Below are 72,089 nucleotides of genomic sequence, written 5' to 3' on the forward strand. Positions count from 1 at the left end.
AATCCTTCCAGCTGCTCACATTTTTTTGACAGCTTCCTCAAATACCTGAGGCTTTCCTATCAAACTTAACAGTAAAACTGTTAACACCCAACTATCTGCAGAGGTGTTCTTTTTTTCTTGCTGTCATTTTAATCTCAAACTAGGAGCAAATGTACAACTCATGCAGTACAGTTTATTCCTGAGGAACAAACATGTGATTTAAGCCTATCTGAATGTACAAAAACCTAGTTTCCATCATAATTATAATCAATATTATTGTTGTTGTTTTTCAATAAAACTGAATTTTCTGGCAATTATTGCATGGTTCAGGCTTTAAAAGTTCAAGAGTTGGTCCTCAGATAGAGAGTAAAACATATACTGAGGCTCCAGTCAGCTCTGCTTTGGCCAATTTGTATTCACTGAATGCTGTGGAGGTTGGCAGGTAGCTCACCGTTAGTATCAACATTTACAGTGATTAAAGGGTGTAATTTCTCATTAGTGTTACATAAGTGACAGACAGCCTAATTGGCAGTCTCTCTTAAAACAGGACTCTGTAAACGGCTGCTCGTATCAATTACATACGAGTGGACACGACTTCAAAGAGCTGCCAAGTGAGCAAGAAAAGCTCAAAGTGTGCATTTTTTCAGGCCAGAACTGTGGTGCAATAGAGCATCTGAGACTGATGCTGAAGAAATGTAATGGTGATTTACATCTTTGCATCATAAATTTGTGCTGAGTACAGGCTGGATACAGCTTATCCTTGACGTGTTAACAGCTGTCATTTTTAAACTCCATATAGGCCATACCCACATGAGATAAGGTTAGTAATCCTACTTTGTGAGGCAGGCCCTGGGTCTATACGGTACATAGAAAAAGCAATTCATTGGATTAATTATTTATCCTTAATTATATTTTAAAATATCTGATATGACAGAAGCTTTAATGGAAATCTGCTCCAATATTTCAATTTGATGAGAATCTGCTTACTAAATGGTTTGAACTTACAACTGAACCATCGTCTGAGGATAATCAGTGGCTTCTCTGTGAACACGTTTGGCATCTCCTTCTGATAATTTTTTGTATGTAATACAAAATTAAAGGGTAAAGTTGAGGATATTCTGACAATTTCTGATTATCAACAAGTCGCATGAATATCCTGTGGTGTCCAAACTTAATATTTAAATTTCTTTATGCGGTTATATAAAAAAAAGTATTAATAGGTGGGTTAACATATTACTGAGTTTGGTCTTCTTTATTGGATTTGTTAAAAATAACAATAAGATATTAGCTTGTATTTTAAAAAACGTAAACCCCAGCTAATACAAACAGATATACTGACTGATGTTAGGTATTTTCACATGTATCATATTAGCATTGACAGTAAAACAAGGTTATAGCTGAACTCTATTGTTATATTATTTTAGTAAGGACTCAAATAACTACACATAACAAATGTCAAAATCTGTTTCTGCTTCATGTGTCTGGGGAAAAAATACCAGCTAATATATTTTAGATTTTTTTAAATTCGTAGCGTTATCAGTATTGATTTTAAAATTCCTAAAGAAGTCAGAACGGAGGCCGACAACTAGGAGACACACTAAATTTGTCTTTTCATTGTATGGTTTAGCAGCCTCAAGGAACAGAGACAGAAAACAAGTTCATATGACACATCACACTGTACGTAAGACAACACAGAAACAGCCGAGGGAGTCTCTGTCTTCCAAATTTTCATTCCTTCCTCACTCAGTATTGTCTGAAACTCCCAGGGAAATTACTGCTGACTTCCTCTGTGTGTGTAAGTGCTTATTATGTTTGTCTAACTACTTAATCCACTGTAGTGCATAGTACTTATTTCTTGACAATTCATTCTCCCACAGACTGTTGGCATATGGATGGCAAGTGATATTCCCAGATCCCAAACACCTGCGGGCTGTTGCACCAGCTATGCATACATAAGTTTAATGTGTTTATTTTAGATATTACTTTACATGTGTCACGTTCAGCCCAGCTCTTTACATATTTCAGTCTGCGCATCACTTTAGGTAGATAACACATCTGCAGACTGAACAGGTAAGCGCACAGCAAGTTCAGCTTCAAGTTAACACACTAAAAGTGCACTTAAAAGGAAAGTTCATGCTCAGATACTTGCTAATGGTGAAGGGAGACTGAGCAGTCCTTTACTGAGTACAGGGACAGGCCCATGTATTTATTTGCTGCAAGGCCATCTCTATTTACAGTCATGGCCGTTCTGCATTTGTTGGTTTGGTTACACACCTTTGTTTCTAGTTTCCTGTGTCCTCCTGCCATCAGTGTCCCCCTGTTTAAGTTTTGATGTTTTTCAATGTTAGTTATTTGTCTTTTGGTTCCCTCTGTTTTTGTCATGGTGTAAGGATTTTTTCTCCTTCTTCTCTCTTTCCTCTGCTCTCAGGTGGAGTTCGGGCCAGCTCTACTTTGGGCTCCACCTGGTGGTGAAATCCACTCTTCAGTTGACACACCTGTTCTGTATTTAAGGACCAGCTCGGGCTTACACTCCATGCCAGGTTGGAGTCATATTGGTTTGTGGTAATAAGGTTCTCTGGTGCTTGTTTGAATACCTAAAAAAAACCCTCTTTGCCTCTCAGTAATTCTCTCAGTTGGCTGAAGCACCAGAATAAAAACACACCTGTAATCTTGAGGTGGGCTGTCCCTGCAGAAAGAAGAACGGTGTTTTTCCTTACCTGAAATTCACCTGCCTGCGTGTCTTCCACTACTTCCTTTGCTTGCTGGAAAAACACCTGTTCTGGAAAAAAAACTCAAAATCTGAACTCACATCAAAATCACAGCAACATATCCGTCAGTACAGCTCTGGCCAAACTCTTCCTCTTTCCTTGGTAGCAGATTATTCCTGTTCAGTGAACACACACTCACGTGATGTTCTTGCTGCTCCAGATTGAACTGACTACCTGTGAAAGAAACTTTTCAAAAGCGGAGCACTGCGGTCTGGGTCCTGCTTCAGGTTTATTTTTTTAAAGTTTCCATTATTGGTTTACAGTTTTACTTTTTGTTTTTTTACTTCCAGCTTTTACTCCCTTCCTACTTCCATTGTCTGCCCCACTCTAACTGTTTCTACCTAGGCCTTGTTTCCAAATCTTCCCCTCTGTCTTTATGGGTCGGTCTATTCAGTCATGGCCATTGGTTATGTTCATGTTCCTTTGCTTTTGCCCTCCTGTCCAGTTCCAAGTCTGTTCTTGTTAAAATGTATTTTCTTGTAGACTTTCTTTGGGATTTCCTACAACCAGCCTGCAGTACTTTTACTTTTTTATTTTTATGTCTATTTTTTATTTCTCTATAGTTTTACTCCTTGACTTTCTGTCTGTAGTGTGGTCTACATTTTGGTCTGCTTAAGAAATTTTCCAAAATAAATTCAATAAATAAATTAGTTCATGACCAACTATTTAGGCTTTTGGCTAAATGTCTCACACAACTATTGAGATTTCATGTTCTGCGCCGTAACACTTACATAATTATATGCAAGAGCAAAATTAAGGATTCATTAGTTTGCTTTGACAACAGCATGTTTGCTGATGGCTATCAGATAAATGTATCTTTGGGTACTCAATTATTTCCTCAGGCGTTACCACAGGAGATAGATCCACACAGTTTGATCTGGCAAAGGGTTTACGCTGGGTGGTTGTATCGATTAGTATCTGTGAATGTTGTTTATTTGTTTTTGTTTTTTAAAACAACACTAGTCAGTAATATTTTGATTTTTTGCCACAATCTTGATTTGAATTTTGCCTGACAGTATTACTCAAAGCTTTCTAGAAAGAAACAGTCACAGGGATAGCATTTGTGTCACATATAAAACCTTTTCAAACTCATGGTCACCACTAGTGCTCACTAAGAGCTTTTTTAAAGCAGTAAGAATTTGATCAGCATGAAGGAAGGAGAAACTCGAGTACTGTTCACCACACTGCCACCACTCAAGGCTTCCCAGCTCTATTTGTGGTCCTTCTAAGCATTCAGTCAGTTTGAGACTTATATGTTGTAATAGTAAAAAAAAAAAGTAATGTCAACAAGGTAGTTCTGACTTGTACTTTGCAAGACATATATAGTAACAACAACTAATTACTTTTTTTAAAATAAAGAACAGGCTCAACCAGTATACACAACAAGCAAAGTATATATTGCAGGTCTATAGAGAACTCAAACATGATAAATAAATATCACGATTGTGTTATGTAAAGCCAGATAATGGGATGAGTATGTTCTGAGAATGATGCAGTCAAAGCTACAACATAGTCTACTACTAGCAAAGCTACTAAGGCAGAGTAGCTCATTGGACCAACCAGGTGGAGCAGCTGTTCCCTACAATAGAGCCACATTACTGCTGAAGTTTAGGAGTCACTACAGAAACCTGATTATTTACAGATATAGAGGGGACTGTTAGACATAACATGTTCATAGTCTGGTCTCATAGTCCTAGTCTCACGGTAGCTTTACCATTCCTAGTTTCCTGTGCTGCTGTTACACATTTACCTTGAACTTTGTTGGGTTTAGTTTTCCTTGCAAAGTGGATTGTGTCAGCTGATTTATCCTTTTAGTCAGAGTTTGTGACATGCTGAAACAAGACATGCTAAGGTGGCCCAATAGTAAGTTGTGCAGTGATAACTTCCTAGAAATGGGGACATTTAGAAATAAAATGCACCTTTTCAATCATTGAGCAATATCTGTATAGATGATAAAAAGCAATAAAATTGTGACATCTGTCATGTAATAGTGTACAATTGAAATAACTTACTTTAAATCATTTGTTGGGAAAATGTAAGATAATCTTGCCTAAACAAGGTCTTGTTAAGGTTTCCAGGGCAATTTAGAAAAGAGTCTCTTGCTAGAATGTAATAATTCCCTGTCTGCAGGAGTCTGAGATTCTCTCCTCTAATTTTAGGAGACTGAAGATAAAAGGAGATGGATCAGACTTTTTTGGATTGATGGGTAGATGTGGATCTCTCTAAGAAATCATGCTATGAGTGCCAACACCTAATCTCCTAAATGTTTTTTGTAACAACACCTAATTCTCCTGAGTGCCCTTCCTGGGTAAATAAAGCTGTTCTGACAAGATTCCCACAGAAAAAGTTAATCAATTAATATTTGCAGGATTGTCACTTCTGATACTTTCAAACAGCAGAGAAAACTTCATATCAAGTAAAAGAAAGCCTCAGATGCTGCCTTTATTAGAAAATAGTCTTTCTCTACACAAATCACATTTTTTGACATTTTAGGAACAATTTTTAGATTTTTTCATGGATTTTTCAAGCCATGAAATGTTGCTTAATTTGGTCCATCCATTCTCTTCCACTTATCCTTATCAGGATTGTGGGCCATCTGGAGCCTATCGTAGCTAGCACTGTTGTCTCACAACATGAAGGTCCTGAGTTTGATTCCACCACCTGGTTGGGGTCTTTCTGTGTGGCGCATCCATGTTCTCCCTGTGTCTAAATCGAATGCGAATGCTTGTCTGTCTCTCTGTTGTCAGATTCTTGGCTAGTCAAGTCTCACCTGTTTCCATGCATTCTTTACAGTGTTGACCTCTTATGGCCATACTAGGCTATTGTCACTGGAAACTCTGCTTGTCTTGGTTCTCATTGGAAACTGTAGCATGTCTCTATTTCATGTGTGTATTTCTCTTCCATTATCTGTTAGCAATGGATGGAGCTTGTCAAGTTCAGAAGTAAGCAGCTTTTTTCTGGTTGTTTGTGCATGTGAATTGTGGATAAACCTCCAGTCTTTGACAGGAGACTGATGGGAGACCGGCGTGTGAGGCAAGCTGCTGCTGGCTCTGCTTTCACTGCTCTGACATCAGTTACGAGCAGCATTTTGTGAGGAAATAATAAGAGGTTCATGGTGGTTTATGCTGTGCGCACTAGGGAAAGTTCTAACAAAAGTGTTGTAAATAAGTGCCTAAAATACCTTTGTAAGCAGTTCATACCATTTTTCCTTTTCCTCTGTAGCTTGATCACACTGGGTGGAAAACGTATGTGAACTTCAGGTCACTCCACATCCTTTGGGGGCTTGGCCTTTGGGTGAGCCACTCAGGAACAGTTAGCACGGTCTTAAAGCAGCTTCAGCATTGTCTTGGCGGTTTGCTTCAGGTAATTGAGGTGCTGAAAGGTGAACTGTCACTCAGTCTCAAGTTGCTGCACTCTGAAACAAGTTATTTTTTTCAAGGACCTTTCTGCATTTTGCTCCATTCATCCTTGTGACCACTTCCCGCTCCCTGCCACTCAGAGCACACCCACAACATCATGTTGGCACCTTAATGTTTCACAGTAGAGATGGCATTAGCAGGCGATGAGCAGTGCCTGGTGTTCAACAAAGGGCTTAAAGTTTTCCTCAAAGATTTCACTTTTTCTTTCGTTAGATCAGAGAATATTTTCTGCCACATGGTCTTTGAGTTTTTACATTTGGCAAACTCCACACGGGCTGCCAAAAAAAGGCAGATTGATGCTGAGACAGCCATCTAGGAGACTCTTCCATCTCTGCTTCCTCTGTTTTATGCAAACAGATAAGTAAAAAAGAAAAGCATGTTACTGTCTCTGCTGATGCTTTGAACACTTTTGTAAATAACTGATATTAGTTTGTGATTTTTAATACATTTGCAAGCACATATTTAAAATGTGTCACTGTTGTAGAAAACTTTGTACTGGCACACTAGTCAAACACATGAGAATCAAGATGGACATGTCTTCACTAGTTAACCGACTTAAATGATTATTAATAGGTTTCCACTTAGGTATAGCTGAGTGTTTCAGATATTTTGCGCATCAAAATAATGCTCCACCGAAAAACAAAACAACATTGCTCTTCTCAGCTTTCCAGCAATTGTTGAGTTCATTGAGTGTAGATAGCTGGGCAAAAATGGGAGTCAAAATAGTGTCTATGAGAGCTGAATATTTTGTGAAACCACAGTTAGTGTTTGTCGTAAGCAGACAGGAATTTTCCAGCTTTTGCAGACGATCTTTTGCAGCTGCCACACTGTGTGCGCTGTCATCTGCCTGTCATCCTTGAGGGAGCCAGTGGCTGGCACCTCCACCAGTGGGGGCATGATGGGTTACAGTTGCTTTGACACCGAGAAAATATCTGTGTGTGCGCATTTGCAAATGTGTGAGTGCTACTGCATGTGAATATCCTCCTTCACACCGCCTTTGGCAAGTTTCTTTGTAGCTTCAAACATTCAAATCAACTATGTTAATTCTGAATTTCAGCCAAATTGAAATGAATATTAACATCTTACATGCGCACATACAGCACAGCTATAATATATGACAGGACAGAATGCTGCATTAAATCTATTATTTCAGAACCTGTCTCCTGCATGTACACGCTGTCATTTCAAATCTATGACAGGCAGAAATGTAGCACCTGCATGTGACATTTCTGAAGTATATTTCCAGGAGAGTAGGTGTTGGATGCCAGCGGCACTTCTCTCCAATGACATCCTTCCTACTACAAAATCCTAAACCTTCTGGCCACATTTCTATGCAGAGCAGCTGATTGGCAGCAAGCTGAGGCATTTCGAAAATGTGTTAGTCTTAGCAAATTGCCTGGAGTGAGGCTACGTGGCAGTAACTGTTTAATCAAGACCTCTCTTTCCCTCACCATCCCCTCAGCACCATCTCTAATTCCTGTCTGTCCCTGCTCTCTTACAGCAAACCTGTGATTGGCGTGTGGGTGTTTTGGTTTCAGCAAGCTTTGGGTGTGAATTGTAATGGGTAATACTGTGCAATGAAGCTAAAATGAACCTTGTCATGTGTTTGTTGGCCTGAACTATGCCCAGTAAATTATTTTAGTTACTTAGTTTCATATTTACTGTGTGCATGAAGCCATCTCACATTCAGTTTGATAGAAGATAATCCACATATTCCCACCTGTGTCACATTTGTTGCAATAGGCAACGAGTGTCGTATCACTTCAGTTTGCTCTCTACTGGGAACTTTGGGTTGTCATTCATCTGAATCGTCTAGGTTGGTTTTTTTTCTGTATCTACAGTGCTAATGCCCGTTTTTGCATAATTGTCACAATTAAATGTTTCAGATCATCAAACAAATTTTAAGTAATCATGAGTTAACTGTGATCAACCACAGTTCAGTTTCACTAGCCACACCCAGGCCAGAATCAAGAAATCCTTTGAAGAGAGCATGTCTGACAAAGTTAAGTGAGCTAGAAAAGCAACACATCAGGCCACAATCTAGAAAAAGTCCTAACCTACATATAATGAAATAAAAGTGCAAAATAAAACCAAAGTTCTTGTTTTTTAAAAGTCATTAAATTTGTATGCTGCACAGTCCTTCCACCCTGGAAATAGAGTGTCCATCAAGGGAATTATTAAAAGCCACAAATTACCATGACATTCATGTCCATGATGAGTGTATGACTGTTAATATGTGTAAATTGGAGCCAGCCGGGTGCTACAGTGAAGATGCAAGTGAAGGTGAACGAGTTTAAATACCTTGGGTCAAGAGAGGGTAGTCAGGGTGGACGAGGTGGAGGCAAGTGTCCAGGGTGATTTGAGACAGAAGGAGAACACAAACATGTTTTTCTGGACGCTTGCAGATTTGCATAGAAGACATAAACTTCTCTGCACACACTCTACGACTGCTAGCTGAGTGCTAGTAAAATTCAAAAAAGTGTGACGCAAACTGGAAGTGGTTTACCATCAAAGTAAAAACTGTGCCTCAGCCATGCAACCATACTTTTTGAAGTTTTGCTACCACTTGCAGAGTGTTTGCAGACAAATCGGCATGCCACATGCAAACTGTGGAAAACCATGGCAATTTTATAATAATCACACTGCAGTTTTCAGCAATTTATTGTAGGATTGTGGATGTTGCTGGGGAAGAATAGAAATTCTTCCAGTAAAAGGCTTTTGTGACTGGGACTTTGCTTTCACATTGACTGCATCAACTTCTGGGCAACCGTGTACAGGTTGGGGAAAACACACTCTCACTCATGACTGGTGGTTGCTAAGTTATTACAGACCGGTCTCTAGGCTTTTGTGAATGGCATCTTATTATCTCGACCCTGCACTGTCACATGTCTGAAATCGTGGACATTATTTACTGCCAAACATAATTTACTGCAGAAAGGAGGCTCCAGGTTTATATCACCCAGTCAGCCTTTCTGTGAGTGAGCTTGTATGTTCACTTTTGTATTGCATATGCAGGTTCCCTCTGACTCCCACACAGGTTAAATGGTGATTCTGAATTAGCCATGAAAGTCCGGTGTGTAGAGGAAAGAGCTGTATGAAGGGTAAATGCATGGATTTTAAATGTGCCCTCTGATGTAAAGTACTTTGATGGGTTAATAAATGCCTGTCAAATAAAATGGTAAACCGAATATCTCCATCATGCCAAACTTACTTACTGTATTTTTTTCATTTTGGTATTATTGCTAGCGTCTAGATTAATATATGTAAGCTGTTAAATATCTATTATAATATCTAAGGCATACAGGGTTTTTTTTCCTGTCAAACAATTTGATTGGAATAAATTGGAATAATTATAAATCTATTATCATTAAATCATACCAATTAATGCATATTGTTTGCTAATGCCTTGATGTGTAAGCTGGTGTGTAAGGAAAACTGATGTACCACACTGAGTAGTTACATTGTGTCATTACCGAGCAGATAAAAATATGAATCAAAATCATATTCTCAATTTATTGAAATACTTTTCAGTAGCTTATCAAAGAAGATTAAAAAAGGCCATGCTAATTATAGTAGCGTGGTCATATGCTGAGGCCGACTGTGACAAATTTTATTCTCATTCGCTTCTTCTTTCACTCCAGATGATAATTGGTTTAAGCTGCTCCTCTTTATCTGTAATATTTCGCCATTTAAAAAAATGCCAAAACATCAAAACAGGCAGAGAAGGCTTATATTTTTATTTGACCCATTTGGACAAATTTTTTTCAAGCTTTGAACTGCCTCGAGGTGGAGATAGGTGCTTTAAGCCTTCATAATGAGAGCCAGGAGGGCTCTGTGCAGCTTCTGTGAGTCGCTTGAAATGTGGTTTTTAGTCAGACTCGACCAGGTGTTACTACCAACTGTCATGGATTAAACACTGTAAAACATGTGTGTCATGCTGGCTTTAATACACAAGGTGACGCATTGAGCAACAGGGTTTTTTTTTTTCTTAATTTGCATGTTATTTATTTTTTATGAACGATCCAAAAATATACTGTTCTTTAAATTATCCAAAATAGAATCACAAATAGAATCTACAGCATTTCAATTGCACTTCTTTGATTTTAATGTCTCTCTACTGAATGTATTTCTAGGGTTCCCCAGTTTAAATTTTAATTTAACAAGCATTAAAGTGACAATAAATGACAATATATGATTTTTAAACACACTATATGTCATGGTCCTGGGTCGTTGACCCAGCGTTTTGTTTTGTGATTGTTTCCCTCTGTCTAGTTATTCTGTGTCCTCCCCCCTTGTGTCCGGTTCGGGTTCTAGATTTCCTGTTTTGTTCTGAAAGTCTGTGTCTGTTGTCATTGTGTTCAGCTTGTGTCCTCCAGTCATCATGTGTATTCAGATCAGCTGTTCTTCCCTCCTGTGTGCGATTACCTGATTACCTTGTGTGTGTATATTTAGTGGGTGTCGGTCTGTGTTTGTTGTCGGCTCGTCTGCGTTCATCCATGTATCACTGCGTTAATCTACATTCATCTGCGTTCTATGGTGTTCCTGTCTCTGCGTCTCTCTGCCCCGCACCCCTTTGTATGGTCCCAGGTTTGTCACTTAGTTTCTCCCAGTTTAGGTTTCCGTTTGTAATTACTCGTGCTTCATTGCCTGTTTTTGCCACTACCACCCTGTAAATAAAACGTCACTCGTATCATCAGTTTGCTGCATTTTGGGTCCTCCTTTTCCTCCACACCACACGGCTCCCTCCGCCAGCCGTGACACTATAACTGATATCTGTGAATGTGTGTGTGTGAATGGGTGAATGACTGAATGTAGTGTGAAGCGCTTTGGGGTCCTTAGGGACTAGAAAAGCGCTATACAAATGCAGGCCATTTACCATTTATTTACCATATCTTTATTATATAGTGTGATTTAGCATTGAAAGCAAATACAAATAAAAATACTTACACTGAAAAAGTTTTAAAAGTTTTAAAAAGCTTTGTTCTCACCTTTGTATTGCAAACTCGTCACTTCTTGTCTCATTATTCAGTTTAGTGAGTGGCATTTATTTCACTTCTTCTGCATGCTTGTTGTTTGTGCTGTACAAAATAGTACCAAGACCCTCAAGGGTTGGTTAGCTAATGAACTTTTCCAACTTTTGCTTTAATGATAGGTGTTATAAATATGTATGAAGTGTTACTTCACATTCCTAATGTGTTTGCAGCATTACAAAGGGTGGTGCATAATCTGTTTGTGTGGATGTATAAATGGGGTGATATTCAAAACTCAAAGGATAAAACTTATATTCTTTTAATTTGTTACATTTATGTGTGATTTTTCATTCAATCAACGGTGAAGGAGCTTCATTTCAATTCTTTTCAAACAAATCTCTACTGCATAAAAAGGTGACACACAACAGTGAACAGTGAATAGAGAGACTGATGATTATACGAGGTTTTTACAAACTGGATTTACGAGACTAATTGTCTATGTAACAAGTTTTGTTAATAACATAACAAAAGAAATCAAAAAGCTAAAAATAATCAGGTGTTTATAAAGACATACATCACCTCCACAGGGGTATCTACCTAAATAGTCATTGCACACGTGCTATGGTATATGCATAGACACACACACACACAGACTTCACACTCTTCCACCTATCTGTTACCCTCAGATTTTGGCAGGAACGTCTGCGCCTCATGAGACATTAGCTTGTGATGCAACTGATACAGAATTACTCGCTACATTTGCTGGGAAGCGGCAGGTGTTGTTGTCCTCTCAGTAAGCAGATGATGTTTGATCGGTCTTAGTTAATGTTGTGTCAACATTTTCTGCAAAGGTCATATCCCTCTTTGAAAATATAATGTAAAGTTGAAACCATTTATGCTTGGAATACGGGGAAGAAAAGTTTCTTTATTTATTTATGTGAAAGAAAATGCACAATGCATCTGTTTCCAAAACTTCTGTCATATATACCTTACAGCTATGTTAGCATACAAAATTAAACATATTTAAATACTTAACATAAAATGATGTCATCACTGGCATTACTATTCATATTGTTTAGATTTTAAATTTCAGGTGGATTCAAACCCAGGACCTTCTTGCTATGGAACAATAGTGCTAATGGCCACAACACTATGCTGCTTGTATTGATGTTGTTGGTTTTAAAAACTGATAGAGTGGAGTTGTAAACATGATGGAAATGTGTTCCTGGCTTTAAATTCAAATGAATAAAATACAGTAGTAGTAAAATAATGCACTGTGTATTATTTTAATAGAGTTTAAATAAATTAATTGAAATTTAATCTAAAAAAAACATTTAAGAAAATTTTTAAATTATTCCTAAAAATTGGGTTTTATAAAAATTCTTTATGACATTTTTTAGTTTTTCTTATAAACGGCATTGATATCCATCTATATTTGTATTGTTTGTTTTGTTTGTTAACACATTAACACAATACAATGTGAAAGGCATAAACTGAAAACAAACAATAAACGTCATAACTATATGCATCTGAATCAGACATGCAGACTACTCCAACTGACTCCAATGCTGCGGTTTGAGCTCCTTCAGTCTCCAAATGCTGTTTTACTGACTGCACCAAGCTCCACCAATCCATAAAACTAGGTGTCTCCACTCTGTCACCACAGCAGGTGATAGCTGCTTCACATAGCTGTACTCTGCTGTGTGCTTCTGAGTTTTAATTGTCAATTTTTGTTATATGTACAAGACAGAGAACAGGGAGCATAGCCAGTCTCATATTGTTAAACTACATGACTTATTTACCTTTGTGAGCAAGTAAAATAAATTATTTGTGTTCTGTTTTCCAAACCGGAACACAGATCGTTTTTAAATTAATCTTATATAAAGTTCATTTTTTCCTCATTTTTGATGATAAAATCTTTCAAAGTGGTTTTTACTGTATAATGTGACTAATTTATGAGTTAATAATAATGACAGCTTGTCCTGTCCTGTCTCCCTCCCTTTACCACAGTCACAGCAGATAGCTGCCTTTTCCTGTGCCCGGTTCTGCGGGAGGTTTCTTCCTGTTAAAAAGGAGTTTTTCCTTCCCATTGTTGCCAAATAGAGGGTCCAGTCAAATCAAGTCAGCTTTATTTGTAGAGCACATTTAAAACAGTACAAGTGTCTGACAAAGTGCTCAGCAGAAGGATCGTGTAGTTAAAAAAAGAAACACACACACACAGACCCATAGCCAGTTTCAAAGTGACTCAACAGCCTGTGAAAATAGGTAGGTCTTCAAATTTGATTTCCAAAGAGGAGGAAGATTAATAAATCTGATTGTTGGGGCTCCTCTGTTTTCACTCTATTATTGCAGGTTCTTTGCCCTATGATGTGAAGTGCCTTGAGGCAACTGTTGTTTTATTTGTCTCTATTTAAATAACACTGAACTGAATTGAATTGATATTAGGCTGCCAGAGTGCTAAAAGTCGTGATACTCACTTTTTAAATTTATAAATTTTTTTGCCACTTTACCCATGAATCAAGTTAACAAGAAAATGAGATTAAAAAATTAAAAAAAAAAAATTATTGTCATGCCTGTAGCTGCAGAATGTACATGAGTTTATTTAACAGCCTTTCTGAAGGTAACTGGTCACACCTAATTGGCAATGGGTGTTTCATAATTTGTCAACCATTAGGACAGTTTTTAATGTTTATGTAAGTATGCCAACTGTTAATAAGATTCTAACTTAAAACTCATTTATAAGTTGTATATTTTAATACAACAAAAGAGGATCTTGTCTGATCGAGGTTTACGGTGATGTGGATTACTTGATGTTTCTGTGTTGCAGTTTTCTTCCTTACTCGTCTTGCACCACTGTTAACACACTGAAGAGAAAAAAAAAAACTTGCCAGTGCCAGTCACTGTAGACTCAACAGTTTTGCAACATGCCAACAAGTCTCTCTTATCAGCAGACTGACACAAGCAAAGCCCTGGGTAGTTGGGTTTCTGCCAAACATGCAACATGAGTGTCATTTTTACAATGTGGTTTGACATCACAGTCCCACCGCACCACTGCAATTTGTGTGATAAAGGCAGCCCATGCAGCTTTGAAAGGGAAAAGGGCACACGAACAATAAAGACCCCGCACTGCTTGTTCGTCTCAGCTTGAAAGTTTGTTAAATTTAGTTTAAACACCCTGGGAAGGTGGCAGGTTGCTTTCAATCCCCTGTAATGAAGTGGATGAACGATTTCAGCCAAAATGGAGTACAATTTTGGTCTGGCTCAAGTCTCCCCGCAGGTTTTTGAAGGATGCATTTTTCTGTCCGCTTCCTGCTGAGTCTCAGGAACAAAGTTTTCTGGGTATGAGGCGGTTTATAAAACTTCAGCTCTTAACGGGTGCACAGAGACAGGAAATGGTAGGGGAGGGAATGATCTAAAAGAGACAAAGTATAGGAATTTTGCTAGAAGATGTCAGGAGAGGGAAGTGGATGTTATTTGATTTTTTTTAAGCTGAATTCTTCGACTAGAGTAACAATTCAGCCAAGACAGGACAAAAACATCAACACGGGAAGTTGCTAAAACATCCCCAATATCAGCAATATCCACCAACAAAATTAGAAATAAGAGATGGTTTAAAAATCAATCAAATTAAATTTGGTGACTTCTTCACATGATACTTACCAACACAACAGCCATGACTTCTGATCTGCTGATTTTTATTTCTGAGCAGTTTACTTTTGGGTCCAATATGTATTGATTTGTGTTCACAAAATAACTATTTTATACATCTAAGACACGGCAAAATCCACATATACAGACTGGAGGAGCTGCAATTGGCGGAACAAATCATTTTGTGGCTCAGACCAGAGACCCAAGTAAATATCCAAAATGTAACAGGTTATGGCCAACTTATTATTTTGAAATACATTATTAATTATCTTCCAAAATGACATGGTAGGGATAGGATATTAAATATATGTATATTATGGTTTTAAATAAATGTTTGCTACTTCTATGTTTCCTTGGTTGCCATATTCACATATCCCTCCTTTGTCTGGAGAAAACACATACTGCAGACATTAAATATGCTCCCTATTGAAATATAATACTTTCAAAGCTGTGCTTACTGTCACAAGAAAATGTTTGTGCCCATGAACATGGACAAAACGATTGCTGTTTTCTGAATGTTTTATCTTTCCTGATGAGGCTGAGCTGGTAAAGGAATATTTTCTGTAATCTAAGATCAAAAGTGCATGTACAGTAGGTGCTGGAGTGAAGAGGGCTGACAATAGAGCGAGAGGAACCTCAATTAGCAACCAAGACACAGTAATCCCTGACCTTCAAAAATAATAAGCATAAGCTTTATAGCCTATTTTGTTTGACCATACTGGGTCTAATAATACCAAGGCCGTCTGTGTTGAAGTACCAGGCTTTCAAGAGCAGTCACAGAACTGTGGCGTGGTTACAAGCCTTTGATGAAAACATCAAAGGAGTTGTTAAGGTCCAAGAAGGTGTTTTATTGTTCAGAATGACAGTCAAATAATAAACCTGGCTACAGTTAGGGGACAGTTGTTATTTTAAGACGTGTCATTTTGATCTGTCCCTTGACTTTTGCTTTCCATCTTGCAACTTAGAGGACTTCCTGAACTGGCAATGAATTTTGCCACTGGGCATAATTTGTGAGCATCCAATATAGATGTTGTTTTAAGGTATTGGGCTGGAATGTTAGACAGATCTGCATATGAAAGCAAATCTCTGTGCCTCTCTCAGTGTAGACAGTTTAATGCAGGGCAACAGATAAGGATAACTTATTCTATCTACATCCTTTTTATATAAAACATATGTGGAGAGTGGAGCAAAGAATGGACCTTTAAAAAAAAAACTGCAATTCCTAGCATTATATACTGGTGTGCCTTCAAGTCTATTGATCCTAGTGCTTATAGTCTTTTTGGAAGACAGAGTTCAGATCAATTTTAATGATGACTGAGATTGGGTCAGACACCACTGGTCGTAAAAGTACTGATTCACAACACACGAGTGAGACACAATAGTACATCACATTCTGTTTTTAACTACTGCTTTACAACTTAAGTCTCCCAGGAACAGAGACGAGCACTGAGGGAATGTTTTCACATCATCTCAGGGCCACTTTCAGCCTCCTATATTGGGTTGGCTTGTAAAAATAACAGATGTGCAAACTGAGCAATTGTTGTAGCCAAAGTCCAGAGGTTATGAATAGAGAGCTGTTGTCATGGTTCTCTAAGATACTGGACACATGGAAAGATTTACGTGTTTTCGGAATACATTACTCTGATTGAGTAACGTAACGGAATACGTTACAAAATACACTTTGGGGCATGTATTCTGTAATCTGAAGTGGAATACATTTTAAAAGTAACCTTCCCAACACTGCTAAAAGATCACAACGTTTAATTAGACAAGATACATGTTTTCGGAGCAGTAGGAAAACCTGTGTCCAAACTACAACCTTCAGAGTTAAAAATAAAACAAACTCTACAATGGCTCAGTCGCACTAGAATAAAACATAAAATAAAGCAAATTGGCAACCAATTACAAGTAGTTGTAAGGGGCAAACTGGTTGCTCAGAGGCTGAACATATAAAACCCTCAGCCTTTGCAGACTAGTTTCAATTGAAGAACAAATGCACAAGTGACCTGGTGGGATGCAACGTGTCCAAACAATCCAAACAATCAACATCCGATCTGACTTGGACCCTCAGACAGATTGGCAAAGGTTTGCGAATAGTTCCCATCTAATTTAGAAATGCTGATAGATTGCAATGCCAACTACTGCCAACAACTCAACTTATCAGGTTGCTAACTGGTTGTTTTCTGCTTATATTCCTACATAAAAGCAAGGTTGACGAGCGCCCATTCTGCAGCGATATCACTATCCACCAATTATATCACTATTTATGGAGGAAGTTGTAGCTGGTTTTACAATTTCTGTGTATGTAGATGTAACAGATTTGCAACAGATGGAAACAGGTTTTCACCAATTTATCAGTTAACCCGTTAAGACCTACCATAGAACCAAGAGCTTATCTTTATATTTTCACATGCTGTAGTGCCATTTTTGGGAGTATTTCAAGTTGCAATACATCAGTACAACCATTAAATCCTAAATTTTAATTATATGTATGCCTTAAGACCATAGTAACTACATAAATTGCAAAAGAAAAGTGCCATAAACTACAAAAAAATGAAAATCATTGTTGTTGTTTTTTACACATATTTCTAGTTAGAGAAATTTCAAAATGCAAAAAAGTTGCACAAAATAGTTTTCAACCAGAGGAAATATATTTATTAATTCCAACGTAGGAAGTGCTATGAACAGCTGATCAGATCAGCAAAGCCTGTTTCTGGAATATTATGTTTTTGTTGCTGCAAATACTTTTTACGCTATTTTTGCAAAGCCATATGTGGAAGAAAACCGTGACCTAGGACAAGCTGAATGCATAAGATGCAAGTACAATTCCTCCGGTTTCATTTGCAAAAACATATGCAAAAAATATTATTGCGCTAGCTTATGTGGTTGCAATTCTACTGGGCTTTAAAAATAGTTACGCAAAACAGAGCGTGCCCAATCCGACCGGCTATAAAGGGCTAATCACCATATTGCCAATTTGACTCAACTCAATCAGAAAGTGTGTCATTTCCATTGACTAAAGCAGCCACTGCAATGTCACTGATTGCTTAGAGAAGACACGTTTTGAAGCGTTGGTGTTTTAAAACCAGAAGTCACACGCAAGAAACAGAAGAATGAGATGGTAACTTGTGGCTTGCATATTAGGCTCATCCTAAAGCAATCAGCAAAATGTGGAAGCTTGAAAGTGGTAGTCCACAAATCAAGGGACTATGGTGCAGTGGCCACCTTTTATTTACAGTCTATGAAAGCTACTGACAGCCAGGATCATGGCTTTTGTACAATAATTACAAAAGTAAGTCTACAGCTAAAAAAGATACTGTTGTATTAAAAGTAACCTTCATCTCAAATTGTCACCTGTAGTCAATGGCCAAGAATGCTGTGCATCACCACAACTTCAGAACACATAAGGAGCTACTGTTTTACACTGTATCTTGTTGTTAGTATTCTATGTGCGTGGTGTCTGTTGCCTCTCCTGTCAATATGGGGTGTGGGTAACATGCCTGGCTCAAATCCAAGTCTCTATAGCAGCAAAGCTGGCAGAGAAGTATTGACTCTCTATAATTTACATCATGGAGTTTTGTGCGAACCATGATTGCATGCTAAACATCAATAAATAAATAAAGATGTCAGTAAACAATATGTGGGCAGCCAAAATGACAGCACAGACGTGGCGGATCGCCTGTGCGGCTGAAGCACATGCCTGCAAAATGATGCAGACTGTCAGAGAATTCATCTGACCTGATATAATTTTTATTAGATGCATTTTGTGTACTTGGGGAAAAAAAGATGAAAGTCATTTTCCTTGTTTTCTGGGAGCTTTGCAGACATGCTGTCTCATCTCCTGTGGCAAAAACAACAGATCGCATCTGATGGCAGCGGTGTAATTGGAATAAGTGGATTGTACTTGCAGAAGAGGACTTGATTGGCATACTAGGGATTCCAATGTGACAAGCTCTCCAGCACATACTGCCTCTTTCCATTTATAGAGTGGCCTCCCTGTCACTTAAATTTGCCATATGTGGCAGTGTGCATGGTTATAGTTTTAAATATTGCTCAATTTAAAAAGACAGAGCTAGTGCAGTCCTATATATTCCAACTAGTGTTACTTAAAGTGAGAGCAACAGTTGTTCTACTTTAAGCATAGTAACAGTTCCCATTTCCCTTTTATTGTTTGTTGTCATCACACCTCCTGTGTTGTGATGACAGTTTAGTTTTAGCCATCTGGGACCACGGTTTGCAGGCATCTGCAAAAAAACAGTAAAATATTTTTTTATTGCAGGGAGAAAATATACTATTTACAGTATGTACAATAAATATTGTTTATCATGCTAACATACACATTGTAACAAATACTGTATAGCATGTAGCTTCATCTATCCACTTCATTTGCCATCATAGCCTACCAACATTTGCTTATTAGCACTAAAGCTGAGCCGAGGTTGTTGGGGAAGTCATTACTTCTGCAGGAATTTGGCTATAAAACAAAACTTTGGTCTGACAGCAGAAAAGTTGCTGTACTTCAGCCTTTGAGGAACACAGATGTCTTTGAAAGTGAGTCAAATCATTTTATCTCTCTGATAAAAGAAAAAAAAAGTCAGAAGATTCACAAATGATTCAGTTTAATGAATCATTTGTGATTCATTAAAATGAATCCCCCCACCAACACCCGAAACACACACACTCTTGTGTGTAATGCAGACACGGAAACTGCTAAGATCCTGCTTTCATTTAAAAACAAGTAGGTACACTGATACCACTTTCCCACTCCATTCATAGTCGGATGCAGCTGAACGACATGACTGAGCTCAGATGAGATTTCCCTGAGCAAAAACAGTTCTCAGCTAGTGAAGTGTGACATGAGGAGTTCATTCTCTAACCTCTCAGGTCTTTCCCTCCAGCATCAAAATCACACAGTTGCAGCTTTTGGATTTTTCATAAAGGACACTGCCATTGTGACTCTTCTATCTTCGACCCATTTGGTGTGTTCATGAGTTATTTACTAACAGTGTCAACCCCTTTGAAGCTTACTCTCCCCGGGCTTGCACACCCAGAAAACTTTGTGCACACCTCCCTTATTATTACAGTTATGAAAATAGAATATGCATTTCTTTATTTTTAATTAAAGTCATTTATTTGCATCAGATAGTTTTGAAATTAAACTGAAATTAAAACGAGAACAGAACACATTAAATTTCACAGCTACTACAGTATTTACTGTAAGTTTCAGAATTTCAGAGCATTACAATCTGATCCTGTCAATAAATGAGCAAACCCGTGCTCATGCAATTTTATAGCAATTTTACACTTCAGAAATTCTGCCTCAATTATAGGTGCTTACAACCACTTTTTGCTCAATCTATACCTAGACTCTTTATCCATTCATGAAAGCACTACAAGTTCACAAAACCGCACCAAATAAAAGGCATGAAAAACACAATACTTATCCATTGTAATTGTATTTCAGGGCAACAAAAACGCACAGTAGTCGTGGCTGAACCATCTTTCACCATTCTTGTTAAAGTGCACGAGAAACATAAGAACAACACATGAAAGATTACCACTCCTATTTATCTAGGGAGAGGCTTGTGCTTATATAGCATGTTACAGCCTAGAAGATGCATTAATGTCTGTGCATTTCAATATCTGTCACATTTAGCGTTTATCACTGCTTTGATATAAAGCAAACAACGAATCACTAAATGCATGTGTTTTAAACAATAACAAAGACTACACATAATCTATGGGAGGAGCCATTAAACTAATATATGGTGGAATTTCATTCAACAAAACTGTAACACAAACTTCTTCAAGTTTCCACACAGCAAGCCAAAAGGCACCAAGACCACAAAATTCATGAAAAAAAGTCCAGCTCTTTGTGGAATTTGAGGTGAATCCTAGCAAAAAGCGATGGGCTACAGCTGCCTATAACACCCGTCCACTAACAGAAAGGGTAAATCATTTTATATAAATATAAATTATCAAGTGATATTTGCTTAAGGTCAAAACTGTTTCTTCTTCCAGGTTTTAAAAATTATAACCTATTGGGATTGATCCATTTTGACCCCACAAGTGACCCAAAAATGACTCTAATCAGTGTTTCATTACAGTACACCTCAAGTAGCTTCTCTTTATTCACCCTGTTGAATTCAGAAATGAATTTCAAAATCCTTAAGATTAGGCCCTTGGAGGGCACATATGCTATATTATGCCCATAGAGTTTCTAAAAGTAGAATGGGACGCAGAGCCTTCGCCTATCAGTTCCCTCTCCTGTGGAAGCAGCTCCCAGTTTGGCTTCAGGAGACGTGCATCCTCTCAATTTTTAAGATTAGGCTTCGAACGTTGCTTTTTGATAAAGCTTACAGTTAGTGCTGGATCGGGTGATGCTGAGTCATCTTTTAATTATGCTGCAATGGGCTCAGACTGCTGGTGCACTTCTCCATTTACCGCTCTTGTTTTGCTGCACATCATTAACTTTTGTCTCATCTCGTGCAGTCTGTCCTGTTTCTTTGGTCTTGCTGTGCTCCTTTTTCTCTTCTCATTCACCTCACACCCCAGATTTCAGTTCTTTATCTTCATTAAATGTCAGTTTATTGCTCACTACAGAGATTTATCACAGTGTGAAAAGAGCAGACAAAATTCTGCTGAAGTCTCAAATTGGCTGAACTTCGAGGATGCACTGGCAAGAAAACAAGATCTGTTAATTTTCTCCCCAGTTCTTAAAATGGAGTTGTGCAAGCAAAGACACATTAGACCCAGCCAGTATGTTTACATAGGTTTCAATTTTATCAGGTCTATTTAGTAAGGTGACTATCTACTGTATATATTTTAGTTTGGCCAAGATAATGCACTGTGGGATTTGCCAAGACATTAAAAAACAAGCTTGGTGATAAGAGCAGTTCTCTGCATCACTGTAGCAGTTTCACCTCAGACATTCCTGCTTTAACGTACTGTAGATACTGAGATATCCTTCTGTGCGTAATTTATCTCGCCTCTTTAATCACTGCCTGTTTATAATTTTGCATTTAATGATAACAGGGAGCAAAGAAATTTGGGTAGCGTTAAGGATCAAGTATCATTGCTCTGTATAGTTACCAAGTGTAAACACCCACTGTTCGGTGGATTGACACTCCTCATGCAGCCCTAACAGTGTACATTTATTCAAAGCTCTGTCAGGGTTCCCACTGGCATCCTTAGAGTGTCACTGTCTCTTTGCATCAAGCTCAAAGGGGACTGGAGGCACCCAGGAAAATGCAGCCGAATGTTTATGTCAGTGCCTAAAAGTAATCCATGCAGCTTAGTTGGCTTGCTAGCTGCCTTACTGCATTAGAAATCCTGCAGACCGCATTATTTATCAACATGAATCCGTCAGTGATGTAATCTGACCCATTCCTAACCGAATTTTCATTATGTCATTGTTTGTTTTTATAATTGTCCATTCTAAGTATTTAATCCTCTCACAAAGATTGATTGTGTCAGCTCGTGTATTTAATATTGGTAAACAGCAGCTTCATCTTTAGTTTGACTTTATTTCGTGAGATCCCAGGATTGAGTCAAAAGCAGCCTCAGTATGTTTGAAGCATTAATAAACACTGATCTTCATTACTGGAGCAGATGAAAGATATGAAGTTATTAACACCGAATAATTAATTAACAGGTCCTGCAATGGAAAAGCTGTTGTAATCCTTAATATTTAAAGATTGGCAAAGTTTGTTCATCTCAGGCTTGCAGTTGGGTTGTAAGTTTACTATCCAGTGAAAATAGAGATAATGTGGAAGGAGTGATAATGCATCTACAGTCACTTTAAAATGTATATAGATATATTCAGATTTTGGCCTCCTCTTCTTCACAGCATTGTTTCTAATCATTGAGGTGTACTCGCACTTATTTATGTACCAAAGGTCTCACCACAGCATTTCAATCAGGCAGAGGTCTAGATTTAGACTAGGCACTGCCAAAAACTTGACTCTTTTCTTTTAAAGCCATTCTGTTGAAGATTTTCTGCTGTGCTTGGAATCAAGTTTCCTTCTTTCCAAAGCTTTAACTGCTTTACATCTGACTCTAGAATACTTTGGTACGCAGCTTATGGTCAACCGACTGACCGCACGGTGTCCAGGTCCTGTGGGAGCAAGCCAAAGGTGGCACTGTGCATCACGGCCATACATCTCCATTTTGGTCCTGTGCGTCCGAAGGACATTGTAGAAATGTTGAGGTTTATTCAACTTTGCAAACCTACACTGTGCTGCTATGTTCTTGTTAAAGATGTGAGACTCCCTCCATACTTGTTCCTTGTTTGGTACTGTCATGAACTTTAACATTAAACATGCTAACTGATTTCTATAGAGTCTCAGATGTATTCTCAGATTGTTTTTTGATTTTTTGCAGTTTCTCTGAGCAGTGCACGGCTGAGTCACCCACTGCTGGGAAGATTGTGGCATGGTGTTAATATACAAACATACTTGAATACTTTTAAACAACAGATTTCTAATGCTCATTTAAGTCCCCTGATTAGTAGCACCTGACTGCTAATTGCCCTCTTGATCCTGTAACGATGTACTTAGTTTTTCAAAACCTTGTCACATGACTCTATCTGGCTACTAAGAGATTGAACAAATGCCAATGAGGATTATAGATTGTTTGCATTAACATGGATACTTGCAATGTGGCATGAATGGGATCAAAAAACTGCTGGAAATGATGCCACAGTTCCCCGTGATATCGCTGCCGCAGCTCTTAGTTTACTTCAAACTGATTCACATTAAATCACAGCCAATCATTTTGGAAAGTATGCTCTGTTTACAATTGTGTATGCTTATCAAAGCATTGCATTATTTATTTGATAATCAAATTTATTTAGTGACAGTTATCAGACTATTGTTGCATGATAACGCAGTCAGCAATATAGTAGAATTCAGTCATGTATAATATTATAATATGTCTAACAAATAATTTATGCAGACAGATGTTCACTTTAATGATTACACACTGTAACTCAAACAAGCTTCGAGAGTCTGCTAATAGAGTTTCACATTGTTGCAGAAATTAACAGAAACCAATTACATATAATTAATGGATAAGGTACCAAATGTTTTTATTTATTTATTATTCATTTTACTGTATAACATTTTGAAAATGCAGCGTTAACAACAATAAATATGTTTGGGTTATTAAATGATTAATGCACTTGCATTTTTGGCTGCATCTCCTGTTATATACAGATACTGGGTATTGCACGGTCAACATTTCTGCTGCTTAACAGCCACTTTGGAACGGTTGGAATTTGCTTATCTTGTGTGTCAGCAAGTAATAAGGAAATGACAACAACTTGAGATTTTTAAGCTTTTAAAAACAGAAGCAAAACAATTCTGAGCTGGAAAGAATTTCTGACAGTGCTGCTAGAAATGTGGACGCTGCCATTAGTGATATCTACCATTATACTAATGATGCCCATATCTGCTCCCAGTACTGAGTGCTCCTTCAGCCTTTTTGAAAGGAACAATGACTGACAAAAGATTGAGTGGACTTGCAATGAACTTTGATCATGATATTGAAATTGATTTTGAGGGTAAGTTTGACAACGGAGAGATGTAGAATAAAATGCAAGTTGGCAGTAATTAGCTCCCCACCCTTCTGGCTTTTATTGTAACGGTCCGATTTTGCAGTGCTGGTAATGCAGACTTTTAACTTCAGTTCATGAATATGCTAGTGTTGCAAAAGCAGAAACATGCATACCTCAAGATAAATCCAAAGCTGCCAGAACTGATTTCTGTACTCACTTGCAGGTAGGACTGCCATCCAAAGCATTACATTCGGGTGTTTGCAGAGCAATGTTAGCAATATCTATAACAGAATATTATCCCTTTAGGTTCTTCCTCCTTTATTAGTTTACCACATAATACCTTGCCTTTATTGCATTGTGACAGGCAGATAAAGGTCAACTCTTGGCCGTAAAACCAAAACAATCACCAAAAATGAAAATAAATCTAAAAAGCTACCACTCTGTATGTTCCAGATTGCATTTGCTAGTCTCCTTTTTAATGCATTTAAATGAACTCTTGTTTTTGTTTCACATTACAAGCACATCTCTGACACTGACACTTGGAGAAAAATTAAAAAAAATGCCTCTCTTTCGCCGCTTGACTCGATTCTGGAAGGATTTTACACAATTGTTCATTCAGAACATGAGTCTATTCTGTCTTCCCAGGGGTATCATGAACCCTCACAGCCAATTTAAAAGAGGCACTTCTGCTGCATGAACCGTTGGCAAAAGGTCCACGCTAATTTAAGCTCTGAGTGAGCAAATGCTGATGACACACTGTATTTATTCCAAAACTCTCTGGCCTATTGGCCTCAGCATCAGTATGCAAATGAAGGGTGGAGGATTGTGGATGTTGACTGGGTGCCCGGTAAACATTTAAATTACAGAAGAATGAAGACATAATCAGACCTAAATTACGATGGTGCTGGTATGCAGGGCTGGGGTGGAAATTGCAACAGCAATTCACAAAACAGTCACACATACGCATTCTTTGTGAGCCACAAAATCAATATGTTCTCTGCTGCCCACTCACATTGTCTTGAATTCACAATAAGGGCAGCTTCAACACTGACAAAGTAAGGTAATTAAGTGTTTTCCTCAGCAGCTGATTTTGTACAGATTTCCACTGTGACAGGGAGTAGGAAACAAGTTGAACCAGGCTGACATCTTGCACTCGAAGCATATTTGGATTTCAGTATTGGATTTAGAAGAGGGGATAGGTTAATTGGTTAATCCAAATTGCCCATAGGTGTGAATGAGAGTGCGAATGGTTGTCTGTCTGTGTGTTGGCCCTGTGACAGACTGGCGACCTGTCCAGGGTGTACCCCGCCTCTCACCCTATGACAGCTGGGATAGGCTCCAGCGCCCCCCGCGACCCTGAAAAGGATAAGCGGACGCGAATGGATGGATGGATGGATGCAGGGGCGATTCTAGGATCAGAGCTTTGGGGATGCTGAGCACCCAGAGAGCTACCCAGCCAGCCAAGATACACTTTACTCGTCACAATGAGACTTCTTCCCTGTCTCTTTCGGTCCCTGCATCCTCCCTGTCCTCATCGTCTGTTGTCTTCGTCTCCTTTATCAGTCATCATAATTTTACCATCTCTGTGCAAGTCTGCAAATTTCTTTATTAAGTCATAAGATTCTTAAATTCATCAAGTCTCTCTGTGCCTGGGTCCTCGTCACAAAACATGACATGACTGTTTTGTACATTTTAACAATTTAATCCCACATTTGTGAAAGAAAAACACTTTTTTGAAAAGTCTGTAACCAAACCATCAAATCTGATAAAGGTTATTTAAATGCTGCAAAAGAAGAATGGATTGGAATTTTAAAAAAAATACATCTCCTAACCTTAATTACTGGGGGAGAATAATAAATGATGCTCATAGTGAGTAAAAAGTAAACTGAGTGCATTTTTTGGACAGAGATTCACTTTTAATGTGTATGTATAATATAATACAGATACATACAAAACACTCCCAAAACAGAATAAATTATTACAAATAAATTATTACAAAATATTAAAAAAAGAATATAAAAATGGAGGCAACTTTGCCTGTGGTAGAATGTATACAATGCATGAAAAACTCTTTACTGCAGATACTAATTTTGTGTTGTAAGATTTATGAGTTTCAAGCTTTCATAGTGGTCCTTGGGAGAGTTTGACATTTTTATCAGGTGGTGCACACTGTAACAAGTTTGAGAAACACTCATAAGTGTATGTGTGGTTTTGGAAAACATTTAAAGCTGCAGTACACAATCTTTGAAACAAGCTAGCTTAAAACATTTTTAGAATATAAACAGAGCACTCTGCTTCTCTTTACAGCTCCTCACTCCACCAGGGCTGTTTGGCAGTTTCTCATAGTGTGCAAATGTGATGTACGTACTGTGGCAGTTTTACTACAGAGCAGGACGGATTGTAGGGTAGCAAACATCGTCGGAAAACATGTTTTCAACACAGCAGGTTACCTGGGTGTAATGTTTTTCAGCTAAAAAGAAACATGGTCTGACTCCTACCTAACTATATAAAGAGTAACTGAAGGTTAAATGCAGCCAACATGTCCTGTTTTAAGCCAGGCACTAACAACTCCGCTCTGCTGCATCTCAGCCACCATCGCTCTGGCAGAAAGGGTGCTAGAGCCAGAGTAGGGGAAAGGCAAGCAGGAACAAACCATTTTGGGAGAGGGGGGGGGGGTATCGATACTTTTGTTGTTAAAATGTTACGTCTCAACCAAGTTCTGTATGCTTTTTATATTTTTAGTAGTGTGTCACACAAACAGCAAATATTGTCAAAAAAAAGTAAGAAATCTTTGGGGGTGCTTTGTTTCATTTTGGGGCACCCCCAAAAATGGGCTAAAATCACCCCTGGATGGATGGATGGATGGATGGATTTAAAAGAGAGAATCCTGACCTGGAAATATGCTACCCTTTATTTCCTTTCCCTCTGTGACTCTCATCCTTGGTATTATATCTGGACAGAGAGAAAAAACATTTAATCTGAGAAAGTTTGCATAACTAACATGAATATTGAACCATGAGCATAGAGCTACATCAACATGGCCCCTAGTAACAGCTTGTAGCTACAAATATGGTATGGGCAACAGGTCCTCAATACAATCCTGGGGCTGAATTAACTCAAATCAGTTCAGGGCAACCACATTATACAATGAGACTTTCTCAGAGCAGGTTTTCTGATTTTAACATTGACCTCTGGGACCTTACACAGGGTACAGGCGTCTCTGTTGGTAACAGCTAAGTTACATAGTGAGAAAACAACATTTATTAATCACATTTGATGAAAGATTAAATAAAGAGTAAATTATCATGACTTAAATTAACATTTTTCACCAGCAGCAGACAACTACAGTATGAGTGCCATTCATGTAAAATAAATAGCTGTCATTCACAGAACAGTGAGAACCACACTTTCCTTCTCTAAGCCACTTTACTAAGCTTCCTGACATTCTGTGTTATTGTGACAAATGGCACCCATTTTGGAGTTAAGGAAGCTTATACAAAGGACGGTAAGTATTTTCACATACTTGGACATCCAAACCTGTCACATACTGTGTCTCAGTTACAAGAAAAAATAAGCTCTGACTTAAAATTTCAAGCTCTTTAAGAAGAAAACAGTAATGCCATGTCTCAGAGGCCTCACTGAGGCTGAAATCAGTTATTTCACTCTTTGTTCCAAAGGTGCTGGAAATATTTCCACACCCCGGACCTGGAGCTTGCAGTGATTTGGCTTTTACTTCACAGAAATTTCAATCCAAGCTGTGGTCAGCTAAGGTCACCCCAAGATGATAAATATCTTGGGGGCTGGTCCCCATAAGTCCTCAGGTGTTTCAACTGTAATAATATTTTTTTTTTTTAATGTAGGTTTCTGGTTACAGTAAAGCTCGGATCTCAGTTAGTTCCAAGGCTTCAGACAGCTCGAAATGCTCTGGCAGAAAGTACCAATAGTAGGAATATTTCCCTGCAACAGTGGATACTCCTAACCCACAGAGGCCCCACCCACTTTCACTTGGTAAAGGGCAGCCAATCAAAAAAAAAGCATGCTTAAAGGGAGATGACCTTAAATGTTTGATTCAGACAGGAGAGTGAACTGGAGAGTATAAGATCATTTTTGTGCATTTTGTTTTTTTTTTTTGTTTTTTTTTAACTGTGATGTATGCAAAGCAACTCTCTGGAGTCCTTGACTACAAATATGGAGCTGAGAATTTGTATAACAAGTCCCAGTTCAGATTAGGATAAGGCTTAGGTAACTATGTTATAAAAGTAAGTCATTGTAATGTCTGCTGAAGTGATGGAAACCTTTAGGTACATGTGTGAATGCTGCACACGTATATACTGTCCCCTGGCTGCAAGCTGAGGAGCCACATGATTTCAAATGTAGTTGAAACATGATGCAAAATTACTACTAGATTATATGAGTGCTTGTAGATTAAGTAGTGAAACTGTGAGGTGGATGGTAATGGACAAGCAGTGTGCTTCGTGGATCAGGTGGACTGCAATCCTGCTGCAACAAATGCAAGGAGTGACAGAGGAGAGGTCAGCACATAGCAGCTGAAACAACAAATGACTTGACAATTATTGATAACTATGTGAAATAGAAAGAAAGTGTTTTTAATGAAATTTGGTGATTCTGTGTTTATTTTATTTCATTTTTATGATGTCATCACTGAACTTAAAGATACAGTTTTTAATTTTTTTTAGATTATTTAATAGTAAAACGGATATTGTGATCATAAATATACACAGATTAATGTACAATTATGTTTTCCAACAAACTGATGAATTTTCATTAACTCATAATTCATCTCTTCAAAACAGATAGGAGAAGGTATGTGATTTGTAGATGCTGCCCAGTACCCCTACCATATTTGAATATAGTGACCAGGAAGGACGTCTTCCTCCTGACTAACCGTGTATTAAGTATGTGGCTAGAGACCGCTTACTCATGAAGAAGAGAACTCATGTCATGCAGGGACATTTAAATTCATGCCTGCATCTTCAGACTCAAGCTATGAAGCATCATACCTACATTTTATCATCAAAGAAAGGATCCCCTTCACTAAAGAAACGAAAAGAGAAAGGAAAGAGACGACGTAACAAAGTTACATCTTCTTCAAAAACAGTTACACTAACTCCAGCTAACAGCGACTAACTTAGGCTAACTTAGGCCCGAGTTTCACTGTCATCGGTCAGAAGTGAACTTCTTTGACTCACTGACTCGTATCAAACTCATTTCAGAAAGTTTTACAGCTTCTTCTAGAGTCAATAAAGGTTGTCGCTTCTCATCTGACATTGAAAGCTGAGGTAAACTTGATCACAATCCAGTCCATACAGCAGAAATATCCTTGCCAGCCATGCTCACCGCAGGGCACAGTCTAAGTTTAATGTTGGATTACTGAAACATGTTTGTCCACCAGTGGCCACTGTTACTAGGATTATATACTTGAACTTCAAGGAGATATTGAGTTGGAAAGACCTCCTCAGATCCCAGCTTTCAGTTGCAAAACGTCCACTCTTTGAAGCGTTTGCATCACAATCAAATCTATAGTACACTCCCTGGTTCATGTGAACGGCACGAGGCTGTCAGCCAGAATACTGCAGTCCATGTCCTGAGTGGAAGATTTATGTGTGTGTAGTTTGCTTTGCTTTGCTTTCACTCCCAGCCTTGTTAACTTTGGGGACCAATATTTAAGGAAAAGTAGTAATGGTTTGGATTTAAATATACTTTGTTTTATGTTAATCCTCCTTTAAAAATTACACTAAATGGTTCCCAGTCCATAGAGAGAATTTTTTCATATGTCAGTAATATTCTCTTCTAGTCCCTTTATCACATTTTTGTAACTTTACACAGTAGAGTCTACACACTGCACAACGCATAATTAGTCTACACAAAGGTCATTGGCGCATATGAATATGAAGATTCCTGCACTGATATGCCTATTAACTGCCAGTATCTGGAGAAATTAAGTGTTTCTGGTAAGTTACGAAGAGCCTGAGGTGTGAGTCGTCTGTCATTCAGTGGATGAATCCAAATAGAACTAATGGTTATGACACTGAGCGCTTCTGTCCAGACATTGTGTCCAGCCAAGCACTTAATCAGAAAAGTTTCCGAGCCTCCAAAGGTGAAAGAAAGCCAAGTAAAGCAGAGGATTATTGCAATGAGTTGTTACATAAGAAAGTTTGCAAACAATCATCTCACTGCGTGGTGTCAAATACAAGCAGTCATTACTGCCGAAACATTCACCGCCGCACTCGAGCCTCTCTCAGGTCTGTCAAACTCAATCTCGTGTAGCTAAATCAGGCTATACGGGCTCATCCATTCATTCAAAATCAGGTCATCAACCACCCACGATGAGTCCCTCTCTGTCTGTCTTTTTTTTTTTTGTCTCGCGTCTCCCCGTTGTGACAAGACTGTGGACAGGTGGGTGTGCAGGTGTGTCCATTGATCCACAATGACAGGTGGCCTCTGAGCCTGTTGCCTGGAGACAGTGTCTTGGCAGGCTTGACAGGGAGGGCCAGCTGCACCTCAGGCAGACAAGGGACAGGCCAGACCCGGTGCCCAGGTGGCGTGACTGAGGAGAGGTCGGCGATTGCAATGTATCGTGAAATTATTTCTTAACAAGAAAAGGATTCCTGCAGCGCTTCGCATTTATCATGTGTGCATTTATTTGTCAGCAGGCACACAACAGACATTGAGCCAACGGACAAGATTTTTTGCAAGGAGAAAGGACAGACAGCGGGCTGATGCAGGATTTCAGTGGAAAAAGGTACTCAGTGAGGCTAAAAACAGCCCTTCAGAGAGCCTGGAATATCTCTGTCCTAATCCACATCCTCAACAGGAATGTAAAACAATAAAGGACCATTTAAATAAGTCTAATTTATGCCACATTTCCATGCACTTTTTGTTTTATATTGCTTTTCTCATTTTTGCCTCGGTACAGATGATTTGACATTGTAATAATGTATTTCCAGCTCGGCTCTTATTAATTCTATTACCATTCCCTCAGAATTAAACCATATCATGCAGGGAGACAGCCATTGTAGAGAGAAACAGAAGCTCCAGTGGACTATGATGCAAACACAGTTTGAACCTCCACAATATTCTACAATAGCATTCACTGATTTGGACTGGAGTGAAATTTAGTTTTTTAATGAATCTTTCATTTTTATCTTTCATGAATCACATCCCAAAGTCTTCACAGAAGATCCTGGTTTGATGGATCAGTGAGTTGATGTCTCGCTCACCCCTGGCGTACAGCTCGTCATCCATGTACAGGAAGTAGCTGATGTTCACTCCACTCCTGAATCTATAACTACATCCTTTCTTTGCAACGAAATGGCTTAAGGGGTTGCAGCCTGTGTAGCAAAGCAGCAGGTACAGTACATTACGTTGCTATACTCTACTGATGCTTCTCACCTTCTATGTTCACCCTACTTTTATCCTCCAGACTGTGCCCAACAATGCCATCATTGCCCACTGGTGCTGAAAGCAAAATCCTGCAAAAAAAACAAACATGTCAGTGACATGTTTTTAAATTATTTTTTTTTATTATTATAGTTTTTGCCCACATTAGGAAGCATCTGCCTGCAATTTCTCTGTGCCTCTGTTTTGTATTATCTGTGCCTACGTTTTTGCACTCTAGCTTTTAATACATGCATTGCACCCAATGGGCAAGTGTCAATTAAAATAATCATGAACAAAATAAATAAATAAACATTGTTTTGATCTATCCGTTTTCTAAGCCTTGTGTAAAAAAAAAATTAAAACACAATTGTTCCCAAAAGGCAGGCACATCTACACAGCAGGAAAGTGCCTGGTCTGCCAGATGGTTACCTTCCACAGTTCCACAAATCAGTAGCTTCTCTACTGTTGATCAGTAGAAGCCAGTAAGCAGATGATGAGGAAGGTGAGCGTGTTTTAACTTCCTCAGGAAGTAAAGGCTTTTGTTTTCCCTTCCCCACCTGATCAGAGATGTATGTGGTCCAGATGAGGTCAGCTGAGATGTGAGTACCAAGTAACCCTAACAGCCCTCTATCCTCTCTACCTCCTGTCCATGTACACAAAAGTCAGAGTGGTCACACTGACCACTATAAATTTCTTGGTTTCTGTAGAGTTCAAGTCCAGGTTGTTGTGATAACCCCAGTCTGTGAGATGCCTGACCTCATCTCTGTGGGCTGTTTCATCATTGTCTTATATCACTCCTACTACTGTGGTACAGCCAGCAAATTTGACAGTGTTGTTGGTAGTGTGAATGAAGGAGCAGACATTGAGGGAAAGTGGGAAGTAGAGGAAGGGGCTGCAAACACACCCCAGTGGTATGCCAGAGTTTAGGTTTAGAGTGGATGACTTTCATCCTGACATCCTGTGGTCCAACTGTATAAAAAGCTGAGCTGAAATCCACAAAGAGTATGGGAGGGGGGGGGGGGGGGGGGGGGTTCTGGTCCAGGTGAGTAAGAGATGTGTGGAGAACTGTGTCTTCTGTTGATCCGTTTCTTTGAAACAAACTGTTGCAGGTCAAGGTCAGCAGTGATGACAGTGTTAGTGGAGAGAGAGGATGAGTCTTTTAAAGCAGTGGTGATGATTGGAGCTTGAAGCCAGTGTATCAAGGCATTTTACTGTACTTTTCTTCAGCCATTAAGACGGCAAAGAAATAAACAGCTGCAGAGATACTACAGAGCAGTCAACTTAAGTGTAGTGATTAAGATGGTATATGATTTGAATGTGTCGCTGTAAGTGTGCTCGTCCATCATAGTGTTTATGTATCTGTTTTACACTTTAAATATGTGATAAGTCTTATTGTTCTAAGAGGACTCTCTGTGTTTTGATCATTAAATGCTAATACAGGGAATCAGCAGATGTTTTTGTGTTTGTAATGTATCTGTGTAGAGGATGGTGGTTTATGTTTCTGACACCAGGACAGTTTAATCTGCTGTGAAGGCTAAAAGTGAAGACAGATGCTTCTTTGATCTCATTCTGTCCTTCTATATTATTTGATATGATATGAACTCTAAATGAACTACATGTGCAGCATTGTTTACTTTGTTGTGTATCTAAGATGCCACTAGTGTGTAGTAGTGGTCCTCTGGTGCTAACATAGTATATTAGAGTTTGCTGATATTACTTCTTTCTAAAAATCTAGTTACATTTTGTCACTCTGCACTGCAGTTAGAACAAACTGACTGAGTAATGCGCTCTTGCTTTTGTATTGTATCCTGGAAGTAGATCATTAAAGACTGTAGAGGGCTTGTTTTCTGTATGTAACAGAATGAATATTTAGTTTTTGTTTTGCACTGAGTGTTGTCTTGCTTTTATTGCTTGATCAGCAGCCAATCACCTCCCGTCTTCTTATTATAAACAGTTTCTAGCCGCTGTCTTAGTGTCTCCCTTACTCTCTCGCTCTCCTGTCTTCATTTTAAGTGGTTACCTTGGAACATTTTATTGAATTTAGGCCAGTTTATCTGTTCTTCAGGCCTATTTAGACAAAATGTCAGTGGTATGCATGTGCGCGCGACATCAAAGGTTTTGCCAATTTGATTACAATTTCAAAGCATTAAACAGTTTGCTGCTTAGAGTAAAACGTGTGTTTGTCTAATGAAATATTGCAGACACTTAAAAGTTAGTTAGTCAGGTGATTTTTTAAAAACGTATTCTTGCAAATGTTATTGTAAATGTTTTAACAACACTGGAAGGGGACCCTTTTTACCACTATGGATCATCTCCCGTCTCTCATAGCCCATCTGGCCACAAGTAAACTCAGCACTGAGTCGATATTTACATATGAATAGATAAAAGCCCCCCTTTTACTCATTCTTTTATTATCATCAGTAAACTAACTTGTAAACACCTGTGGCTACTAATTGTAATGCACCTGAATGCCTTTTTGGTTGTTGGCAGTGGTTTGAAGTGAATTTTCCGTGGGTAGTATTCCCAGGTTATTTGTGCTGGAAAAGTCGCCATGAATCTGGGATGCTCTATTTTACAGTCATTGCTATTAATTCAGTGGTTTCCTTTGTGGTGAGGAATCAGATCGGCACAGCAAGACATTCGTGGAATAATGAAGTCAACTGAATATGTGGACAAAACTGCATGGTTGAGATATGCTCTGATGATATTATATATAAGTCTCTTTGAGCTTCTTCATCATTGTGAACATGTTCTTATTAAGTGCAGTGTGACAGAATATTATCAAGTAGCAGAATTATAGTTTTACCATCACAGAGGTGTTGGGAACATGTTGGGAAAATAATTTTAAACAGAAAGAAAAGGACCCAGTTTACTACCCTGTGGAACTCACATGCCACAGCAGGTGGGGTGTTATAAGAAGAGGACCTATTGGAGAAATACCAATATCACAGAAAGTAAGTTGCCATGCTGACCAGTGTGGTAGTTTAAAGCATCAAAGGATTTAAAAAAAAAACAACAAAAAAAACATTAAAATGGCTTCAGAATATCACCTATGAATAACAAAGATGACAGGGAGAGCAGATTATTTAGTTGGTTAGTGAGGCTTTTCTTTCTGAAATGTTGAAATTACTATGAGAAAGGTTATTACACTGCTGTCTGAAACAACAGTCGGCTCCTCAGATTTAAAAAGTAGGGGTAATGTGAGCAGTTTTACAGCTGGAGGGAAAAAAGAAGCCTGATCCAGAGGATAATTAGATGGGGAAAAGAGGATATTTAGGCATCAGGAGAAGTCTTAAACAAATACACATTTTAATGGTAAATATTTCAGACATGACAATTTGTAAAAAATTTCAGGCAGGTCAATTTGTGTCATCTTAAAGACAACTGCTAGGAAAAAACAGGTAGGGCTTATTTAACAGATAGAGCAAATCAATCAATGAAAGTCCTTGTATTACTTTCAGCCTGAGTGACGAGAGCTTATCAAGAAAACTGAAAAAGTAATTTTCATCAGTGATGACAATAAGTGGCTGCCATGACGTTTTAGGTTCAGAGGTTCTTTGAGTATTTGCTTTTGGAAATAGAAAGCTTTAATACTGACCTCCCTGACCTCCACTGCTAGCTGGCTAAACAGTAACTAGGCAGCTATGACAGTTTACATATCTCACAAACCGCAAGGGTCAAATACATAATCCATTAGCATAGCATGCAATCAATGAAATGACCACAGTCTGACCACCAAAGGTGGAAAAAAACTGCTGTAACTCCAAATACCAAAATTCAACCTTACTGTGATTGTATGGCATTTCTGCGCTGACGACAACATGTGTATACAGCCAGATCGGTGTGTGAATGCAGTTGCCTGTACACACTGTTACACTAGAAGACTCACCTTTTCCCATCTGGTCTGTGATGTGAATGGCCAAAGTCCAGACGCAGTTCAGATTTGCCAGCTGTGAGCACCTCGAAGTGGCACAAGAAGCGCCATCTGTACCTGCTAATAGGAATGGGATGGGAGGTAATGTAGTGCTAAATAATGGTGCTGGGATACTTGGAATCCCCCTTCCCCCAAACCTCCCACCGCATTAAAGCACAATCACTTTTTCAAAGCAAGCAATAATGTGGCCTCATCATTTCGCAGGTCTCACTCTGTTTACCATGCTGCAGCTGAGGCTGGTAAAGTCGGGGAATATTGATGTTTTAATCAATCATCCAATCACTGTGTGAAGGTTCTAATAATGCAGTGTGCATTGTCTTGTATCTCATTAAGGTGGAAAGAGTAAATGTTTTTGTCTGACAACATCTGTGACCCTGATAATACAGTGGCAGCCTGTCTATACTGTCTTACACCCCGGTGCTTGTTGGTAAAGTCCTCTGAGACCTGAAAAGATTGAGAACTGTGTGTCTTCTATCGAGCTCTTCCTATCCTCTTCCTACGTAAATCAAAACCTAACAAATCAAAGGTAATTTATGCTTAAAATTGTGTTTCCAATCATTTCATAATTGAGCTCAGTATCTCCCAGTTCTCGCAGTTCAGGTTGTATTTACGCACCATTGTTTCCTCAAAGGATTTGTCTCAGTGGGGAGGCAATGCCTGTAAATCACAAATAAGAATATTTTATATAAACAAGGATTTTATGTTCTCATGCAACCAAATACTTCTGCTATGAGCCACCATTTATAATTTTCTCTTTTTATTTCTGCGGTAGGACTGCAGAAATAAAATATGCACTCACCAGGCATTTTATTAGCCCACCTGTTTAATACAAATATTCAATCAGCCAGTCAAATGGTAGCAAATCAACAAATCTAGGCACAAACCAAATAGGAAGGGAAGATGGTTTAAGTGATTTGGTACACGGCATGGTTGTTGGTCAAGTCTGAGTATTTCCACACAACTATCTCTGAGGTTTGCAGAGAATGATCTGGAAAAGAAAAAATATTCAGTGAGCAGCATTTCTGTGGTCAAATATGCCTCATTGATGCCAGAGGTCAGAAAAGAGTAGGCTAACAATCAGGGTCTGCAGAAGAGCATCTCTGATCGTGCAAAGCATCAAACCTTGAACAGGTCAGTGACAGCAGCAGAAAACCACACCGAATGTCACCACAGCCTATCAGAGTTGACCATGTCCATCCACATATTACCACAGTGCATCAGAAGCCTGATGTTACATAATAATGAATAACTCATCCACAAAAAAAAATGTTATTTTTTTAAATAATGAAGAAGCAAAATACAGAATGCTGTTTCAGTGAGTCACTGTAGGTGTTGCCGACGGGCACATCTGTGACACAGTCAGTGTTTTTAAATGATGCTTAATGAAGAAAACAAAACAAAACAAATGGCCTTCAGTGCAGATTTCCTTCACCGAGCATATATGTATTGTGACTCATGGCTGGGGATAGCATATTGACATCAGCCACAGTATGATACTCTGTGCTTGTGGTCAGGATTTCAGTAAGACCACAGTGTCAACAACAACTGCCTGCAGCAAACACTTCTCCAAAGGTCACCACCGTACATGAGAAAGGTCGCCACTGTACAGCAGCAGCCTGCGGTTTGTTGTCATGCCTTTACATAATAGTTTATTATATGAAATATTATAGCATTCAGGGAAAACAAATCCTGGTCTGCTAAATGCAAAGAATACCCTGAAGTTCTACAGAAGAGAGTCCAGTGACAGTCACATGTAAATAACTCATTCACAAACCCTCCTGCATCTAACTTCATCTCAGAGTTTGTCCCACATTCTCAGACATATGTTCTTTTTCATGTCAGTAAACCGCAACAAAAAGAGTTTTATCTTCATATATTCTTTATATAAAAATATAGCTTTTCAAATCTGATTTGCAGATCTCACACAGGTTCACCTTTTTATGCTACATTAGCCTGCCTACAGTTGCATCTGCAAGCAGCTTGGCAACCCACCTCGATCTCAGCTGTTCCTCTTCAGTGTCTCGTCAGTGTCAGTGAATAATTATCTTCATTGTTTATTACATAGGTCATAAGTGTGATGTTTATTAGCCCTGTGACAGGCTCATGACTTGTCCCAGGTATGGCTTACATAACAGTTTGAAGCTAATGAGAAATTACTATGATAATGGTATAAGACAAGAGCATCGAATAACTACGATACTGTATGTTAAAAACTCAAGTGACAGTATCGAGCTTAAACTACTCGTGATAGTCGCCTTGAAGGAGATGCAAAGGTCTGTGACAACCACCAGCTGAGATGTGCAGTCTTTGCGGTTCTGGCCTGGTGCCACTGCCATATGCAACGTTATTTTTAATATATGGCATCATTTATCACAGGTGATTTTTTTAACCTGACCTCCTCCTCTGCTTTGTAAATGGCAATGTTCCCTTCTATAAATCCAGCCTTCATCTTGTTATGCTGCCATAAACCTGATTATGAAATTGTACATGGCAATAACAAAATAGCTGCCAGGGTTGGAACCTTTTCAATAAACATAAATTGTGAAAAAATAAATAAATAAATGCCTCTGGTCTGTGTCCAACCCCTGATCTGTGTACATTAAATAAAGTAAAGCTTTTAAAATCTGATTATTTTACAAACACAGTCTTTAGAAAGCTACTAATTCGAATGGGAGTACATGTAACTTAATGTGTGTTATTCATTCGTCTCTGACCCTGAAGTCAGTTTATTTCAGAGCCCCTCCACACACACACATTCATCTCCATTAGAGTCAGTGAGGGGTCTGCCAAGCCCTTCGCACCTCTGTCAGTCCCCATACTTTGGATGACATTGAGCCCAGCAGTAGTCGAAGAGCTACAGGGGAGGTGAGGGTGACTCAGTGGGAGTCCTTGTGGTGTTGGACTCCTGTAACTGCATCAACTGCTACTACCTTTATGACTACAACTACTGCTTCCTCTGCTACTTCTGCTGTCCTGTGATTTGTCTTCTCTTACTGCTACAACTGCTGTACATCCTTGCTATACTACTACCACTGCATGAATAAATAGCTTTGCACTTTCACTAGCTGTAGAGATGGTTGCAAAGTGTAAAGGGGAGGCAGCTCCCCCTCCTCTTTACCCTTTCATCCACCATTGCCCATCAGACCCAAAGTCATCCAGGAAAGTGGAGGCCACAATTTTATTGGCACTTATGACCCACAGCAGACCTGCAGTGATCAACAGGGGGATGGACACTCCGACATGGCATGGCCAAGGAGGCCAGTGGACCATGGTAGCTTCATTAACACCGGTACATTAACTTTAAATCCATGCAAAGCCACCCCCAGCCCCTGGATATCAGGTGAGAGGCCTCAGCTACAGCTTGTGAGGGTCAATCTGCAATAAAAGGCATCCGTTTTCACAGCCTGCGGCAGAGAGATTGGAGACCTCCCACTCCTATTTGAGCCATTAACTTCACCCTTTCATGGCAGACAGAGGGACTTGTGACTGAGCTCCCATAATCCCTGGCATTACCTTCACCTGACCTTCATATGCCCAAGGAAAGAGCAAGGATGTATGAAAAGATGAGTCTGCTGAAAAGAAGCTGCAGCTGTTGAAAGAACATTAGTAAAAGAGATATAGAGGGAGTATGTGTGATTTCCAAATTTGTGTTTTGGAAGGAAGTTACTGTGTTTCTGAAGGTCATACTGTAGCTTAATACATACAAGAAATTACCCCCGATATCTCTAGGTCTGTTCAGAGGACGTGGGCTTAACAAACAGCCACTGCATTTGTACTGGTCAAAGTTAGGATTATGGTTAAGTGTTACATAATGACTAAATGAGTTAAAACTGAATAGAAGTGCTCCCACAGTTTCACACTGTGCTGCTTTATCTAGTAATCATTATTCAGTATCTGCCCACGGGCCACACTTTAAGATAGTGGGGAAGTTCTGAAGGCTGTCGAAGTACAGCAATGGCTTTCTCTGAAAACTTTCAATAAATCTTTCAGCCCTAATGAAGACAATACCAGTCAGGTAGCTGTTTGGTTCACTGAAAATTAACTGTGGTCCATTTGGCCAGTCAGTGCAGAATGTTTGTACTGCTGAGAAAGCTGATATTTGAACTCTAGTTCAGCTCAATCAGCTTTCTTCTAAGCACACTCATTTGTTCATCACATGAAAACCTAAAAACAAACCCACCAAGCACTACTAATGCAGAGACATACAGGAAACCAAGTGATACATGCATGTAACTAAAGAGTTTCAGTTTATGTTCACAGAGAAAGAACATTAAACTTTTAATAATTTTAAATAATTTTTAAATTTTCTCTGCATCTGCCTCAGATTATCGCTACTGTCACTACACAAATCTCAGATATATAAGTTCTCCTGATAAGGGACACCAAGTCCCTGGTCTTTAAAGAAAAACGCTTGTTGCACAGTCGAGTTTGCCTCATCCAAGCATTGCTTTCTCGGACAGCTTGTTCTTAACAGACAATAGGTTTTACATTTCTGGTTGGGGGTGCTCTTGCAGTGTGGCCTGCAAAGCCAGCTTCCTCTCACTTAAGATGAGCTGCTCCTTTCTTTGTGGAAATGGGAAAGCTCTCTGAGGACCAGCTGGGCTCAGCTGCCTTTGTAGGAAATCAACCAGCCATATACCAAGGAGGTTAATGTTATTCGATTCAGTACTTCCCTTTCCATACTTTGCTTCAGCATCTCATGTAAGGGTGGCTATTTGTACCCTATTATTTTTTTAATATAATGTAATAGTGGCTGGGTTTGAATCCACCAGCTGCACCAGCTGGCCAGGACCTGTGTGTGGATGTTTGCTTCCTCACACAGTCCAAAGACATGCAGTTAGTAGAGTTCAGTTAATTAGTGATTCTAAATTGTTCACAGATGAGCAGTGGGGGGCACAACTTTAAGCCTTTAAAACAAAACTAATATATATATATATATATATATATATGTGTTGGGTATCGAAGAATCCATAGGTCCCTCATCCTATTCATGTAGCCCCTTCCGCCGGGGTTACTTGCATAGTAGCATTCCAACAACGCCCTGTTTTCGTCTCTTGCCCACCGATGCCTTCTTGTTCCAGTAGCCCACTTTTCGTCAGGGTGCCCTGGTTCCTCAACACCTGACGCGGACCTTGTTGATCCGGGCGACGTCCGAGCCGGCATGCCTTCATATTTATCTGTCTCGCTCACGGTGGGTGAAGGTAACGGTGGTCCCCGTGGTAATCGGAGCACTAGGTGCGGTGACTCCCAAGCTAGGCGAGTGGCTCCAGCAGATCCCAGGAACAACATCGGAGATCTCTGTCCAGAAGAGCGCAGTCCTGGGAACAGCTAAGATACTGCGCAGGACCCTCAAGCTCCCAGGCCTCTGGTAGAGGACCCGAGCTTGAAGGATAAACCGCCCGCAGGGGCGTGCTGGGTGTTTTTATATATATATATATATATATATATATATATATATATATATATATATATATATATATATATATATATATATTAGGGGTGCAACGATACACAAAATTCACGGTTCGGTTCGGTTCGATACTTTGGTGTCACGGTTCGATATTTTTTCGATACAAAAAAATGTTCATGCATTTTTAATTTGTCATTTATTAAAATTATAAATATATATTTTAACTCAAAAGTACAGTTTTTAAATTTAACCCTAACCCTTGTGCGTGTTTTTTATTTTGACAGCGAATGCGCACCTGCGGACCACTTATGTGCAGCCCTGGTTATTTAGCTCATCATATCGCAGCCACAGAAATTCTTTTGTCCATGAAACCATAAAGCTGCACTTTCTTTTTGCCTTATAGTCTGATTTGTCATAACTTCTCCGTTTTGTGGTAAGCTTTTCTTTGGCTGTCACTTCTTCACCCTGACCTGTCTTATTTGGCTCAGCAGAACTGAAATGCTTTTACACGCTCACTCACATAAGCTCAGCGATTCTCTGCGCGATCAACCTCTCACATGTGTAAGCTGCGGGAGATTTCACTTGTCATGTTTGCATAGTAAGCTAACGATTAATAAGACGATGTCAGAGGAATTGGTGCACAAATTATCATCACTCACAGATCAGTGCTGTCGCTCTCTATACACAGTTCGCACGATTGCAAAGTGAAAGCAAAAAAACAAGCGCAAATTCAAACGCGACTTCAATATGTCACATATTGACAGTGGCTCACCGATGCCAATGACATAATTACCCAGCTACATTTCTGAAAGAATGCAAAAGCATTGACATATATTTTTCCTACAATAGCCCGACGGGCAGGGAAGAGAAAGATTTTGGTAGCCCGACTGAAAAAAATCGCTAGCTCCAGGACGTCGGGCTAGCGATATTGCAAGCCCTGTATCTGATTGAGGAATCACTCATCTTTGGAAAAGAGAGTTTATTACAGAGAAATGGCTCTTTCCAAAATAAAAGCTATACTATCCGCTTCTTCTGGGCTATATTCTCAGCAGCATAAGGAGAATCATGTGCTAACAGCTGTCTAAATGACTCGGCTAAAGTTAGTAGCATGCTTGCTTTTTTTTGTCTGCTTCCACTTGTCTTTGCACTAGGATGATGTCGGCGTAAATGTGCAGTCATATTCGTTGTGTTCCCACTAGTGCTTTCAGGTTAATCTCGTTGAAATGACCTTAACGCCACAACACGGCAAATCTCCGTTAACGAGCTACCGCCGATCGCTCCGTGCATGGGGCTAGACGGCCAACACGTTAACGAGCTAACTGCGCTAACACACTAGTTCACACCAATGTAATTGAGCATTGCATGGCACATCCAACATACTGTTTTACTTTAGTCCATGACTCGCTTACCTTCAGGGTCATACGTCACATGAAAACCAAAATAATTCCAAACGCCAGATCTGAATGAGGTTCAATTTGCCTGTTGCAAGTAGAGCTTAACTTCTGTCTCGCTAGCTTGCCCTGCGCTCTTCCTTCTGACTATGCTGTCTGTGTTGAGCGCTCAGTGGATCTGCGCTCGACAGTGCAGCCTAGGCGGAGTAGTCGAACACAGATTCACTGAGCGCTCAACACAGACAGCATCGTCAGAAGGAAAATTGATAAAATAAATTACAAATGGTGCGGTTGGTTAGCACAAGAACAAGCTCTGAGTACAAGATCCATAGAGGCTGGGGTCTATCACACCAGGCAAGACCCCAGGTGCAGGCTGTGTAAAGATGCCCCAGAGACTATCCAGCACATAACAGCAGGGTGCAAGATGCTAGCAGGCAAGGCATACATGGAACGCCATAACCAAGTGGCCGGCATAGTGTACAGGAACATCTGTGCCGAGTATAACCTAGAAGTCCCGAGGTCAAAATGGGAGATGCCCCCAAGGGTGGTGGAGAATGACCGAGCTAAGATCCTGTGGGACTTCCAGATACAGACGGACAAAATGGTGGTGGCTAACCAACCGGACATAGTGGTGGTAGACAAACAGAAGAAGACGGCCGTAGTGATCGATGTAGCGGTTCCCAATGACAGCAATATCAGGAAGAAGGAACACGAGAAGCTGGAGAAATACCAAGGGCTCAGAGAAGAGCTCGAGAGGATGTGGAGGGTGAAGGTAACGGTGGTCCCCGTGGTAATCGGAGCACTAGGTGCGGTGACTCCCAAGCTAGGCGAGTGGCTCCAGCAGATCCCGGGAACAACATCGGAGATCTCTGTCCAGAAGAGCGCAGTCCTGGGAACAGCTAAGATACTGCGCAGGACCCTCAAGCTCCCAGGCCTCTGGTAGAGGACCCGAGCTTGAAGGATAAACCGCCCGCAGGGGCGTGCTGGGTGTTTGTTTTTATATATATATATATATATATATATATATATATACATATACATATATATATATATATATACAACACAGTATTGCACATTGCCCTTTGGTTGGTCTGCCACAGGGCACTTTGTTTAGTCTTGAATTCTCAAAGGGGAAAAAGGGAACATACTGGAAGAGAGCATAGAAATAGAATGAAAGACTAATTCAGTTGGGGCCCTTAAAGGGAAATATGGATGTCCTGCTGGGTGGATACTCAGAGTCCCTCAGCACAACAAAGCACTTTGAGTTCCAGTTGCACTGCTCACCTTGCGTTTACGCAGACAAATGGATATGCATTAGTAAAAAGGTGTGCGTGTGTTTGGGGCAGCGGTGAAGTCCTGGCTTGATACTTGTCGGCCTCGTCAGTCTAAGAATACAAATACGCTGCCTCTATTTGATTCCCAGAAACATTTTTTGGAATACAGAACCCGAAGAAATAAATGACATTTGGACATTTGCTCATCTTGTGATGTCTTGTGTTCTGTGCTCTTCTGCAGAGCTGTGAGGATTCATGTTCTGCATACTCTTGTTTTAGTACATGTGGATATATCTTTTTGTACATCTACATGCAATCTTCTGATTGCACTTGCAGTGCACTTGCACAGCGCAGTTGTCCCTGCATCAGCCCAGGAGCCTTCCAAGTTCACACCTTGTTAAATTCTTTATGGAGTATTTCTGACACTGAGATCAGAGTGACTGTGTTATCAAGAGCTTGACTTGTATCATATTGAAACTATGCGAGACTATAAACACATGCAATCATGTATTCTGTTTTTGTTTCCTTCACAGTATCAGGGTTAACCTTTGAATACACAATCAAATGTCATATCTGAGGCGTACACAGAAAAGGAATATCTGAATAGCTATCACAGAGCTGGATTCTTCTCTCTTTACAAATAGGACATCTATAATAGAAGCTGTGATAAATCTGCCCACCTACATCTATCCTTCATTAGTGCCGAAGGGGCTATAGCTGCTATTGATTTTGGTAAATATGAATGGAACAAAACTATACAGGGAAAAAAGCTCATGTCTCACTTGTGGCAGGTTCTTATCACTCAATTTGCTTCCTAGTTGTCTATTGCTAGAGATAACAAAACTACACTTATTCCAAACATCGCTTCTCTCCACAGAAACACCGAAGCAGTGTTAAAATGCAGCATACAGCTCAGTGAAATAGGAGCTTTGTGCACAGAAATGCTGGAATCCCCTTAAATATCAAATGTGGAAGCAATTCAACAGCTTCCCTACAAGACTTCAAAGAACAGATTTTCTATTTCTGTAGCATATTATTATCTAACACCTATTTACAAACACCATTTTGACATTTTAGTACATTGTATAGTTTAAGTGAAAAGTGCCCAAACAACCTGCTAGGCGGTATGTGCGCCCCCCCCCCCCATTCAGATTTTCCTAAGAATATTGTTTTTCAGAAGCTTGAAAAACTGCTTTTATGTAACAAAAATTTGTTGCATCATTTGAGTCACAGCAGTGCATAGCAATTCACTGAGCTACAGTACAATGTGTGTGCAATTGACAGAAGAGACGGTGGCAAAAAGAGCAGAGCCACGGCACCCCCTGCAGGAGACAAGAGGAGAGGATTCATTTCAACCTCCTGTTAGCTTGTGCTGTAAAAATGTGTTTATCCTGGCATTAAAGATAATAAAAGCTAAAACAATAATTTGATCATGTAAGACAACAGAAAAAGGTCTGCATGTGCATAATGCCTTTAAACTGATACTTAACCTGCCATCGTGCTCCTGTTAGAAACCTGGTCATCTACAGGCATTCTTTGTTACTGTTGTATTACACAATGAAAGATTTGCTGATTATCCTAATGTCGTAAGAGCCACACTCTGTGTTACAGTGTGATAGTACTGTGCTCCAGTTGTTATTAAGATAAATACGCTGCACAGTGAAGACAAAAATGCCTAGTTACAAGCACAGAAAGCGCCTTTTATTGCATAAAGCGATACACACTTAAATGCCGGCACATGCTGACATTTGGAACCTCTTTGACACATTTTCAAAATCCTGCTGTCGACTGAAAATCTAAAAACTTCAGTGATTTAAAAAGACTTGTTACTCTAAAAGTACTATGTGTTCCTTTGTCAGACTTATGCTAGTCTCTCCCATCATTGCGTCACTTTTTCATTGGTGCAACAAAGGCAAATATGCCTGTTAACTCCAGGAGGCACGTAGGATTCACTTCCAACTTGGAGCAGATCAAAATCACAGAGGGTGGCATTCTACACATACTCTGTAATACTCGTGCAATCAATCATCTTTCTTTACCTCTCCTTCTCTGTGTCTCTCTTACATGCCCATCATTTGCAACCCAGCTCTGGCTTTGCAGGAACTTCTTCCATGAAAAAGTATGAAAGGGTATTGTTTGAGCTAAGCACGATGAATGAGAGATTGAATGCACCGCGGGGAGGCTTTTGCTTACAGTACATGGACTAGAATAGCATCCAGGGCTCAGTAAGGCAGCACTAAACCGTATGTGTGCGGCACAAAGAGGGGAGTGGGAGATTCAAAGTGAGAGGTAATGATTTTTCCTCCTAGTGAGACACTGCCCCATACAGTGCTGACTAATAGAGAAGAGGAGATAAGAGAAGAATAAAAGGAGGGAAAGGGGGGAAATCTTTTTCTCTTCTAATCAGTCCAACTTTTAACCAGTCTTAAAACGTCTTTTGACTGATACAGATTAGTGAATTAGTTTACTTAATTAGTTCAGCGGCTTCATACTGTGCAGCATTCAGTTTCATGATTCTTCAAATAGCTTTAAAAGCTATAAGAAGACGAATAAGTTTCCCATGTGAATGCACTGGGCAAACATCATTTTAAATGTTTTGAAGGGTCATATTTTAACCTTCTGTTTTCCTAAACTAAGCTAAGCAGTTAGTAAAGACTTGACTTTTTCTACCAACAACTTCCCAGCTGCCTAAAGAGAGCTTTACCACACGTTAAAAGAATCACTCAACTTCTAATATCATAAGCAAAGATGCCAAAAGCCGTTATTTGCATTTCTCAGTAATGGCAGCAAGATATTTGAATCCAGGTTATCAACAGTTATTATCCATACTTTTACAAATAGGATGCAGGTTTATAACCAAACTAGCATATTACCAGTGGCTCCAGGACTCCTACTCTTACCTTTCAAAACAATATATTGTAGCTGCCAATTGAAAGGGAACTATGATCTTTGCATAATCTCACACATTCAAAAAGAAACTTGAGTTTAAAAAAAAGCATTCATCAAAAGAAATTTCAGAATCTATCTTATGAGCTACAAATTAATTAAAAAAGACTAAGGAATGAAGGCATTCATGCTTTTCTGTGGTAACACATTTCAAGACCAGAATGTTAAAATTTCTGCAATTTGTATGAAACTAAGCAGTCTACATACTGAGGGGTCTGACACACTGACACTGTTGAATTTAAAATGTCTTTTGTAAAGAAGGCACAGGCTTTAATCAAGCTGTGTCATTCTGGAGGGTTTGCATGTTTACCCAGTATCTACCTGGAAGTCCTCTGTGTGCTGTTCCCAATATTGTCAGGTCAGGTTCTTCAGAAACTCAAAATTCTCGTAGGTGAGATGGAATATAAATGGATTATTAGAAAGCCTCAGTAATCAAAGACTTCTGCTTTTACCTTTCATAAATCTCAATGATGTGGTTTAAAAGTCTAATTTCCCTCCAATTGGGGGAACAGCACATAACTGTTTTTTTCTTATTTTCTCTTGCACAATTTTATGTCATCTTGTCAGGTGCCACCCGCTGCAGATATGTATATGATGTCCTCTTCACCCCCATAGATAACTGCCCCATTTTGAAACCTACAAAGTCAACATTAGGAGTTTGGAGTGGTGGCAGAGGGGCATTTATCCATTTCACTTTTTTTCTATTTGCTGATTTGTTTTGGTTTCATTCACACATGAGTTTTACTCTGGTTAGGTTTCTGTACTGAAAACTATTTGGTTAGGTTTAAAAACAATGTGCAAAGAAACATTCATAATATTAACTCTGCACATTATAAAAGACTGACTTAGGGGTGACAGAGCATTCTCATCTATGATGTAACCATCAAAAATACAGCTTTTGTACAAATGAGCCACTGCGACAAAACAGCAAAGTTACACACTTGTAAAAGAAGCTGTGCTCTTTTATTGAGCTCTCAAAGCATACTGACAACAACACCAATATCACTGGAGAAAGGAGCCTCTTTTAGTAAGCAAATAGCATCTGATAGGACAAAAGTATTGAAATTTGATCTCAGGTGGTAAACTGCATGAAGGAAGCTCAAAACTATGTCTTTACTACCCAAAACTTGTATGACTTTATATTAACCTCCAAGGTGAGGAATGCTTTGGGCTTAGGCAGGATTCACCTCCCAGATGAATGTGCAAGGCCCTGTCTGCCTCAACCAGCTGTGCACATTCGAGATCTCTGAGCTCGAAATCAATCCCACTTTAAATAGTGAGAGCAGCAGCTTGTATGTAGATTGTCTTTGTTGCGATTCATGGACTGCTTAAATTCCAGCACAGCCCCCTTTAACGCAACAATCTGACAACAATACAAAACATCAGTGCCAACATCCCAGCAACCCGTTTCTCAGTGTCACGCTCTGTTTAAACTTGATTTGCAGCAACATCTTCCTCTTGATGTTCACATTTGATGCTGCAATCCAGGGTTATTTCTCCCTAACTATAATCTATAGTCAAACTTTAATGCAACAAATGCACTCACTAAGCACCTGTGGTTGCTCCTCTCTGCTGGCTCTTCTCCATAGTGAAGCGTCAGCTAGTAGAACAAACTTTCCAGTATTAGAACCCACTCTGGCAGCATTAATGACGTCTCAGTTCCTTTAAATAATACTTTCTACAACAGTGGATGTGCATTCCATACAACTGAAATATTCGATGGCAGAGTGGAAAATCCACTGACTTCCCCAATAAGGTCTGAAACTTACACTGTCTTAAGATGAAAACCCACAAACAGAGACTACTACTAGTACTTACTCTCACCACTCTGCTCTTATACAACACCAAACAGAAAAACGTTCCCTCTAAGGAAGAAGAGAAAGAAAAAGGAGCACACACATAAAAAAATCTCTTAAAGCATTTTGTTATCTCAGTTGTCCCTTCACCAAATCACTGAAGAACTACGGGAAAGAATATTGGAATCTTATGTTGCAGGTTTGTCAGAGAAAATCAAGCAAGACATTCCCAGTGCACTTCAGACCCAGCAACACCCTTTGACAAAATCTAGTTCATCACAGGGGCAAAACTCCCAAACACAACCCTAACAACACAGTGAATGCTGTGCAGTGAGATGTTTCTACATGGGAGAAACAAAACAGCAACTCCAGAAACTCATGGCATGAGATGTGATGGCTAACCCAAGTGGGTCGCAGATTGGATGTCCATTGTAAGCCCATGGTCACTTGGAACCCCCATAGCCCAAATAAAACCCATGTGGGGCCCACATACACGTGTTTGCTGGGTGAAAACCTACACATTCGTCTGGCACTAATAACCATTATTTGAATGATGCTCTCAGTAGGAGATAAAGTCAGCTTTATACTCGTAACGAACACGTCAAAGTTAAACGTGTGAAACAGAAATACGTTTGAATGCTTTCAATGCCGTTGCTTTCTTTTGTTTGTATTTTTATACAGCATGCCAGTGGGGGTTACAGTGAGACTGAAAAGGCTGTAACCTTGGGGAGCCAGAAGTGGCAATGACAAAAGCTCAAAGAAAAACAAAAAAGAATGGCTCCAGTAAAAGAGTGACTGAGGCAGCTCGGGGAACTGGGAGATTTAGAAGCTCTTTGATCACTCATAAAGGTGTAGCTATCTAAGTAACTCAGCAAGACAGCTTTTAAAAAATCTGTGACTTTGACAGACATTTCAAGTGATGTGAACAAAGGCTGTATCTATTTCCATACCGCAAAATAACTCCCTGAATTACACGGTAAACACACCAGACAATAATCCGCACATTGCTTTGGGAGTTCCTTTACACTTGTTCAAAGCTGTTATTATTATTTTTGACCAGTGAGGCTGGCTGCCACTTTCTAAAGTTGCGGCTGCATAATTTTAAATGCATTAAAGGAGAGTTGTGTCAATCAGGAAAAATGTGAAAGTCATTAATATTTAGTCTTAATAAAAATAGTAAAATAAACTTGTTATACTAAACTTTGGTCCAGAGTGGACCCAGGGACAGATCATATAATAATAGTGGATTGCATTTATATAGCACTTTTCTAGACCCTCAAAGCGCTTTACAATTCCACTATTCATTCACTCACTGGTGAAGGCAGCTACAGTTGTAGCCACAGCTGCCCTGGGGCAGACTGACAGAAGCGAGGCTGCCATTTCACGCCATCGGCCCCTCTGGCCAACACCAGTAGGCGGTAGGTGAAGTGTCTTGCCCAAGGACACAACGACCAAGACTGTCCGAGCCGGGGCTCAAACTAGCAACCTTCCAATTACAAGACAAACTGCCAACTCTTGAGCCACGATCTGCATGAATCCTACTTGACTCCTCTTTTTTATACTGTAAGGCCACAAATTTAGGCTTTTTTGGAGCTGAAATCTGATTTGTAAAATATTGTAAATAACATACTGCACACTCAAGATTATTTTTTTTTGTTCACATGAAAATCCATCATTAGACATTAAAGATGGAAATTGCAGTTCATGTTCTGTGGGCATGACATGTAGAAATAGGGAGTGATTAGTACACACCCAATGGGTGGTTGAAGCAGTAGGTAGTTAGCAGTGTTGGGACTAACGCGTTATTAAGTAACGCGTTACAGTAACTACGTTATTATTGTGGTAACGAGCACGGTAACTAGTTATTATGCCAAAATCAGGAACGCGTTAGTCGTTACTGGGATTTAGATAGGGTCGTTACTCGTTACTTCGTGTGGTGGCTATCGCGGAGCTTCCACAGATTCAGTAACATTAGCAAGTGGTGGAGGCCAGCAGGTGGATGAAGGAAAAGGGACGCAGAAGGAAAAGAGACCCGAGGCGGCCGCCGGTCCAAGTGTGAACTGAACTTCAGGTAAGAAGTTATGACCTGCAGTCTATCTGGGTCAGATATAAACCAAGTTTAGGTGGAGTTTATTTTCGTTATTCTGACTTTTTCCGTACTGCGTGCTAGCTAGCATGACGGAGTTTCTATACAGCTGGGTGGTGCTATGAAGTTAATGATGTTGAACTTTATTTTGTTCATAAGTTATTAGAGTTGCCAACCGTCCCGTCTGGTATTCAGAGAAAATATTACGCGTTTCTTATTGAGGTGAAAAGGAACAGTTTGTCCCGTAATTCAGCAACAATGAAAAAGGCACAAAGCTGGAGTTATTCTGTGTTTACGCTGCACAGCTGCCTCTTCTTCTTTCATTCTCTCCCCCTCCCTCTCCTGTTTCTACTTCAATCATGAAAACTGATCAATGATCAGCTGATCGGCTCTCTTGTTTGTTTATCGCTCACTTTGCGCCGAAAGAGGAAACCAGCCGATGCAGCGCTAAACAACAGCAGCACGTTTAAGCTTGATCAGCTATTGTTAGAATTGATTTAATATTAATTTCTAGTATCAGCTGATGTTTGCTGGAGCCACAGCTGTAAACCTGCTGGTCAGGATGTCGGTTTGGATATGTGGTGAGAGGGAAACATGAAGATGAAACCAGGAGATGTCCTTACTGAATCATCAGAGCTGAGCAGGTGATGGAGAAACAGGTTTACCTTTTAGGTGACATGAATGAGTTGAAGGGAAGTTATGAACTGTTTCTGAGAGACAAATAACACCAGGATCCTTTTTTAGGTAGCTGACAGCTGGTAACTGTGCAGGGGCGGGTCTAGCAAAGTGTTGCCAGGGGGGCATGTAGGGCATTAACAGGGAGAGGGGGGCACAAAGAAATACTTTTCTTTCTTATTCTCATTTAAAATGTCTCGCTTTTAAAAAATAATTATCTGAATCTTACAACAAACGATTGATAGATTGATGCATATATACCATCAGAACAGCGTACATCACTGTCACAACAGCGTTTGTTTGCATTCAAAGACTTTATGATTTTTCCTATAATGGCGGCCGGTCTCTAGTCAAAATGCCCGGGCCGATTTTTTTGTCCCAGTCCAGGCCTGTATGCAGCTCATCTGCAGTCTGGTGTTGCCTACATCTTCCTATTCAGAAGGCAGAATTTCCGAGTTCTGAGTACAATCAAAAGCACCACGACTCCAGTTTTTGTGTTGGATGTAAAAAGCGCACATGACGCTGTGACGTAGGCTAGAACCATGGCAGCAGTCAATGACGGTCCAGGTGTGGGATTTCTCTCATGGAGATATGCACATTATCTTTTCCTTTCTATTGGTAGGTGGCACAGTGCACTTGTGGCAAGTAAGCAAGCTAGAAGACTGGCAAAGTTATGGAAGAAACACATTAACAAGAGAATTCTGAGTAAAACCAAAGTTACTTTCCCTAGTAACTAGTTACTTTGAAAGTAACGAGTAACTTGAAGTAACTGAGTTACTTTTGAGAGAAGTAACTAGTAATGTAACTAAGTTACTATTTTAAAGTAACTTACCCAACACTGGTAGTTAGTAGTAGGACTGACATTTCAGAGGCAGGAGTGGGAAGTTTTGGCAGTGTAAAAGTCTCGGCCAGTCGTCTCGCCTCTGTATTTTGTCCTTGTACTTGTCGTAAAGTCTTCGTTTCTGTTGCATGATTCCCAGTTTGACTTTGTCCTGTTGTATTTTTTGGTCCTCTGTCTCTTGTGCCTTGTCTTACTTCCTTTGTTAATGTCTTGATAAGTTTCAGCTTTGCCCTGTTAACCTGGTGTTTCTGGTCTCTCTGATTAGCTCCTATGTCTATTAAAAGTTTCAGTTTGCATCGGTTCTTTGTTGAGTCATGCTGTGTTCCTGTTGTCCTCCCTACTGTGGCCGATTACTGTCTAGTTTATTTTCTGTTTAAAGAGTTGATCTCTGAAGTCTGGATTTGCAAATCTGCTACCTGCAAGTCATAAAGACAGCAGACAACACCTTTGCAGGTGTTTGTAACACTGATAATCTTTAAACTGTTTTCAATAGTAGAAGTGTTCAAAGCCAGCATTACAAATAAGAATTTACTTGAACTGTTATATAATGTGGAAACAATCTGGATTAACAAGGCTAGAAAGAAAAATGACAAAACTGCATTGAATGTATTGCACTCTTTGTCCCGGGCATAACATGTATGTTATGCTACTCATGATTGGAGGAAAAGATAAGGCAAGGCCTTCAGTCATCCCCTTTCTTTAAAAAATAAAGTCACAATAGAGCCTTTTCTCAAAAGACAAACCTGAACTGTAAATAAGGAAATAAAGATAACAGCATGCATTGGTAGCTACTGACCCATCATTCACACAGCTGTGATAGTCAAAAGATTCTGGACTTTTTTAATGAATCCGCTTTGCAAACACATCAATTTGATATTCAAAATGAAATAACTTAATAAGACTAAAAAAGAATGTGTATTATGAAATGGCCACCCATTAAACCTCCAGGATATTATTATTATTATTATTATTATTATTATTAACAACAACAACAGCTAGAAAAACTTCTTTGACAAATCAGTCTCCACAACGCTGAGTAAAGTAAGAAAATGTACTGAACAAGAATGTGTCACGTTTTGGTTAACGGACTCAGGCGCAGACCGGGAATCTTTACAGAGTTAACAATCAGTTTATTCACACAACGACACCAGGTGATGCTATTTACAACGTGCTGGAGGGAGGGGAGGGGGGTCCAGGGTTCCGGGGTATGTGAGGGGAAAGACGGGAATCAGACGCACTCCAAAGGCTCTCTCTCTTCACTCCCCACACTGGGGAAACACAAATCCACTCACTCGTCCACGGGATGACAGGCAGGCAGGGAAAGGTCCGGGAAAGATCTGTACACAGAAACTTTAGTTAGAGGCGAACAGACGGAAAGAACTCACAGATTCTGATTCTCAAACTACTGAGCGACTGACGCTGATAGGTCAACGATCCAGCGACAAGTGACACAGTGCTGCTGTCTTAAATCGGCCTTGTGATCATCCCGATAGGCAGCAGGTGCGTGGGCCAGGGGCGGGAGCCCATAATGAGCACCGCCCCGGCAGGTGAGAGAGAGAGAGAAAGAGAGAAAAAACATGTTGCCTAATACAGGATCAGCTGGTGAGGCACAGGGACCATGACAGAATGGGTTTAATGAGTCTCCACATGTCCTGGTACTATATGGGCTGAAGCTGGAAACATGTTGGAACTGATGGCCTTATAAAATAATTGCAAATGTAAGTTTATAAAATATAACACAACAGCACATCTGGATAATTTGAACAGATGTCTGGTGCATGAGAAGAAAAATGACCCGGAAACATTTTCAGTTCTATTCTTCCTGCCCTCCGTCTCCTTCAGTCTCTCTCATTATGTATTTTATATGTGAACTATTATTTGTTTTATTTAATTCCTATTTTATTTTGAAGGTCCTACATTTGTTTATTGTCCCTCGTTACTCCCCACTCTCTTTGGTTCCACCTATCCCCAGTTTATTTTCTGTGTATTTAAAGTCCTGTTTGTTGTTCTTCTTCTTGTCAGTCAGTCTGTGTGTCACCATGTGGTCTCTGTAGTTGTCATTCGTGTTTTCTTCTGCTTTGCTTCTACTGTTTTATTTCTAGGTAAGTATTAGCTTTCATTAAAACTGAGATCTGTATTTAGATCCTCAATATGATCAAATATCAAATGACAGTGGAAAAGACAATTACAGCATGTTTTTGTTCTTAAAGTGTCATTTTGGTGTTTTGTCTATGCCTCTAGCATCTCAGCGATTTGCATACGGTGGCCTTGATACAACAGTCGTGGCAATATGAGACACCAAGAGCACAAAGGCTGTGTCAGAAGGAATAGCTGTGGCATAAACTAGGATGTGGGCTGTGTAGGAGGGTTTCTGTTGTTGTTTTTTGGTGTTTGGTGAGTTTTAGGCACCAAAGCTTCTTCCCTCAGTTTTAGAAAAGGTCATACTTCACTGCATCAGTACTGTTGTCTGGCCATTTGGCTGCAGCAGACACAGATTTTGAACAAACGACTGATGTGAACTTGTTTATCATTTCTAGTGGCATTTCCATCCAGTAAATCCAAATCATACAGTGACTTCTTTTTTGTCTTTGTCATTTGGTGTTACTATGCGCTTTTCTCTTGATTTGTATATATTCCTCCTGTCTGTAATTTATTCCTGCTGTCTTAATATTTATATTTTATTCCCGCACAGTTGGTGAGGAGCACCCGCAATTTTATTATACAAAACTATAAAGTGGTATTCTGTTGTATTCTATTTTATTAAGAACAGATTGTTCCAATGTTTTAATTTTTCTGAGAATTCAGCTGAAACCAGTGAGAGATAAGCTAGTAAGCTGTTGATCAGATGAGTAAATGGTGAGTGAACGACCCCTTTCACAGTATTTTTCCCACCATTCTCTGGTTTTCCTGGGGGCATCAGTTAATTCCTTTTTGTGAAAGCTGGTGTGGGTACAAGGTGCTTTTAGTTCTGTAGTTTGATGCAACGGGCTATGACATCAGTGAGGCAGGTCTGTCACACTCTACTTTATTTCCACCTTGTGAAGAAGAAGTGTATTTGATCCCGAACGTCAGTCTTTTCCTAGCCAAGAAGTTTTTAGTGCCTAGACCTACAGTGGTTAAATAATAGACCTGTTTTGGCATTAAGGCACAAATACCAAAGGGCAAATGGGGAGGTGGAGATGGACAACATCCAACAAAACAATAAATAATGCTGTGGCATGAACTTTAACATTATTTAATAATTCACTTTTTAAAGTTTAGTTAAAAGTTTACGGTTTATGCTACAGTTCGGATACACAATCCACCTTAGTTTTCCGATCACAAGGAGACCATCTGTGGACCTAAGATCCCGGCTTGGAGAGTAGGGGTGGTGTACTTCAACAATATAGTTGGGATCGATGCCTCATGAAGCCAGATTGATGGGAGGGAAGTTTGGATGGATTTTCAGGCAACTAACAGACACTATACACAGACATGAAAACATTTTGCCAACACAAAGCAAACGACACTAAACATCCACTAGAGCTTCAACTACACTGGAAACTTTGCAGTGATTTAGCAACGATAGAAAGTGGAGCAAATTCACCAACTTCAAGGGACAACGGGTGAGATCATCACTATCGATGTGAAGTGGGTAGGACCCAAAATAAACTGTTCTCCATTTCTTCTCCACCGGCAAGCAATTGAAGCAACTACCATGAAGATACTATTGACTGACATATGACCTTTTAGTAAATACATAAGAGTGTTACCCAGGCAACCAGGGCCTGGAATGTCTTCAAGAAACCAGCCGCCAGTTTTGAAGCAATGCATGATGGGAAAATTGCTTCCAGTATGGAGACAGCTTTATCCACTCTTATGCTCTTTGCTCAGTGAGTATGACTGATCAGCTGAGTGGTGATACCATGACCATGTGATTCTTTGGCTTGTAAGTGTAATAAAAATCCAAAATGATTTGGACTGAGCCACAAACTTCAGATGACCATCTTTGTGTTATCGGCAGGTAGAGTCTTCACAGCCTTCCTGTTAATCATCCTCTGAAACTGCAAATGGGAACCTCGTCAGACATGGAGGCACATCAACTGGCCTTTTTGTTCTGTCTCCGCTAACCAAGGAGACCTGGGCATCAAAGTTGGTCTCTCTGCAAAGTTCACATTTGCATTTTGTATGGCAGGGGCCACTTTCCTTTCCCAATTCCCACTGCTCTTCTGAGAGTCGGAGGGGAAAAGTGTGCACCAAATAAATGAGCTGTTTGGTAAGAACATTAAATTAAAACACATTATGTTTCACTTACATATGCTTCTCTGCAACAACAAAATGTGACTGAGCTCATTGTTAACATGATGAAGAATGTTGGAAACGAAATAGATCTTCCCTGAAACCCCTGATCACCTTTTAAATTTCAGAGCAAGGACAGAGTCATCAAGAATGGAAATTCATTCATCCTTGTATTTTTCCACCATTAGGGATACAATTCTAGCACACGGGTGAATATAATAATGACATATTATTGAAAAACATAGCAGGCTTCAACTTCACTGCTCCCAGAGAGTGTCTGGAGATTAGAAAAATGGGGCACAGACAATTTGCTCAAAAACAAAAAGAGATAAAACTGTGCAGTTTGCAGGTTAAGCAAGTGAGCCAAGAATCTGCCACTCCTTTTTGTTCTCTCATACCACACTGAGGATTTTATTCCCATCGCTCTGGCAGATGAAATACTGGGTGAAATATTGCAGGACTCCGGTAAGACAGGTGGCTCATTATCCACATCATCAACAAAGAGGGAGAGAGGAAAAACGACCACCGAGGTTTTAGCAACACCTCTTCCTCCTCAGAGGTTTCTTAATGTATGTAATTAGAAGCAAGGACAGAATAAGGAAATGCTAATGAGGCATCTCTTTTGGTTTTTTGATGTCTTTATGCTTATAGCAATGCTTTTTGCATTGTACAGTTAAAGGTTTGAAAGGTAAGGAAAAGGTCATCCTCGAAGATTTCTGGATACTATAAGCTCAGTTTTTCAAAATGTCAACGTGCTGAACACTCCCTGCTGGTGGACGCCTAGTTTCTTTATTAAGTGGGAGAAAACAAGTGAGGATGAATTGCTTTGGAGAGATATGAAACTGTTGGGAATATTTGTGATGAATGAGCAATGATCCCTATGTAAATGGCAAAAACATTAATAAGGCGAGTGGGGTTTGGTAAAGGAAATGTGGGTTTTCATCTTGGTGATTTGAGTTAACCCAGTTACAGCCTGGTGCTTGAGGAATGATGTAGTTAGTGTTGCCACCGGAAAGTGTTTGATAATGAGGAAACTGCAGAACAGAGACTCATGTAAAAGAAAGGAAAGTAAGGCTCCTCTGACGCGAGGTTAATCAACTACAACTGCCCTCACATTATGAACTCTAAATCACACCCAGCTGTTAAACAGTGTTTAGCAATATACATAAAGTTGTACATTTTGCTGCATAATAGAAATAACCAAACATGTCTCAGACTGTTTTTAAATAACCGAGCCTGTATGTGAGCACTTATGGACACCCCGGTGCTATTACACTGTAGATGACTATAATCCTCCCAGACGTTTCTGGCTGAATTAAAATACTTATGCATGCAGAATCAGCTCTGTCCTAGAATGCTTTGGCTTTTTTCAAAATAGGCTTATTCACTTTCTTGAACAGAGTTAGCTTATCGGCTCAGCCTTTTAAAAATGAAGCTACAGCCAGCAGATGATTAATTTGTTTTAACTTAAAGGCTTCAAACAGAGGAAACAGCTAGCAGAGCATCTCTAAAGTTGGAATGTTAGAATGTCATATTTTTCTGATGCTGATGACTTTCCTAAATATTAAAATTTCCTTATATGGTATGTCCTTTGGATTAAAGAGCATATTTTGTTAAACTTGGCATAATTCATCCAACCGGATCCACAATCCTCCTTCTCTTTGTCCGGCTGCTCGTTTAGGAGTCGCCACAATGGATCATCTACCTCAGCGGTCCCCAACCCCATGGCCACGGACCGGGTCGTTTGGTGTGACAGTTGCTCGGATGTGAAATTTATGGTTTTCCGGGTTTTTTATCGTTAACTCGGTTTCCCTGAGTCTTTTCCCGTGCTGTAGCTGTGTGTCTTATTTTGAAAGAAATATTTACGCGTTACCATAGCGACCAGAGAGCATTAAGGGGCAGAGAGGAGGATGTTACTCCCAATGTTGTTGGTGCATTTCAGGAGGACGCTGCTAATAAAGTCACACAATTACACAGTGTTTTGGCGTTTATTATTATATTTACAAAATACCACAGTTTTTGTCAAAGTCATAACATTTTTATTTTGTTGTATTTATCTGTGACACCTTAAAGGCCGGTCCGTGAAGATATTGTCTGACATTAAACGAGACTGTGGTGCAAAAAAGGTTGGGGACCGCTGTTTTAGAGTAATGGTAAGACAATGCAGTTTCTAGTGAAGGTCTTGCTTATTTCAGCAAAATGACACCAACATTACAGCTTGTTAAAAAGGGACCAGTTGCTTAGGTGGCACCATTGAAAACGTTCAGAGCATTTTGAAACAACGCATATAACAGAGAATTGTCCAAAGTATTGAGAAGCTGAAATTTTACATGAAGCCAGAAAACACTACGTCAAGTGGTCTCCTCCGTTCTCAAAGACTTGCAGGGCCCCCTAATGGCTCAGTCACCTTAGAGAAAAAAATATGACAGCATCTTCTTTGTGACTGGGAAAAATCTGGTTCACTGCACTGAATCTTTTTTTGCAGTTGGAGGCTGATTACAAAAACGAGCTGGGTGCGATTGTTTTGATCCTAAGACAGTTTGGACAGGTCACCTGCCTCCGACCGTTACAGGTATGACAGGGAGTGATTGCAATCACTCTTAGACAGGCTGGTGAAGGCGTGAAAATAATTTCTAATTTATAAAACAGACTGTTGGGTCTGTGTTTCCACAAGCCCCGCTAATTCTAGAGACTTATTCATCATGAAGAAAACAAGACAGTCGATCGATCGATTATTTGCGCAAGGGAGGCCTCGTCTGTGTCCACCACGAAAATGACCCCCAGATCTGACCTCCTCCTGCTACCTTTTATTGAGAGACAGTTCACACAAAACACGTCAGAACAAAGCCACGCCCCCTTGGTTCTAAGACAAAGCATTTTATGTATATGTGTGAACTTCTGTAAGAGTGTGTGTGTGTGTGTGTGTGTGTGTGTGTGTGTGTGTGTGTGTGTGTGTGTGTGTGTGTGTGTGTGTGTGTGTCAGACCTCCTGCTGACCAAAGGGTCGTAAACCCAGGAAGTTTACATCAAAAGAAACAGATCTTTCAGATAGGATGTATCTACCTCCCCCAGCACAGAGTGGTTGGAGAGGTGGTCAGGATCAAAGGAATGGCTTTGGTCCTACTGCTTGAACTAAGACTGTACAAATTTAAGAAACACAATGGCAACATTCAACAATTAGACTTAACACAGACAAATTGCCAACACATTCCAGTGAGTCTGAGCCAGTCTGCGCCAATGACTGCAACTTGTCTGTGATGGATCTCAAGTGGCTATCAGCTGTTTGTATTCTGGTTAAATTCTTATATGAAAGTGAGGTTACTGAGCAGTTTTGTCATTTTGCAGCTAAATTGCTGTCCTGCAGCAACTACATTGCCATGTATGGAGGAATTTCTTATTTTGCCTTTAAATTCTGTGAGGTTCTGGCTGCACTCTCACTGTAAGCAGTTAATGTGAACTGATAGATTCATGATTTTCCCAATTTCATTGCAGTTTATTGCTGTGTCATCACAAAAAGATAGATATATAGACTTTCATTCAGAAAATGGCACCAAATTGACCTTATTGTTGTTTTTTGCTTGATGTCTGAAGTTTCTGTGACTCTGAAGCAATAATTTCAAAGGCAACAAGACTGCAAGTTCATTGCACGCGGTTGCAATCATTTTGGCTGTGCTGTGGTCTCCAACCACTGTTTGGAAGCTTATCATGATGCAACACAGTAGTAAACATGTCACTGTCACAGCTTTAATGAAACATGCTCCAGGCATCAAATTCAAAATGAACATTTATATTTTCAAAAAACTGTAAAATTTCTTAGTTTCAGCATCTGATATTTGAGAGTCTGTCAGCGTGTACAGCACATTGTGTGCAGGCTGTTACATCCTATTACTTACATATTACACAGCATGCCATCTTTTTTGGAAAAACTGATTGTAGAATAGCAACAAAAATTGTATTTTAAAGCTTAGAAAAGAAGAAAATTGTAATTGTAATATCTTGTAAAATGAATTCAAAATGAAACAAATGTAAGCTGAAACAAGAACTGAATATGAACACCCAGCATTATAAAATTGTTCAGTTTAATTGTTTTGATCTTAGGAAGAAAAAATTCCATTTTGCATATAAGTAAAAGTAAATGGGTGGATGGCTTCAGCTGTAATGTACAGTGCACTGCAAATTAGTGGAAGACATGTTTTGACACAGTTTCACAGTGAGCGGTGACACGCATACGGCACTGCAGGAAAACAGAGGAACACCTAATGAGAATGAAGAAGAAGAAGGAAAAAAGAAGCTGCAACCAAAGAAAATAATGAGATAGCTAGGGATTGTTAAGTGAAGTCGGCAGACCAGTGTGGTCTGTATCTCAGCATCGTTTCATCATCTGCAGAACAGACTCTGGTGTACTTTTACTGTTGTACAATTCCCTATGCTATACATTCAGATTTAAATACATCTCAACTAGCAGAGTAGTTAGCAGGCACATATGTATCGTGTCACTTTATTAAAACAACAACAATAACAATAACAACAACAACAACAGCAAAAGACAAGTTGGTAAAAATGAGGTTAAATAAGACACGTTTGCATATTTCTATTATCTTCAGCGTTTCTTTGGTTTGTTTTGCTAAAATCATGCTTTCATCTGTCCCTGTTTATACTCAGTCCTTGCAGTACTTGCAAGCCTTCAGAAAGTCGGGCTACACCATCATTCATTATATGTTGTGCTTTAAAGTCTTTTAAAAATTGTCTCACGACTTGTTATTAAAATGGACATCATCTCTCTGAGAGTACTGGAGGATTTTGTGTAATGAGGGAAATTGGCCGGCAGTGTCCTCCAGCTCAACTCATCCTTAATCAGTGCTGCTGGAGATGTCTGCCTGTCCGTGTAATGATAAATTTAGCAGTGGAGCAAGAACAGCAACTCAGTCTGCCCTTGTCTGCACTGTACATGATATCAACATCACTTTTGACACCGGCGGAGGAACAAGCAGTTCTCCTATGTGTTGAAAATGTATTTATGCTACAGTCAAGACATATAAAATATGACAGAGACACGATAGGTTTAATTAAAAAGGGCAAACAAGTGGATTAATAAAAATATTATTTAACACCACTGCACTGTACTGCACTACTTATGAGGATCTTTTTTAGTACTGTATGGAATAGAAGACCAGAAGAAATATAAACCCATAAGCTAATTTTTTTTTCAGTATAGCTGAGAGTACTAGCTAATTTAATACTACTAATACTACTAACAACACTAGCTTTGTGGATATAGCTGAAGAGGTGAGAGAAACTGCTAAGAGGTGTTGGATGTACCTTCTGGATGGAAAACAAAGGAACATCAGACTGGGTGGTGGAATCAGGAAGTACAGTAAAGTGTTCAAAGGAAGAGGTTAGCAAAGAAAACGAGAGATAGGGTGATGAAGAAAGTAGATGGGCTACTGGGAAGCTAGGTGTACAGCAAAGAGAAAGGTGATGAAGGCAATGGAAAATGGTTGTAGTGGGTGTAATGTGAGGCTGGACACTAAGGAAGGAGCGAAGGACTTGTATCAATTCAGTAGACAGAGAGACTGAGCTGAAAAAAATTTGCAGCCGGTTAGAGCGATTAAGAAAATAAATTTACTAAAAGTGAAGAGAGTGTGTTTAGATGATGGAAGGAGTACTGAATGAAGAAATAGAGGGAGAGAGGGAAGGACAGATGAGGAAAATTAGTGAATCAGGAAGTTCAGAGGATTCATAAGGAAGAAGTGAAAACAGCAGAAAAGCAAGTTGGTCTAGATGACATACCTGTGGATGTTTGGAGATCTAGAAGAGAGGGCAGCAGACTTTAACTAGATTGGTTACCACAATCCTGGAGTGTAAGAAGATGCTTGAGGAATGTTGAAGAATTGTGCTGGTACAGATTTTCAAGAGTAAGGGTGATGTGCAGAACTGTAGTGACTAGAGAGAGATAAAGCTGGTGAGCCTGACCATGAGGATATAGGAGAGAGTTGCTAAATCAAGCAAGAAAAGGGAGATTATGGCCTGTATTTGTATAGCGCTTTTACTAGTCCCTAAGGACCCCAAAGCGCTTTACACGTCCAGTCATCCACCCATTCACACAGACATTCACACACTGGTGATGGCAGCTACATTGTAGCCACAGCTGCCCTGGGGCGCACTGACAGAGGCGAGGCTGCCGGATACTGGCGCCACCGGGCCCTCTGACCACCACCAGTAGGCAACGGGTGAAGTGTCTTGCCCAAGGACACAACAACCAAGACTGTCCAAGCCGGTGCTCGAACCGGCAACCTTCCGATTACATTATTATCAGTGAGCAGCAGTATGGCTTCATGCTGAGAAAGAGCTCTATAAATGTGATGTTTGCTTTGAGAGTTTTGATGGAGAAGTATAGAGAAAGTCAGAAGAAGCTGCAGTCTCTTTGTGGATATATAAAACAGGTCATTTGGCTGCCAAGAGAGGAAGTCTGGAGTGGCAGAGAAGTATGTGGGGGTGGTGAAGGACCTGCATGAAAACAGTGAGGTAATAGTTAGGTTTGTGGTAGAAGTTACAGATGGGTTTAATGTGAGGTTGAGATTACATTGGGGCTGTGAGCTACTTCTTGCTTGAAGAGTTAATGGACAGGTGGACCAATGAGGTCAGGCAGACCAGAACAGACTGGATCAGAAATGAGTATATTGGAAGGAAGCCTCGGGTTGAGTGGTTTGGGCACAAAGTCAGAAAAGGCAAAGCTGAGTTCGTTTGGAGATGTTGAAGATTTAGCTGCTAGGCAGAAGATAAAGAGGATGATTGGAAAGAAGGTGAGTAAGAGATGCAGAGGGTTGGTGTGATGGGAGAAGAAGAAGAGATCAGTGACAAACTGAGATGGAGGTACAGTATGTCCGACAATATTTCCGCGGCCTTTAAGGTGTCGCGGATAAATACAACAAAAAAAACCCAGTAGTAGTACCAAAAAAAGAAGATTTATTCATAACACACGGGAAAAGACCCAGGAAACCGAGTTAATGATAAAAACTATTAAAAAAAATAACACTAAAAACCAATAAAAACCCTGAAAACCAAAAGACTCCTGGGGTTTGGGGACCGCTGCTCTAAAACATGTATGAATTATATACAGATGTACGAGTTTCATAAGTTGCCCTTTGAATTCAGCATTGACAAAAAGCCGGATGGTCTGTCAACAGTTTCTACATTTCTAGAACTTGTGGGGGGGGGGTTTTCTTTGTACGGAAAAGTTATAATAGCATTTGTTAATTTACTGAAAAACTGGTTTACTTCTGTGGATTTAAGAAGTGTTTCTGAGGCCATGCAATGATGATTTGGGCTCAGGTGTTATGTACCTTCTGTGCTAAAATGAAACAGGTGCTGTTTTTAAATTATTCTAATGTTGTATCAAGCCAGTGCACTTTTATTTCTGTCTTTTGTTACCTCTGTCCCAACCTTTTTTTTTTTCTTTTAGTGTGTTGCTGGCATGTAATTAAAAATGTAATGGGTTGTTTTGTGCTATTTAATTAAATATAGGCTTTATTGATTTGCCAATCATTGCATTATTTTTTTAATGTACATGTTATACAGCATCACAACTTTTTTGATTACAGGCTTTTAATAAAAGAAAGGAAAATGAACTGCCATAAAGAGACTCGTTTTAAGTTAAAGCACCATTATAAAAAATTACACTCCAATGACTAATGAATATAAATTATGTCTGAAGCTGAAAAACAAGAATGACTGGAGTAGTTTTAATTATTGCAGCAGAAGAGAATCAGAGTAGTGAGTGCATGCACTCAGTGAGATCCTCTATTTACTCCAAACCCAGCTCATTTCTACTTTATTCTCCTAACACAGGAACAAGTCCCAGAGCTGTAGGTAGTAATGCCCTGTCTGTTTTTCCTAGCGGACTTACATTTCAGACAATATTGCGAAATAAAAATTATTTTCAGTCGCTGCATATACATATTCTTTGTGCAACTAAAAACAAATGAATCAATTTGTTTCAATAAAGTCCAAAAAAATCAAACTTAAAAAAAATGCAGTGTGTTTTGTAGTGATGAGTAAACACAGTAAGCAATGTGCGTTCATCTGATGTAAAGAAACACATTTGAAAATCAGCTGACTGCTGTCTTCTGCACTGCTGTCACAGAAATAACAGCTATATTTAATACCGCTGCGTAATAACATTTGTTTTCCTGACATCCCAGTCATTACAGCAAGCTGGGGACCACTCTTTGCTAGCCAGTAACGATCAGGATGCATCTTCAAATGACATTACAGTCATATTGATGTCGGCCATTACCCGCTAATCCAGGCTTTGCTTGTGTGCACTTGTTGTGGCCTCTGAAGAGTAGAGAGGGAAGGCAATAAAGACCACTCGCAAAGATGTATGCTCACAATTTCAATAATTTTATATTCGTCCATTCTAAGTGCTCGAGGCTAAAACTTAATTTTTCTGAAAAGATACTTTAAACAAATTTCCCTTGAGCCCCCAAATTAGTCTGGGAGGTTCTTCTGACAGTAAGTGCTGCCATTATTGATTATTCTTGTCTAGATTGAAGTATAAAGGCTGGTAGTTTTTTAAAAAATCTCTTCCTCTGATCTGACTAAAACTAAACCAGAGGTTATGTAATCCCAAAGTTTTAAATGTAGGTTCTACCAGGTACAGATATTTGCTTTATGTTGTCACTAAGACAAATGCCAGAATCTTTGCAATATAAACTTTTTCTTAGGGAAAACTGTGATTGTGTTTGTAAAAGTCATTAGGAAACACTTGCAGAGCTGCTTCTTAGTCAGAAATACAAATACAGCCCAACAAACTCAACAACAAACTTGTTCTAATCAGGAAGTTAGTAAGTGTTGTTTCAAAGTGCGTCTCATAGTCTGAATTGTTTAGTCAACAACCAACACGTTCTCACTCCCAACTCGTCAAACGTGTGACGCATGGTCAGGCTCCCTCTGCTGCACTTATGGACGCACAGGGTACCCCTCTCGCGTCGGGAATTGACGTGAAGGGTCCGCGGAAGTGCCTTTTGTCGGTATATTTAGACATTTTCCAAATCACATTGTAGTGACGTATACAGAACACAATAAATTATATAATGTAAACAACTACCTGAAAAACAGGTAGAACAATACTTTTGTGTGGTTTATTGCATTTACGGAGGGAGTGATGTATGCTGGGTAATGGCACAGCTAGCTACTGGGTGACTTTATTCACCCGCTTCGGCTGTTATCAGTCCATACAATGGGCGTTATTAGCACAAATCTGTCCCATAGATATGGGCCATCTCCTGCTAGATTGTTCAGAAGGTTGTTCTCATCCATCCAGATGGAGGATCACTAACAGGAGCGTGGGAAGACTCCAGAATCCACTCTGGCTGGAATCCGGTGGATATGCAGTGTGTACAGGTAAGACCATTTAAACGGACAGCATTTATAGAATGACTATTAAAAGTCAGCGAGTGTCAATAATGTTAATGTGGTTATGTTAGTAATACACCGAGTGCTAATATAACAGCTGTAAGATGCATTTGTAGATGTTATTACGTGTTTTACCGTCTTTATGGTGCTAGCTTAAAGTTACGGTGTAAACGTTAGCTTATATTGGAGGAAAGCTGTTACTGGTTAAACGATGTTAGCACAGAAATATTAGCTTCTGTCATGACTGATGAAGTTACTAGTTGATAAAGTTTTCAGTAAAGTGATTAATCGCAGCCACAGACTGACAGCAAATATCTCGATTAGCTTCAGTGCATCTGTAATAAATATGTGCAAGTTTCAGTGCTTCGTTTAAACTGTATGATACTTATACTGACCCAGGGTCAGTGTAAAATACAATCCTAGCTGTGTGAACAAAGCCTGGATCCTTTAATCCTGCATGACAAACCTCAGGATGCAGGCTATTATTACTCTTTCCTGCTGGCACACCTGTCACACCTGAGAGTCAGCTAGAAACTTAGTGACGTGGACATCATGCAAAGACTGCCAGACTCTGTAATACTGCAAATGAGCAGTGACTCAGGTTATCACTAAACTTTAAACGGCACCTCTGTGTCTCTGTGTGCTGAACATCTAGGATTGGGTCAGGCTGCATCAGCTGAAGCTGTTATTTGTATATATAAGTATTTTTTATTCAGGTGTGGGGAAAATACGTAAGACTGCAGTGAAGCGATGCACCAGATTAATCCCTGGCCAAAGGTATCGTACTTAAATCAGACTACTGATCCAGCCACATCAGCCTTTTGTGAGGTCTGTTTAAAGTAGACCAAAAGTGAACTGCAGGTTCCTGAGAGGTGGACTGTGAGCACAGAAACACATGTTCATACATACAGCTGCAGCAAACTTACATTAATTTTAAATAGATTTGTTACTCTGATGTCTGTCTCTGTGTTAGTCCTCTGACAGACTGGTGACCTGTCCAGGTGTGCTCTACCTATGAGTACTGGGACAGGCTCTAGCCTCTGTAATAGAAATGTTCTGTTATTCTCATTTAAAGTATTTAAGTGCTTATGCATGTGCTTAGTTGTGACACTGTTACTGTTCAGTGAAAGTTTCTAAAACTAGATGAACTTACTTCAGCGTCAGCAGTTTGAGAAAACAACTCCCTTTACAGGTGCTGATAAGGCCAAGGGCACAAAACAGCTTAACCATTGATCTGATAGGTTTCATAGCGAGACACGTGAAGTGTGGTAGGATCAGTTTAACTTCCTCCCTCTTCCTTGGAATGCATAAAGGAGCAGGAGCACGACCTCTGTGGCAGCGCTGACATGACTGAACTGTGATGTTTGATGTGTGCTGGCGCAGTAATAAAAAGCTTGATCACAGCTCTTTCTGTGTTGCAGACTTCCACGACACCCCCCCCCCCCCCCCCCCCCCCCCCCCCCCCCCCCCCCCACTGTGAACATGAATTGAATATTCAGAAGACATTTGTTTAAATAGTTCTACAAATCTGAGCTGTCGGTGTGTCCTTGGATTGTGTGGTAATAATATTAGAGCCTGCAGTCTTTCTTACTGAAACTCTACTATGAGTCATGTTACCTGAGATTAATTCTATGTTTACCTGTCAGCCTGGACGAATGTGCTGTGTGAAGGAAATTAAATTAAATCAGATCTGAACTGCGCACATTTAAGGAACCTGTTCATATTTAATATGAACCAGTGATTTTTTTGATTGCTGATTCCAAGAGAGTCTTTGTGGAAATCCTGTTTGGCTTTTTGTTATTTTAATTCTCTTCTCTGTTTTCCAGAACAGTTCTCCACAGTCACTGTCCACATGGGTCAGTGGGACCAAGAAGCACTCTGCTAATGTGGGACTCTGACCAGCAACATCCAGCAAGACCCAGACAGCGTTTTCTATCTCCCAGCTGGAGTTTTTGTTTGTCTGTGACTGGAGAGTCAGATTTTTGTTGAGCTTCACACTTGCAGAGTTAAGTCAGTTTGCAGAGATCCCTCCCACCCTGGCTTTTATGTGCTAGATTTCTTATCTGAAACAGTAATATTTCAGTGACTGCTGCTTATACCACAGGTTAATACACTCTACTGATCCCTGATGGGAGAATCATCAATTTTGGCAACAAAGAAGCCTGGTGGATGTTTGTTTACAGTCTGATGGTGGGACATCATGCTCTGCATCTTCAAAGTTTGCCTCCTCATTATTATTCATACCCAGTAATGTGAAGTATGCTCATATCTACTATAACTGAACAAACGCGGTGGTCTTCATTTATGGAGGCTGTTGAGTCTGAATGTTGGATGTTGTGTATCTCGTGTTCTCTGGGCTTTGTTGTCCTCAGTCTTTTCGCAGGATCAGAAAACAAAACCAGGAGGCGCGTAAATGTTTCTTCTCCATGATGTTTCTTCAAATGTTTCTTCTGGATGATGATAAGACTGACACGTGATGCCACCTTTGGTCTTGTGATGAAGCAAAGCTCAGGAAGAAGTGGGATTAAATGGTACCCACATGTGTGCTGCTGAGAAGGATGTACAGGGGCACCTGCAGCCAAATCCAAGCCTCAGGTTAGTTGTAGTTGCAGAACGCTACAGGACTGAGACATCTAAGGCATCAAATGTTTGATTAAACGGATGAAAAAGAGAAGTTTCTTCCCTATAATTATCACTTCTTAAAATCTGTAGCAACTTCAAGTCTGTCAGCGTGCTGAGCATGCTCAGAATGTGACAATATATTTTTGTTCAATATTTAATTTCTTTCAGTTGCAATTGTTAAATGAAAAAAATAAAAATATATATTCTTATAATTTAGCAAACTAATTTATCAAAAAAATATATACATATATCTGTATTAGTTTTAATAAATTAATTTGACAGCTGTATTGAAAATACCATATTGTATTCATACAGAATCAGTTTGGTATCATTGTTTGTCTGCTCACTGATTGTTGAAACTAAGAGCTGCTTTGATCTGTTTAGATCTAAAGTATCCAAAGTTGAGCTCTGATTTTTCTTCACCCCTGTGTGTGATATGTGATTCCTACATGCTGGCAGAGCAGAGCGGCAGTTTGTGCTCACAGATGGTGACAGTGTGGAGAGACGGTGGTGTTTCCTTAGAAGAACCAGCAGAGTCACAAAGGGCACCAGTCCATCTCACCACCTTGACTTGCTGACTGATGTTCGTCTGCACTGCACAGAGGAAATCAGCTGACCGAGGTTTGTCCAGTGACGTGTTATGAAATGTATATTTGTTTTATGCTTACAGATATGTTTTTCTTGACAGAGGCTCTGCAGAGGTTAGACAAAGCAGAGAAAACATGTGCTTTACATTTTACTGTGATTTATTGAGATATTTGTTGCCTGATGTTCAGCAGGAATGGAGAAATAGAATCAAAGGAAGATGTTTTTGCTGTTTTTGTAATGATGTAAGTAAATCTTCAATATTATTTATTTGCTTGGTTATATTAGGAGTGTTTCTGAGTGAGGGGGGAGGAGTCATCATCCAGGTAAAGTGACGTGGATCAGTGGATACACTTGTCTCCCCTTTAAAGGAGACGATCCAAGTCATCCTTAAATGTTAGTGCTTTCAAATACACAAACATTTTTAAAGGACAAAAATGAACATCCAACTTTGACTGTAACACAAAATAAATCTTTGCATGTGTGTTTTCAAACTCTCAGATGGGCAGCATATCAGTCTTGGACTGTCTAACCTGCAGCACTGAATGACCACCACACATGAGCATGTTCCTGCAACATTCAGCATCTGATCCTTCATCTGTGTGCTTCTGCTTTTGGTAAGTAGAGTTACCCAACTCCAGTAACTCTAAACACATGCCATCCATTTCTAACGGCCTGGTTACTTCCTGTCAGTTACTTTAGAAACCATGTGGTCACCTGACCTAACACTGTTTCTTCTTCTTCCCCTTAATGTTCAAGTGTTACATGTCAAACAGCTGGAGAGGAAACTACACCAGCGTACTGGGATGTTTCACCAACACGTGCCAGATGCTGTTCCTTCATGGTGACATCACCAGAGACAGCCCCGCCCACCTCAGGACCTCGCCATTGATCATGATGATTATAATGATGACAGCGAGCGGAACTAAGACTGTAAAAATCCACGACCAGAATGTTTCTTTCTAATTATGAATGAATAGTGAGAGCCTCTTTCTCTGTTTTGTCTGTTTTGGGGTTGTTTTTTTTTACCTCATTTGTTACTAACAAAGTTCACAAACTCACACAGTTTACATTCTGTATGTTTCCATCTTTACCAGCCACTCTAACTGCATTTAAGAAAATAATCCTTAGAAATCGGTTTTTCTCTTTTGTAATTGATGATAATTCAGTGAATATACTGCGCTGCTTCCTTTTATTGCGTCACACATTGCTTTAAGTTTTTCAGTTCCAGTTATTTTTTACTGCTGTTTGAATTCTCTGAATGTTTGACCCTGTAGACTGTTTGATGGACTGCTTGTCTTCCTGTTTGTTACCGCCGCCTGTTTTTTAATAAAGATTTGGATTTCTGACTTCAACACAGCCTCTGCGTGTCCTCCCTTTGTGTCCTCTTCCTCTGTGAATGTGTTGCATGTGTCACAGATTCATTTTATTAACAGCTTTCCCACAGTGAGTTGCATCAGCATTCATTCACAGCACATTTCAGAAGGATTCAGATTAATACAGTGATCTTACAGTCAGAATGATCCTGACAGAGTGCCACTGTAAATGATCTTTCATCAGGTCAATTTCAAAGTTCAGTATTTTAAAGCAGGAGTTATGAAGACTCATACTGGCATTAGGACTAATAATATGTACTTACAAAGTCAAAGTTTTTTAATTATGCTAGAATACTGGAAGACAATCAACTTTGTGTTTTCCGCATATTAATTATTCTGAAATAGAGACGGTGACCCTAACTGTACAGAAGCACTAAACAACTGACAATCTAACAGACATCATTGGCCTGAGCCGTCATGCACAGTGAGTCTGATCCTTTGCTGTGAGAGTCTGACAAGCATGTTTCTGGTCAGTTTGGAAGAAATAATATCACAATGTTGATCTTTTTTTTCAATATTCCTTCTCTTTTACAATATAAACTGTGATCAAAGGTACTTATGTTCACAGCATGTAATAATACTGACAGTCCAGGGCATTGTGGTCTGTTGAGCTAGGGTTAGGGTTAGCAATTCAGACATATGTAATCAATATTAAACGTCTCTGACGTGGGCCACTGTCCGCAGTGTTGGGAAATCCATACCAGGCTGGAACGAGTCAAGGTAGGTGAGCATCCACGAGAAGACACAGCAGATGCATCCTACTGACAGGACCAGGAGACTCCAGAAACCGAGCATCTTCTCTTCAGTGCCATCCTCTCCTGTCACCCTCTCTGCCCGCAGCTCTTTGAGTATGGGGTAGATAAGGGCGCAGAGAAACCCTTATTACTAATTTGTATTATAATTCAATTTTCATGAAATATTCATATTCAGTATCGGTCCTTTTATATTATAACCACGTATCCACCCAGGCTCATGGTGGGGCAGGGCTCTGTCCTGGGATGCTTGAGTACAAGGTAATGTACACCCTGGCCAGGTATCCAGTCTGTCAGAATTGTTTTCAATATTTGGTTCAAAAACATGAGTGACAACAAAAATCCAACTAGGATTCTTGCATATGATGAATGAAGTCTGTCTTTGACTGTATTGTCCAGCTGATCCATCAAACCCCCAGCAGGTGAACCTTATTCATGACATAACACAGCAACAATGTAAAAAAAGAAACAGCAACAGTCTAAATGTAAAGTGCATTCTAAACTGCTCTTCAATAAATCATATGCAAAGAGTCATTCAGGACTGTAAAACGTGAACTACAGAACCCAGAGTCTTCATCATTAAATCTCTGGTTGCTTCATTTTTCTATCCTATATCAGATACTTTAAGGTTAGGTTAGGTAAACTTGCATTCTCATGGTGAGGCAAAGTGCTTTATGTGTGTATGTGCGTGTCATGAACGGCTATAAAAGGCCTATAATTAAAGAACAAAGCGGGGTTTGAGTTCGAGTTGCGGCAGACTGTCACTACTTGTAAATGGAACGCAGCCTTCCTACGGCGGACAGCTAATAACAGGAATCGGACGCGGTCCACCCGAGTCCACAGCAACCACCATAGCAACCGCCTAGCATGACCTTAAAAACATATTCTGTCTTCATAACTATCAAAAACGTGAAATGATTTGCAAAGTGTTTAAGTGTTACAGCTGCAGAGAGCTATGGCGGCATC

General features: G+C 39.7%; 2 long non-coding RNA genes across 8 annotated transcripts; one reads left to right on the top strand and one right to left on the bottom strand.

Moving 5' to 3' along the window:
• Positions 1 to 31,072: 31,072 nt before the first annotated feature.
• Positions 31,073 to 36,665, bottom strand: LOC143412886 (uncharacterized). The gene is made up of 4 exons (XR_013093398.1): positions 36,560 to 36,665; positions 36,291 to 36,332; positions 35,631 to 35,735; positions 31,073 to 31,833 (listed from the first exon to the last, which is right to left on the bottom strand). It is a non-coding gene; the product is annotated as an uncharacterized LOC143412886 (long non-coding RNA).
• A 28,831-nt stretch (positions 36,666 to 65,496) lies between these two features.
• On the top strand, positions 65,497 to 70,371 carry LOC143413087 (uncharacterized). 7 transcript variants are annotated; one of them, XR_013093654.1, is made up of 7 exons: positions 65,497 to 65,776; positions 66,491 to 66,565; positions 67,615 to 68,383; positions 68,870 to 69,031; positions 69,284 to 69,391; positions 69,497 to 69,612; positions 69,755 to 70,371. It is a non-coding gene; the product is annotated as an uncharacterized LOC143413087 (long non-coding RNA). The 7 variants fall into 7 exon arrangements; XR_013093656.1 differs by lacking the exon at positions 66,491 to 66,565 and having other exon boundaries at positions 67,615 to 68,045; positions 68,161 to 68,383; XR_013093657.1 differs by lacking the exon at positions 66,491 to 66,565 and having other exon boundaries at positions 67,615 to 68,040; positions 68,161 to 68,383.
• The last annotated feature ends 1,718 nt before the right edge of the window (positions 70,372 to 72,089 follow it).

Source organism: Maylandia zebra, linkage group LG16 (assembly GCF_041146795.1).
Source record: "Maylandia zebra isolate NMK-2024a linkage group LG16, Mzebra_GT3a, whole genome shotgun sequence".
In the NCBI taxonomy this organism is placed as follows: Eukaryota; Metazoa; Chordata; class Actinopteri; order Cichliformes; family Cichlidae; genus Maylandia; species Maylandia zebra.